General features: G+C 33.2%; 4 protein-coding genes and 1 long non-coding RNA gene across 15 annotated transcripts in view; 3 read left to right on the top strand and 2 right to left on the bottom strand.

Moving 5' to 3' along the window:
• Positions 1 to 16127, top strand: part of LOC115979988 — a 19777-nt gene extending 3650 nt beyond the window's left edge. The window contains exons 3-5 of one of the 10 annotated variants that reach the window (XR_004089264.1): positions 2409 to 2490; positions 13794 to 13840; positions 15828 to 16127. This is a non-coding gene — a long non-coding RNA (uncharacterized LOC115979988). The other 9 variants (XR_004089262.1, XR_004089260.1, XR_004089259.1 and 6 more) reach the window with 9 other exon arrangements.
• A 1475-nt stretch (positions 16128 to 17602) lies between these two features.
• Positions 17603 to 22220, bottom strand: LOC115982763 (anaphase-promoting complex subunit 11-like). The gene is made up of 4 exons (XM_031105476.1): positions 22119 to 22220; positions 21480 to 21546; positions 20111 to 20229; positions 17603 to 18076 (listed from the first exon to the last, which is right to left on the bottom strand). Exons 3-4 carry the CDS (start codon positions 20166 to 20168, stop codon positions 17961 to 17963), a joined length of 174 nt encoding a protein of 57 aa, XP_030961336.1. The 5' UTR covers positions 20169 to 20229; positions 21480 to 21546; positions 22119 to 22220; the 3' UTR covers positions 17603 to 17960.
• A 2813-nt stretch (positions 22221 to 25033) lies between these two features.
• On the top strand, positions 25034 to 25956 carry LOC115978839 (agamous-like MADS-box protein AGL80). Its single transcript, XM_031100713.1, has one exon. It carries the CDS (start codon positions 25186 to 25188, stop codon positions 25954 to 25956), a length of 771 nt encoding a protein of 256 aa, XP_030956573.1. The 5' UTR covers positions 25034 to 25185.
• Positions 25957 to 47684: 21728 nt separating this feature from the next.
• Positions 47685 to 52004, top strand: LOC115979131 (G patch domain-containing protein 8). The gene is made up of 8 exons (XM_031101097.1): positions 47685 to 47760; positions 48736 to 48777; positions 49028 to 49223; positions 49625 to 49779; positions 50047 to 50190; positions 50292 to 50395; positions 50522 to 50690; positions 51649 to 52004. The coding sequence occupies exons 2-8, from the start codon at positions 48739 to 48741 to the stop codon at positions 51730 to 51732; spliced, it is 891 nt and encodes a 296-aa protein (XP_030956957.1). The 5' UTR covers positions 47685 to 47760; positions 48736 to 48738; the 3' UTR covers positions 51733 to 52004.
• Positions 52005 to 52796: 792 nt separating this feature from the next.
• Positions 52797 to 58963, bottom strand: LOC115979130 (aspartic proteinase-like). 2 transcript variants are annotated; one of them, XM_031101094.1, is made up of 14 exons: positions 58862 to 58963; positions 57276 to 57634; positions 57138 to 57198; positions 56910 to 57004; positions 56695 to 56807; positions 56393 to 56561; positions 56248 to 56287; positions 55894 to 55958; positions 55652 to 55765; positions 55497 to 55552; positions 55075 to 55231; positions 54864 to 54983; positions 53384 to 53472; positions 52797 to 53262 (listed from the first exon to the last, which is right to left on the bottom strand). In XM_031101094.1, the coding sequence occupies exons 1-14, from the start codon at positions 58866 to 58868 to the stop codon at positions 53178 to 53180; spliced, it is 1530 nt and encodes a 509-aa protein (XP_030956954.1). In that variant the 5' UTR covers positions 58869 to 58963; the 3' UTR covers positions 52797 to 53177. The 2 variants fall into 2 exon arrangements, with proteins under 2 accessions (XP_030956954.1, XP_030956955.1); XM_031101095.1 differs by lacking the exon at positions 58862 to 58963 and adding an exon at positions 58587 to 58748.
• Between the last annotated feature and the right edge of the window lie 4603 nt (positions 58964 to 63566).

The raw sequence follows: 63566 nt of genomic DNA, 5'->3' as shown, positions 1-63566 counted from the left end.
ATTTTGCTTTTGTTTGTTGGGTGAAAGTAAGTGAGTTTCTTTGGAAGGTAGGTCTTCTAGTTTGGCAATTAGAGTTGCATTTGTGTGTATCCATCAGTTCTTCAGTATATTATGCTATTTTTGCAATCTCTTGTCCACATTTCTCCAATCTGGTTAGGGGCCTAATTGATTTGTGGAACTAACATTTAATATTCTCTGCAAAAGCAGAATTGGACTGTTACTTATCCATTGTGATTGAGCTGCGTTTTATTGTTTATTGGTAGAATGCTTGTGATTATAAAGTGAAAATTTAAGAAAATTTAATAGTACAATAAAGGACGGCAATGAAAGAGATTTCTTGATTGAATTTTGATCCTTTCAACTTTATACATCCTGGAAAAGATAAAAGCTGAGAGGCTGAGAATTTAAGTATATGGGAAATTGGAGTATAAAGTTTGTGGGGATGTACATTGTGAATAAATTTGTATTGGGAAAAGTGCTTATGAAATTTAAACAAGAATAACAGTCCATTCTAGGACAGGAGACAGATACATGTTTTCTGGATGCATTTTTATACTTTGTACTATCGAGAAACCTGAAAAGATTAAAGATTGAAGAATACTGAAGCTTTTGGGGGTGGACTATGAATCTACCACTAACCTTTTGATTTTGTGGGGATGACTTTGTTCCTGTGTCTTGCTTTAGCTTTTACGCTTAGAGTATCTTATAGTTTGGCATAGATTAACAATTATGTCTTTCTTATCATAATTCACACACACAGATTTTCAACTCACTATAGCTATGCTGGTTAAGCACTTATAACCCCACTCTTTTTTATGGGGGCTAAGAACCAAGAACAAAAAGACTTGCAACAAACTAAATCTGGTTAACCACTTAACCCTGCTTGGTGCTAATAAAATAGTAATTCTGGAATCATATGATGACAGTTCTGCTGTGAAGTCTCAAATGTTGACAAATGGTGTCCAATGAGATGGCTCAAGCTCAGTAAACAGAAAATGAAAGATTGATTTTTTCCCATTTTTGGTAGAATGGAGTAGTTGAAATTAAGAAAAAAAAAGTGTTCAGATTATTATATTCTATCTGGGTTCATACTTTTAATCTTCCCAGCATGGGAAGCAAATATGAAAAAAGAAGAAGTTTTACATGGGTGATTAGATAAATCTTGTCCTAATTTATAATTTATTACTAGAAATAATTCAATATAAGAACACAAACCTCTCCCAAATAGTAATTTTTTTTTTTTAATAGTACTAACAATGATTAGGAATAAAACATACCATGATAACTTCTAGAAATAGAAGCTATTGTAGTTTGCTTAATTGGGGTAGGTTGCAAACTTACATTTTTTGAAGAAAATTCTGTTTTACAGTAGCAGGTCATTTATGTATGAATTGAATCCTTAAAAAGTGGACTTGCTTTTTATTTTAAATTAATGGGCACATTGACTGAAACCACATTTGTTTGACTGACTGGATGAATCATTTGATATGTGAAATATAAAATATCCAATGAATTAATGAGATTACTCCAAAAAAAATCTAATAGTATTTGTCAGCAACTAATTAGTATTAAAACCTAGTGATATAGGTTTCATCAAATAGCAATTATCAGTACGATATCACTGCAATATTAATGATGCCATTCCTTAGCCCTTATTAGCCAGTAGCCTCCTAGTACTAAAATATAATCCATATTCCCACTCCAGGTTTACTTCGACCAAACCAATTAAATCTCAACCTGGTCAAGCTTGTGTTTAATTAAATAAAATGAAAAATTGAAGAATCAATTGCCTTGTTCTACACTGCTACTCTGGTAAGACCATTCACTATCACACTCACATTGTGTAGGTCCCACATACAGTACATATGATATATGTGAACCTTTTCTCTTTAAGAAAATAAAAGTTGGGGGTGGGGGGGTGAGCATCGTGGAGAACCTTTAAAGTTTAAATTCTTGTTATAATAATTGTCTCTCTAACAAGTTTTCAACAACAGGATATCAAGATTAGACCAAAACACTAAGTCCACCAAACCATCAAACTCAGGAGATGACAGTGTAGCTCTTAGTTGTTTATGTTGGATCACTTTTTTGTTTTACATTTTTATATAGTTTTTTTTTTTGCCTCTTCCCTCTCTATCTCTCTCATCTATATGTGAAATGAGCAACATGCAATTGGTGTTCAAACTTCAAAGTCTCAACTCTCAAGTCTCAAGGATAAGTTCAATTCAATATATTTTGAGGCATAAAACAGTAGCTTTAAGTGGGATTTTTTTAATTATAAATTTAGATGTCAATTAAATATACGTTTGGACAAGTATGCTAGCCCAATAAAAATATATTAATTAATTATTTAATGCTATTATTATTATTATTATTGTTTTATAATTTTGGTTTGTGGATGCTTATAGAATCGAAGAACAAGGACCAATGAACTGTGGTGATCAATCAGCTTGTTGTTGATTTGGAAAAGGACCTTCCATAGAAGCAAAGGTAAGTACACGAACACTTCTTTTATTCTCTATGACTTGACTTGCAATTTTGTGTTAAAATTGCAAAAGTAGGGCATATCTAAATGTTATATGAATTATATAAAAAGTTTTATTTCAATATATATGATAATTTGATCATTTGATTGTTGCATTTCTCATTAATAATAATTTTAAAATTTTTAAAAATGTGTACTTCACATCAATCAGGCGTGCGCTTGCACTTTGCGCTTAAGTGTGCCCCTCGCTTTTACCAACACTTCTCTGTTTTTATGGCGTTGCTTTTGTCTCTTTTGGTTTATTTCTCAAGTAAGGTTTCAAAATTTTGTACTAATAGTTTTGGCCACAAATAGTTTTGTTCTAATTCTTGCAATTGGTACCTCTTCACTTACTTTGCTTTTATTTCTTATATAATTTACTACGAATTTTATCCTGATGTTATTGTCACTCTTTTTCATGGTGTTGTTGGGTGTTTTTCATATGATGGATTGATGTTATTTTGTTGTAATATTTTGGTATGAACCTAGCGTTAGGGTTTCAAATTTTATTCTAAATGAATAATCTCGGCATCAAGTACTAATTAGCAACGGTGTGTTCAGTGGTTACTGTCATTAGCTTATCACCCTCAATCTCATGGCCAAACTGAGGTGGTGAATAGGAGTTTGGAGCAGTATTTGAGAGCCTTTGTAGGTAACAGACCTCACACTTGGGCTGCTTGGTTGTATTTGGCTGAGTTTTGGTTCAATTCCTATTACCATTCCTCCACTTAGATGACTCCATTTGAGGCTTTCTTTGGTATTTCCCTTCCTAAGGTCCTAGACTATGTCCCTGGTACTACTCAGGTGGCTGCAGACAGAACTATTCTTCTCACTCTCCTCAAACGAAACTTGATTGCAGCTCAAGCTAGAATGAAAGCTCAAGCTAGCCAGCACAGGTCTGATAAGACTTTTCAAGTTGGTAATTGGGTCTATCTTAGACTCCATCCTTACAGACAACTGTCCCTAAGCATCAAGGGGCTTTAACAAGCTATCTCCTAGATATTTTGGGCCCTTCCAAATTCTGCAGAAACTTGGTTAGGTAGCCTATAAGTTGGCTTTACCTCTTGGTTGTTTGATTCACCCAATCTTTCATGTCTCTTGATTGAAAGCTAAGTTGGTTACCCACATTAGTCCTATCCCCACTCTTCCACCAGTGGATTCAGAAGGCTTCCTCAATCCTGAACCAATTGCTATTCTGCAGCAACTGTCCAAACACCTTAGAACTAGAACTATCACTAAGGTGTTGGTTCAATGGCAAGCCAGTCACAGGAGAATGCCACTTGGGAATCCCTTTACAAACTTCAACTTTAGTTTCCCCACCTTGTGAGCGAGGTTCTTTAGAGGGAGAGGGGGTGTTCTATGATTGTAGTGTGATAGTGTAACTTGTGGACAAGGTTTTTAAAGGGGAATGATAGAGTTTGGCTATTGTGTTGTTATCAGTTAAAGTACTGAGTTGGAAGTTAGAATTTGGCCGCTGCATTGATGGGTGGATTAGTTAGTTACTTGAGGCAGTTGTATTGTTGATTGGTTAGTTAATTAGTTAGAAAGGACTGAAATTGTTTGTATAACAGAATGTTACCAATTGTACTCCTATAAGTAAGGGATCGGGATTGTAATTGAGATATAGATGAATTAACACGATACTTTTACTCTCTTTCTCTAATTCTCTTCTTGCTCTATCTCTAATCTTCTCTAGGAGGCCTAGTTCCCTCGAAGAGCTACTACAGCTAATCTTGTGTCTTGATAGAACTATTGGGTTCCTATCATGGCAATTGTTGATGATGTTGAAATGCACATGTATCAAGTACTGTGTAATAAATATGAATTTGTGTGATGCAACCTTCTCCAAAGTGTGTCAATTAGTGTGCGAGAGAGAGAGTTTGTACCGGGAAGTTGGAATGAAGATCAATATACGTCTCCATTGAAAATCTTCAAAAAAAGAAAAAAAAAATATATAGAACAAATTTAAAAAGAAAGAAATTTCTATCAGTCCTTAAAGTAGTCTTAAAGTAACTAACCTGTCCCCTCAAGGGCCTCAACTGCTTAAACTTTTCCTTGTACAGATCAAGGTTTTGAAACACCCCTGAATTTTCAGGACTGAAAAATAAGAGAGAAGATTCAAACCATCTTAAAAAAGAATTCACCATAACAATTGTTTTTTAAATTTAACACATACCTACTATTCAACTTTTTCCCTGGCATCGCATACTTTATCAAAATTGCAATTAAAAAAAAATAGATGTGTGATGTAGACGGCAAGGAGCCAATATTATTCAAGTGTCATGCATAATTGCTCTAATAAAAGAGTGGTTAGCAATAGCACCCAAGTGAAAATTGTGAAATTAATCGGTCTAAAAAGTTGGAAGGTCACATGGATTAAAGCCAAAAATTAATGTCAGTCTAATAAGAGGGGTTGGCAATAGCACCTAAGTTTTACCTTAGGTAAAATAACTATATTTAGAATTTGGCGCCTTGTTTCACTTGGGCTAGCGCCTTTTTGGGGCCTCATCGCCTTGGGCGATACAAGGCCTTAAGGCACCTTTGACTACACTGACCTAGAATGTTATCTTTTTCTTTATTTTATTGTTCATGGGTTACTGTTCACAGCTTAGGAATATCTATCGAAATCTTGACTTCCACCTCTGTTTTGATCCTAAAACCCTACTAATCCTAGTCTCGGAAACCCTATAATTCCTATTATTTTCTAGCCCTTTCCCCACCAAAACCTAACCCTAAACCCTCAAAACCTAAAAGCTTTAAACCAGATTTTACTATTCCCCAGGAATTAAAATTTTTTTTTTTGATAAATAAACAAAATACGTTGATTGAAACAAGAATTTCAATTTTTTTTTTTAAGGAAAAGGACACATATTGCTAACTTTTTGGATGATGACATTGTCTTGTTGTATCAAGAAGGTGAATTTCACTGCAGCTCCCTTAGACATAGCATGGTAGGCACCTAAGAAAGAAACAACACTTAATATGATGATCATATTCAATTGGAGGCAATGAGGGAAAATCTAAGAAAGAAAACTACCTGATACTAAATTAAGAATGACCAATGCATTAGTGTCAATTGCCTTGAGCCTGTTGTAGGTTACATGTTCTTCTTTAGGCTCATCTCCTTTAGAAACCTTCTCCTTTAAAACCCTCTCTGCAGTATTGGGTAGTAGTTCTGACTCTAAGCAATGCTTTAACCCCCTGAGAAGTAATTCTGTCAAGAGTTTCGCTTTCGTATTCTGCAAGCGATGTCCAAGGCATGCCATACGGTCACCACATCGATTCAGTTCTCTTTAACGGTGTATAGCATCAAATTTGAGTCCACTCTTTTGTACTATAGACTCAATATTGTTGAAATAAAGACGTTGTATTGGAGGGACCTTGCGCTTGCCCATAAAAAAATCCATGGAATCTCTACAATCTCCAACAATTACCAAACTTTGATATTTGTATTTTTCTTTCAGTTGGTTTGCGAAGTCAACTGCATTGAAAATTGCGAGAGCCTCAGCCTTTTTTGCCTTTGTAGCTGAAACTACTTGGTAGCCACAGAACAAGAACTTATGTCCTTGTGTGGCAATGAATCCAATCCCAGCAGATCTACTATTTTAATTGAAACCTTTCCAAGCAAGTTGCCCAGCATGCCTAGAAACTCCAGCATAAGCAACTAACCCATCCACATTTAAAATAACTGGGTCATCTCCATAGTCAAAGGGTAAATGACTGGCCTGCTTGTCAACTCTGCGACCAAAGGAATGAGAAGAAGTTGATGTCCCCTCAAAACAACCTGGATGAAACAGCTCTGCATGGTAAAAATACCTAGACACAAGGTTTAATAGGATGGGATATGACTCCTTAATAGGATGGGATATGACCTGAGATTAAGGAGCATATTCCATCCTATTAAGCCTTGTGTCTAGGTATTTTTACCATGCGGAGTTGTTTCATCCAGGTTGTTTTAAGGGGACATTGACTTCTTCTCATTCCTTTGGTCGTAGAGTTGACTAGCAGACCAGTCGTTTACCCTTTGACTATGGAGATGACCTAGTTATTTTAAATGTGGATGGGTTAATTGCTTATGCTGGAGTTTCTGGGCATGCTGGGCAACTTGCCGGGAAAGGTTTCGATAAAAATAGTAGATCTGTTGGGATTGGATTCATTGCCACACAAGGACATAAGTTCTTGTTCTGTGGCTGCCAAGCAGTTACAGCTATTGAGGCAAAAAAGGCTGAGGCTCTCGCAATCCTCAATGCAGTTGACTTCTCAAACCAACTGAAAGAAAAATACAAATATCAGAGTTTGGTAATTGTTGGGGATTGTAGAGATTCCATTGATTTTTTTATGGGCAAGAGCAAGGTCCCTCCAATACTACGTCTTTATTTAAGCAATATTGAGTCTATAGTATAGAAGAGTGGACTCAAATTTGATACTGTACATCGTTATAGAGATCTAAATCGGTGTGGTGACTGTATGGCATGCCTTGGATGTTGCTTGCAGAATATGAAAGTGAAACTATGGATAGAATCACTTCCAAGGGGGTTAAAGCGTTGCTTAGAGGTGGAGCTACTACCCAATACTGCAGAGAGGGTTTTAAAGGAGAAGGTTTCTAAGGGAGATGTTCTTAAAGAAAGAACATGTAACCTACAACAGGCTCGAGGTAGTTGACACCAATGCATTGCTTATTCTTAATTTAGTAGCAGGTAGTTTTCTTTCTTAGATTTTCCCCTTTGCCTCCAATTGAATATGATCATCATATTAAGTGTTGTTTCTTTCTTAGGTGCCTGCCATGCTATGTCTAAGGGAGCTGCAGTGAAGTTCACCTTCTTAATACGGCAAGACAATGTCATCATCCAAAAAGTTAGCAGTATGTGTCCTTTTCCTTAAAAAAAAAAAATGAAATTCTTGTTTTAATCAACGTATTTTGTTTATTTATCAATTTTTTTTTTTTTTTTAAATTCCTAGGGAATAGTAAAAAGCTTTTGAGTTTTGAGGGTTTAGGGTTAGGTTTTGGTGGGGAAAAGGCTGGAAAATAATAGGGAGATAGAGAAACAGAGTAGAAGTATCGTGTTATTTCATCTATATCTCAATTACAATCCTGATCCCTTATTTATAGGAGTACAATTGGTAACATTTTGTTATACAAACAGTTTCAGTCCTTTCTAACTAACTAACTAACCAATCAACAATACAATTGCCTCAAGTAACTAACTAATCCACCCATCAATGCAGCGGCCAAATTCTAACTTCCAACTCAATACTTTAATGGATAACAACACAATAGCCAAACTCTATCATTCAATTCCCTTTAACACCACACTATGAATCAGTGGTTGTTAATGAGGATGAAGAGGAGGAAGCGATGGCAATCTATACAGTGTTGACACTTGGCACTATAAAATGTAATGACTATTCAATGCAGCTGATGGTAAGTTAAATCCTTTAACTTAAAGGTTTATAGCATATTTTTAGGTTTATAGCATATTTTTAATATTGAGACTATAATCATGTTTTTTTTTTCCTCTTTTTTGGCGCAAGTTACTACATATGACGGGGTGTTAGGCACATCTTATCCCAAGGTTGACACACCCAAGAATGTGGAGTATGCAGTACAACCCCAAAGGAAAATCAAATTAAAGCTTTTTTTTTTTTTTTTAAATTCTAATTTTGTTTGTTTAATCTTGTAAATAACCTGTTTTATTTTTATTTTAATATTTGCAGGGTAAGAATGTTCTAATCTTCAACCGACCTTTTTGAGTATATAGATGGACTGATGTAGATAGGATTTAGCATGAGTTTATGGATGGATTGATGGAGTTTTTGAGTTTAAATGTGTTGATTTTACACTTTTTCTATAGATAGACTTTTTCTATATATGGATTGGTGTAGACAGTTTTTGAATTTAAATTGTATCTCTCAATGCTAAAAAGGAAATGGTTGTGTTAATGATGAAATTTAGGAATAATTTTTGTGAGATGGCAGAGATCATACACATATTTTCTATTTTAAATTCAGTTAAAATCAACATGGTATTGCAATTAGCTTAATTTGTGATTTCAGCCCCGAAGTCATCTTATCATCTTATTAGGGTAGAATGTAGATAATTGTATCTAAAATGCTGCTTATGGGAACAATTAGAAACGTATGAGATTCAATTTTCCAACCTTTTTCCCCCTGCTTGTGGGTTTTCAAAGTGGATTTAGTACATTAGGAGTTAAAAGGGAAAAAAAAGAAAAAAAAGAAAAAAGCTTTTGATTTAATTTTTTCCCCCATAATGCAGTTGGCTTCAATTCTATATGAAAGCCTTGAAGCTATATTTGCTCATGAAACCTTGTGGACTTGTTATACACCTTAAATTGCTGTTAAATCCTAATTTCCTGACTAGAAAGCCTTTCTTTACCAAGTGAGTGCAAAAGAATACTTGACCCCAATTGATGTCACAAAATTGCAGACTGCAAAATTTAACAGAGCGTGCTCCATATTGGTACATCAATAGCATCCTGCAATTACCACAATTGATGTGTGCCACCTGGTTTGCTGTCACAATACATTTAATGTTTGCTCCCATTTAGTGATTAGTCAATCGTAAGGTTTCCAATCATAAAATAGTACCGAAGATATTTCAAAATTTTAAGAGATTATATGGTGAAGAGGGAAAAAAAGTAATCTTGTAAATTGTTTATTTTGTTAGTAGTTATACACCTTCCAAGGCTAGATTCAGCGTGACAACAAGAATATTGTACACTTGTTGCTCCACTAATGTACATGAGCAAGGTGTGGCAACCTCCACAAACCAACTTGGCCATTTTAGTGCCTGTCAAAGAATTATACAAGCAGAGAAATCGAGTGTTCATTTGTCATGTCTACTTGCTCGGTCCAAATATAGATTGAACACTCGAAATTGAACTGAACTTGCTATATGACACTGCTGTGACTGCATTGCAGACAGCACAGCATACAGAAGTTGCTCCAACGAGATACAGTAAAAGGTTTTGACATTCAGAACACACTATCTGGCTCTGCGCACTTGATCACCAATATGGACATAAACTATTTCATCAGTCATAACTAAGAGAAACATAACAACTTTGCACTAGTTCAAAATTACAAAGTTCCAGCATTAACACTCTACTGAAATGCCTTAAAGAGTCTTCAGAAAGTTAGGTGATATTATATTTGACCGTTTTCAGCGTACACTACTTATAAGTATCCCAATCCTTAACTTTTTGGTTCATATTCCACTTGATACTTAGAACAATAAAGCCTATTGGCTATTCCAGCACTTGCCCAAATTTTTTTTTTTTTAATGATATTAACATAGATCTTATCACATAACTGGTTAAACTAGTCCTTTTTTAAAAGCTTTTTTATGTCACAGGTTGTTGTACTGGCTGTGCTGCCTGTACGTTTAAAATCTGGACAAATTAGACAGCCTGAAGCGCTAGGAATATCGGCAGAATTGAAATCAAAGTTATTGTATTATTGTCATTATTATTATTTTTTTTTTGAGAATTTGGACAATGCTTATATTAAGGTAGATTGCTAAAATCAGCCTGTAAATATGAGTAATGTCTGGAGGTACATTTTCCATCTAGACTGGGGGGGATTGCTCTTCTTGCCAGAGAATCAACCACCTTGTTACAATGCCTATGAACATGAATAATTTGAAAAAAGAGAAATGTGAGGCAAGGTAGTGAATATTCGCTACAATGTGACCAAACTAAGCTAGTGACCTGTGATCATCCTTAAGGGAATTTATCAAAACAGCCAAGTCGCCTTCCAGCTCGACGATGCTAAAGCCCAGCTCCACACCCCGTCAGGCTGCCAAAGCTTCAACCTTGATGACAGTAAGGGGCAACAGTATCAACTGGGAAAGTGAGGCCATAACTTGTCCATCTCCATTCCTGATTATAACCCCCAAACTAGCACTGCCATCAGCAGCAAATGTAGCTGCATCAAAGTTTACTTCGTAGCATGGAGTTGCTGGTGGTGTCCAAGAAGATGGTGAGTGTTGGGGACGATTTGTTGGTGAGCTCATGGAGAGAGTAGCACGTTCTAGCTGTCTATCTCAGGCTAACTGCAGTAGTTGACTTAGAGGTACCATGAGCTTGCCCAATCTGAGATTGTTACTACGATTCCAAACGGTCCATATCACCGAGATGAATAATTCAGGGTTTCGATTCCTAGCAAAAACAAAACCAAGCATCTCGATGAAGCTCATGCTTTGTTTAAGGGTGCTGTGGTTCCACTGTGGTATTGAGGTCCAGAGACTGTCCAGGTTTGAGCAATGGTACAGAGCATGGGCAGTATCCTCTTGTTGTTGCTTACAGTTATCGCATACACTTTCTGCAATCACCTTCCTCTTCACCCGGTTGGTCTTTGTGGGTAATGAGTTTTGGCAAGCATGCCAAGCCAAATTCTTTACCTTAGCTGGAACATTCAATACCCAAATTTTATCCCACAAAGGGTTTAAGTTTTCCACCATAGAGTGACTGGGTTGTTGGGCTTGAGAAGCACGTTGTAAGAGTTGATACTCAGATTTTATTGAATATACACCATTCGGATTCCATGGCCAAATAAGGATATCATCTTGGATTGATTGGCAGAGAGGGATTCGTTTGATCACCACTGCCTCAAACTCAAATAAATATCTAACAAGAACTTGCTCTTTCCAAACTCGTTGCACAGGATCAATAAGGTTGCTAACCTTTTTGGATGGCAGCCCGGCATGCATGGAGAAATAATCCTAGGATTATTTTTTGTTGGAAGCCAGTTGTCTTCCCAAATGTCAATCGAGGTACCTGTGCCAATTCTCCATGAAGCTCCATGCTTGATGACCTCCCTGCCTTTGAGGATGCTTTTCCAAGCATAAGAAGCATTGCTAGGATTAGTAGCATCCATCACCGAACAATTTGGGAAGAAATTAGCTTTGAAAACCTGGTAGAATAAGGATTGTGTATCATGAAGGAAGCGTCATGTTTGCTTTGCCAAGAAAGCATCATTGTACATAGACATATCTTTAAACCCCATTCCACCCTGCAACTTAGGCTTGCAAATAGTCTCCCATTTCAGCCAATGAATTTTTCGGTTATCCCTCCCCTTGTTAACTCATTGGTTATGATTTGGGGGTAGTAGTGAAAGATTGGTCAATTTGATAGAACAAGTTTATCCTAAAGGTTCAGTTTGGCAGCTGAGATGTTTAGGAAACTAAAAGAAATGAAAATTTTGTTTCATAAAAATTTAATATGGAGAACTGGGTCAACTGGAAAATTCTGCTAACCATTTAGTTTGGATTATTTAAGTTTTTGCTTTGCACCACAAACCCCCCACCCCCACCCCCTCAAAAAAAAAGAAAAGAGAAAATTAAAGAATAGATTTTCCCTTCTATCCTAATCATTCTTTCAGTGATAATAAGGAGGTCGAAGGTCTGTCTTTTTATCTCTCGCTCTAGGTGCTAAGTTATATTTTACTCAATGTTACATATGTACTTGGCATATTAAGGTTTTGGCTTCTTTCACCCTTCTAGATATTTTCCATCATTTTTTGTTTTTGATTTTTAACACTTGAGAAGTAAGATCGAATATAAAATAATATTTTTTAGATTTAGAGTGACTATCAATCACAAAATGAATCCACATAAGTTAACCTAACAAGTGGAAATTTTGGCAAAGGATGCATGTAATTGCTTTTAATGATTTTTATATACTGGCTTAATATATTGGAAAACCCATGTTTAATGGGATCAATACGACCAAGGTCATAACTCTTTTGATACTATTATAGTCCTATAGTATGGTAACTTTCTTTTACTCTTTTGGAAAACCTTCTTCTCTGGCCAAATAATAACTATGGAAACACTTGTGCAGCTTACTTTCTACGTATGATGTTACCAATGTCAGTTTTATGTCCATATATCTTTAACTTTTCCTCTCTCTCTCTCTCTCTCTCTCTCTCTAAAATGTATTAAATTTCTCTGAAATGCAGGGGTATGCACTACTTTGTGTGGGTTTTGTAAGTTTGAATTTTATCAACCATCTTGTTGGCTTTATTCTGTGCCAAATTTCTTTGTATTTTAGCTATTAGTAACTCTGTATTTAGGTGAGAATCATGTAAGGGTAGTGTGTGAGAGAGTGAAGAAATGTTCAAGATTGTGCAAAGAAGCAGGGACTTGCGACTGGATCTCGCGGGTGGCTCGCGGCTTGCAAGCCGCTAGAAGTTGCACACGTGCCAAGCATGCCAGAAGCTGAAGAGTTATGTCAGCTATTGCACTACAGGACAAAAGTCCCAAGTTGGCCAGGTCGTTAGCTCGCGGTTTGAACTCGCGACTCAACCCAGTCGTGAGGCCAAGTCGCCAGAACATCCTGTTTGGGAAAAATTGACTTTTTACATTCCTTCTCACCTTACTATATATATACCTTTATACCCACAATATTTAGAGAGCTACTAGAGAGAATTTTGAGAGAAAAACCCTAGAGAAAAACAAGATTGATTCATCTATAATCTTCATATAGAAACTCTTCAAATTTCTCTACTCTCTTCCTCTCCATTGTCAAATCCTTGAGAGGTACATTACCAAAACCTTTTCTCATCATACCCATATCTGTGAGAAGATCATTTGGTGTTTGGGAAGCAGTTAAGAAAGGACCAATTTCATATTGGTTGATGCTATGGTTAAGTAGCGGAATCCGGCAAGCTAAAGAAGAAATATGTTCGGCATAACCTTGTTGAAGTAGGAGCTTGGAGGGCTTAGGTATATTGGGTAGATTAGGCTTGGAGGGTCTTCTGCTGTTCATGTATCTCAACTACATTCTCTAGTGGATTGTTTATCGCTTGAAGGGCGGCGGAGAGGTTTTATGCCGAAGGTTTCGGTTTCCTCTTCGATAATGCATTGAGCGTTGTTCTTGTGTTTGCATCTCTCTTCCCTTAATATTTTCCATTTAATTTCTGTTGTGGATGTGATTTTATTTGGTTTAGATTGTTTATCAATTCTGTATTAAGCTTATGTTCATATTCCGCACATTAATTGTTTGATATTAAGTTTGAATTGGTAATTTGTAAATTGGGGGTCCTTGTGTTTGCATCTCTCTTCCCTTAATATTTTTCATTTAATTTCTGTTGTGGATGTGATTTTATTTGGTTTAGATTGTTTATCAATTCTGTATTAAGCTTATGTTCATATTCCGCACATTAATTGTTTGATATTAAGTTTGAATTGGTAATTTGTAAATTGGGGGTCTAAACGTTCAAGGTGTTTATACACTTTTTGAACTTTCAGGTTTCTCGTTATCTGACCTTGAAGTAGAAACACAGGACGAGGATGAGGTAGCATACATATATGTGAAATTCAATTAGATAGAATGCTAACAGCATGTTTGGAGTGACATTGATTTCGTTCTCTGGCTCTATATTATTAAATTATTTTGTTTTGGGGATAGTCTTGTGTACTGTCCTTTTTATGCAGGGAATTCTTAGTCTTTGTTATAGGAGATTGTGGGATTAAGATTTTCTTGAAACCTTTCCTACCTGGTATTAAGATTATGTCCTCTTGGCAGCATTTTTGTGTCTGAAGCTCTAGGCTTTTTCCCTTTAGATGGAATATGGTCCCATTCTTGGACAGGAGGCATGTGAGGGAAAAAGAGGGGAGGGAACATACCATTTCATCATGGCAACTTAAATGTGTCATTTGGTTTTTTATCTCAACAAATCTTCCCTATCTTTTCCCCCTTAAGCAAAAGGAATGACATAAAAGTGTTTAGTATTTGGAAGTTTTCTCCTTATTTATCGCTTGATTTAATATGGTCATGGAATTTTAAATACTTGATATTTACAGGTGTATATAGACATGGCAATACGAGTCAGAATTTTCTAATCCAATCCAAACCCGATTTTTTTTTTACCTGAAGCAAAAATAGGTTGACCCATGACCCAACCCGACCCGGATAACTCATGACCCGAATCGTTAAAAAAATTCGCTAAAAAAATATTTTAATTACGTTCTAATACTAGATGCATAAAGCACAAAGTACCAAAATTAATAATTAATATATTAGAGAAAATGACTATTTAATTCATCAAAAGTACCACCAAGCAAGCAAAAAAAAAAAAAAAAAAAATCATCATCAAAATTTCCAATAAGAGCTAGGTAGCCTAGCTTCTGTGCTTGCCAATTGCCTACAACACATTAGTGACGTTACACAAAACAAAGGCCAAGGTTGTCAAATTACCTTGAGTCTTGAGTCCTCTGACTTAGAGATTTTTGGTTTAAACATCTTTCCCTTCCTTTTAGTGATGCTAGGTTCCGTTTCTTTTTTTTTTTTTTTTTAAATAATGCTAATATTTTGTCAAATTACCTTGAGTCTTGAGTCCTCTGACTTATAGGTTCCGTTACTTTTTTTTTTTTTCTTTTTCTTTTTTAAATTAATGCTAATATTTTTTTTTTAAAAATATTATAAATTTTATAATATTTAAAGTAGTCATTAGATGTTCTAAATTCAATTAGACAAAGAAAATATTAAATTAATGAATTATATATATGAGGAAAAATTAAATACTAAAAGAAAAAAAAGACATTAATACTTGAATGGGTGTTTATTTTATTTTTCTTTCTAATATGAAGAGGGGCGATTCTATAAAATTAATAGAAATAGACGATGGACTATGGATGGTTCTATAAAATTACTTGTTTTGTTTGTTTTAAGATTTATCTCTTTTTGAAGATATAAATTTGTAATTATATGCATTCTGACAATGAATTATTAACATTGAAGACTTTTTCTATCTTGAATTTACGACTATAAATAATTTTTGTCATACTCAAAACTATTAGAATTGGAAGGATATTAACAAGTGGTATTAAGTGCAATTCATTTGCTTAATTGATTTTATTCATTCTCTCTAAACAGGTTGTCAGTGATTTGTTTTTGTAATTAATTAAAAAAAAAAAACTTGTTTAAAAAACACGGGTAAACTCAACCTGACCCGAAATTCGATTGACTCGTTTAAAAATGACCCGTGACCCGTTTGACCCACAAACCCAATTGACCCGACCCGAACCTGACCTGACCTGCCCGTTTTAACACGTCTAGGTGTATTGGCTTCAATTTGGAAGATTTTTTGCTTGAGGACCAATTGTAAGTTCCTAATCCTCTAAAACTCAGGAAAAGTACAACAATTGAATGAGCAAAAGTGGAGAGGGAAGTTTGTTGTTAAAGAGAGGGGAAAAAAAGAGTCAAAAGAAGGATTGGACAAACTTCTACCAATATATTTTTTTCAGGGTAATGTTGTTTCTTTGTTGTGTTCAATGTTGCAGGAGAGGGATGACTATGCACTGGATCCGTTGACTTTGACTTTTGCGTTGACCTTTGACCAAAAGTCAAAATTTTCCGAACGGGCCTATCTTGCTCAGTTTTTCGTGTAGATTCTAATTTCGGACTTTGTTTCTTCATTTGAAGCTTCGAAATTGGTCAATTGGCACATTCTTCACGCCATCTCCAAGGAATCTTCTCATGCTTATCCAACCTCAAACCTTCATCGAGTTTCCGCTTTGAGTTTGAGGGAGGGTGTTAGAGATATATTAGACATATTAGCCCAATGCAATAGGCCAAAGCTCAGTCCTGCTTGTACTAGTAGTCTAGGGTTTAGTCGTTTATATATACACATGTTAGGGTTTATTGTAACACAGGTTATTGTACTACATTTTTACATAATAAAGATGTAGCCCTTAAGAGATTCTTCCGTGGATGTAGCCCGACAAGGTTGAACCACGTAATCCTCATGTTCTCGGTGTTCTTGTTCTATACTTCTCCTTCTGCATCTACTCTAGTATATACAACATGGTATAACACATCGCATTACTAATAATATATTTAACACTGGCCATGTGCGATGAATAAGCAAATGTACAATATCAATATAGGAATGAGGATCCATGGAGAGAGACATGTAGATTGTACTTTGTTCCCCTCCCTTTTTCATATTCCTTCTCAATTTTTGCCCTTTAATGTATGAATATTACTGATTAAATATTCCACGTTATTTACATTCGGCTAGTAAATTCCATATTGTTGTTTTGAAGGTTTAAATTATGGGTTTTATTAATGTATGCGCCTAGGGCATACAATAGTAAACCACTTTAAGAAATTTTTTATGAGAAATTAAAAAAGTTGTAAAAAAAAGTTGTTAACTTTTTCAATTTCCCATTATCTGGACCCTTAAATTTAAATTAAAAAGGTTTGGAGATGTACATACACGCATGCACCTCTTCCAAGAGACATGATTGATATATATTTGAAAATAGAGAGTTGATGCCTTCCTCTTTTCAAATCAATCGTGAATCGTTCACTTGCTTTGGTGAGGGAGTTGTGACGTTAAGATCTTGATTGTTGATTTGATGATTGCAATGTAGAAATATATGACTTGAATTAAGGAGTTTGGCTCTTTGTTGGGTTTGGATAAGAAAAGAATTTTATTCCTTTTGGGTTACAGTTGTATGAAGTTATCAAACTCTATTATAAGTTGTTTCCTAAATTTTGAGTTCTATTTGGAATAGGAGTGATTCTCCTTTATGTGTGGAATGTGTGGGAAAGAAGTCTAACTTTTTTTGGTTTTGGATATGTTAGCCGACTTACCCTTGTATAAATATATGTTATGCAGCAATTGAAGAGAGAATCAGAGAGCCATAACTTTGGTTATTTGTGTGTAAAAAGAGGCTCTCTCTCTTGGGGGCTGCGGCTAATAAAATTAGAGGTGTCTCAGTTTGGTTCTTTGATATTTGTGAGTTGCAAATTGGGACAGTGAGAAAGATTTTGTTGCTGCTTGGTCTTGGCTTTGCAGTTTGGTGATTTGCTCTCTTTTGATGTGTTGCAACTTTTGGATTTGATTTATGACTCTTTTTTTTGGTTTGTGCACAATCCTAATCTGGTATTTATGATTAAGACTATATATGATGGTGGTGGTAGGTCTTGAACACAGGATCTCAACCACCACCTTAATTGCTGTTATGATAAGAAGGCGCTATAGAGTTAATGTAGATGTCATCAACATTGTAGAATATAAAAAAAACCTGAGAAAGCAACAAGGTGACAAGTGGAAGTAGAATCCTTTCCACATTGGGCAGTAGTAAGATATCAACATCATCAATCTTCAATCAACAATGACAAAAACAAAAGGTCACAAGCAGCCAAAACGGTAGTTTCACCAATTTGAGAAACAAACGAGCTTTACCAATTACCAACATCCACCCACCCCTCTAAAAGAAGAACAGGACATATTTTGTACTAATAATTTAACTATTGTGATTATCAAACAATCATTTGGTGTGTATTTAAGGTTTTCAAAGATTTCTAAAGTAGATTTTCAAGAAAGAAGCTTCTCGTTTCTCATAACAGTATAATAATACAGAATAGATTTTCAAGATTTCTAAATATGTCTCATTGAATCTCTCTTATTCTTTGAACTGCCATTCCCTACGGCACATGGGGCAATGTGCTTGAGAGCTCTGTGAATTCGCCCATTTTAGGATGCAATGGAGATGGAATGCATGGTTGCATGCACCCCAAACTGCAATATCATAGGATCAAAACAAAAATCATTATTTCCTGCCATAAGATTTTAGCAACTACTAGAAGAAGATTCAATTGTTTCTTTCCCTTGGTAAGTATAAGAATTTATTTAAGCGCAAAGGTAAAAAGGAAGAATACATACAAGAGGAACAAATGAAAGGGGGGAAAAGAATGCAATCTTTCACTAAATACCAAATAAGCTAACAACTTTTAAGGACATACAATATCAAATTAAGGAAATTACGAAGAAAATTCTCGACTCCTAGTTGAAAAACTACATCATGAATGTGATTCTCTATCTCTGAAATATTGTTACTTAACATGACTCAGAGGGATTTTTATTTTTTTCTCTCTGTGAATTCCATAGAGAGAAAAAAAAAGCATTACGTCACAGGTGTGTAAGTATACTACAAACCAAGTTCAACAAAAGAAAGTATTAGATACTTGTGATAGTTTTACTTCATGAGATGCCATATGTATTGGGGGAAGAACATGGGCTCAACCAGTTTTGGTTAGAAACTAGAGACAATCATAATTGTAAACCTCAGTTTGAAGTCATTTTAACTATCTAAAATAACTTAAGATACCCAGCTTGGACAGAAGTTTATATATCCTAAGAAGCTCTTTACTTATAAATGGCTCTCAAAAGGGATAGGCTTCTATGAATGTTGAGAAGCTCCAATCTTTGATATGTATCACTATACAGTAGTGTAGTAGTACACATGGTCTGAGTAGTACACATGGTCTGATACTACCCTGTCACCTTCTCTCTGTGGGAAGGCGTATTCTATCCTTTCTCTTATGGTAGTATCAAGGTTAATTAATACGCAAATCAGAGATCCAGTATCCATAACTTAACCAATACCCCCAATTTTAACACAGTTTTTTCTTTCTTTCTTTTTTTTTTTTTTTAAATTTTTATAAGTAATTGCAATTTATTAAAACTGAATACAAAACTTATAACAGTGAAGTGAAAAATAAAAAAGAGAATGATAAAGGATCCAAGCTGTGATATTAATGGCATAGACACAAGAAGTTTAGGAACTCCATCAAAGAAAATGTTGAAAGAGAAATTAACACATAGTGCACCACAACAAATTGGTTTTCCACCTGTTGCTCATTTAGTAGCGTGTTCTGTGAACAAAACCACGCTTACTGAAACCACATTTCCTTATTTGGATGTTTGGCAAGGCATTTGACCGCGAAAATGGTGGTCTTGAGCTCCAATTCAAAAACACTACTTTGGTGTTTTAAATATTACCATTGCAATTACAACCCTTTTTCCTAAACTGTCCTCTTCTTTTTCTCAAGACCCCAAGTTTAGCTCTTATAATCTGATCACATTTTTTTTATATAAAAAAATTGTTGTTTTTGGTAACTTACTCCTCATATAGCAGTTTTGATAAGAGCTAGTCAAACACAAAATTATTAAAACTGCACTTTTTAAAAGATTTTACCAAACTATCTCAACTTTTTCAAACAATCCATTTTCATTAAGCAATTATCAAAACCATAACCATTTTAGAGAGCACATTTTCAAATAGCTCTACGAAACTCACCTCCAATGTACATGCGCTATAAAAACTATAAAAAGATTACGTAGTAATGGGAACCAATCTGGGGGTTGTGCACTACTAACAATGTGCAACATGCCATAGTAGGGTCAGCATAAGATCCCATGGTAGTTGTCTGAAGCTCAAATATAGGAAGTTCAAAGAACCAATTAGAGAAAATCTAAATGCTCAAGCATTTAGGCTAACTATGCACTATATATTGTATATGCAATTGTTCCATAAAGCAATTCTGATTATGTATTGGATGCCGCATGACTGATTCAAGCAAGACCATCAGAAAATGTTCAAACATACAAAAAAGAAGGCATGGTATCCAGGTTTATTTTTTATTTTTTTCCTAATTATAAATTATAGGTCAACAACAAAAAACTTTGGGAATTCAACAGCAGAAGAAATAGTTGTAAAATGGCAAGACATGGAGACAAAGTGGAACATTGTTAAATAAGTTATGTACTTACTTAGTGGGCAATCATCCCAAGGGAGCTTACAATCAGGACAATAGCCATCAAAGACCATCCTACAAATCCCACATGTTTCATCCTGGGCATCCCAAGTCCAAGAAGCAACAGCATGCCGTCTACCATTAATACAAAGTTAAAGAATTATGACTCCGTAGGAACATATTTTTTAAATTAAAAAAAAAAAAAAAAAAAAAAAAAAAAAAAAAAAAAAAAACCGAACTTAATGTTCGCAGTGATGGAATTGCATAAAGATTTCCAAAATATGACAATTCTGAACAATCTTTAATATAACATAAATATTTTATCCAATCTAAAAACTTCAAGTTACAATTGTCTACATTTACACTTTAACACCTGAATCACATTATTAATTTTTTTTGATAAGTAAATAAATTTATTATAAGAGAAGTAATCCCAATACACTAGCTGTGTACAGAACAGAGCAGGGAAAATGGAAAATAAAAAACAGCTAGTAACTAAGAAATGTACGGTTCATTTAAGAAAATAATAAATACGAAAGAGATAAAGAGAACATCCCTATTTGAGAACCCCGGAAAATATTTGCAAAAGAGATTGAATCAAGGGAAAACTGCTTCCATAAATTGCTCAAGATATATGATATCACCAACAAATGAACTTCAAGTTTATACCAATAAGGTAATAATCAATATAATAAGATATTAGATCCCTTTGGAGAAGCTCCAATATCAACCATGTAAAATGGGATTGTCCTATTACTATCAAAACACTAAAACTAATCACATGGGGAACGATCAAATCAACTATATGCCCAAAATGGGAATGAGCTAGGGTTACAAACTATAATCTATAGTTTGATAATAGAGTTGATAATAAGAAGGAAAAATCTTAAATTTATCCACAAACTTAAATTGATTTATAGCATCAAGGGGGCCTTTTGCAATATGATCACAATTCAATGGACCGAAAATTTTATAATATCTGGAATTCATACCGAATAAATGTGAACTTAATACACATAAATGAAGTACAATCTGGGAAATTCAATAATCATAGAAGCCCAACAATTATCTACCATACTCGATGCAGAGGATGTTGGGTTACATGTGTGAGTGAAGTCCCACATTGAATAAAGATAAGAAGAATGAGTGGTTAATATAACATAATTGAGCACATATCCATTGGGCTTAGGCCTTTTGGGCTAAAGTGTGTCTCTATATGTTATATTAATTATTCAAGGAAGCCCCTTAAGGTGTTTATCTCCCCGACAGAGGATTCATCTTACTCCAATAAACATTCAAGAAAGCATACACTCTAATAATAATTATACAACTATATAAACAACATCAATCATTCAATATAAAGCGCAATGTCATGAAAAGGATACGTAAAATCTTGACTTTCATCCTTTCCTGCAAAACCAAAATCCCTTTTTCGGATAAAATACAATGCAGCTTATATAACAGAACAAGGGAAACATTGATACAAATGGCGATTGATATGAAAACATTGTCTATGTAATACAAAAGGTGACTGAAGGGAACAATGAAAACAGAGCCAAAGAACACAAATATGAAAACACTGTCTATCTAATACAAACGGTGACTGAAGGGAACAATGGAAACAGTGCCAATTATCAAGAACACTCTTTTAGAAATGCAAATAACACAGATATTAAAAATTTTCTGAGTAAACCAAGTGGTGATTGAAAGGAATAATGGAAAACAGTGTGCCAAATTATAAATTTTTTTAATGGAATTTCCAGTCAATAGATTATAAGGGGATAATAATGATATGGGAAACAACAGAAAACCAAAAGAAAACACCATTTGGTTGCTGAAAAAGTGTAGGAAAGAAAGATAAATCAAAATTTAAGAACTGGGTGTTTTCCATTTGGGAAAATAGAGCAACACAGCACATAAAGATTCAAGCTTTTTACTCATTTTCTCAGGAGACAAACGGAAATAAGAACTTTCAAAATTTCTAACAAGAGAGAGAGAGAGAGAGAGAGAGAGATAAAACCTACCTTGTTTGGTTAAACCGGCAAAGGATGACAATTGACAACAATGGATTATAGCAAAGGTATAGATCTGAGAGAAAATTGTAAAGATTTGAATTGAAGGGTTTTGTGTTTATAAAATTTCCCACTCTTTTTCACTAAGGAGTGTGGACTTTTTTGAGCTTTGTTGTAAATTGTAATGTTGTGCTTCACGAGCAAGACAGTGCCCTTAATCTTGCAATCATTAAACGGCATGTCGTAAGTTGGTTCTGCTAAATGATTATTTATTTATTTTTTTAAAAGCTTGGCTAAATAATTGATTATTTATTGTTGTATATTTTTTTCATTTACATTTCAAACACCCTACATTGAGAGAGAATAAAATAAAAGAATATATACTCTCTTTTTTTTCTTTTTTCTGAGAAGCTAATAGATATATACTTAATATATCATAATAATAATAAAATAAAAAATAAATATGTAATGGCCACTTGCTAATTGTCACTAACTTACTATGCTGTTATACATTCTCAAAAAAAAAAAAAAAAAAAATTTACTATGCTATTATATATATATATATATATATATATATAGTTGAGTTCAAGTTACACCTAGTGCAACTTTAAGCGATATTACATCACTTAATAACTTATTATTAGATACAAATTTTGACAAATATACCGTTGGATTACATTATATTTATATACTCTTTATGCTTGCAAAATTTCATGTTAATTAAAGACCACTAGTCATGTTATCAATCAATTGTTTAAATTCAAGTTATTGTAGTTTAAAATAATTCATAAAAAATGAGTTTATGAATCACGTGGTAAATAATATCCAATTGGCATGAAAATTGGCATGCATTTATGTTAAGCACATATAGAACATATAATTCAACGACGAGATTCTTAAAATATGAATTTAATAACAAGTTATTAAATGATGTAACATTACTTAGAGTTACACCAAGTCAAGTTACACCTGGTGTAACTTTAAGTAATGTTACACTATTCAATATTTTTTAATTAGATGCAAATTTTGATAAATCCGCCATTGAATTACATTATCTTTGTATATTTCGTAGGCTTGTAAAATTTCAAGATGATCAAAGATCAATAACCATGTCATTAGTCAATTATTTAAATTCAAGTTTTTATAGTTTAAAATAATACATAGAAAATGAGATTATGAATTGAATTATAAATAACATTTGATTCTCATAAAATTTGGCATGTATGTTAAGAATATATAAACCAATTAAGTAATCCAACAATGAGATTTTCAAAATATAAATTCAATAACAAGTTATTGAGTAGTGTAACATTTCTTATAGTTACATTAGATGTAACTTGAACACAACCATATATATATATTGCTATTTTGTTAAGGGGTAGCCGACTACTTTAGTTCTCTCAAAAAACTAAACGGGTGATTAAATGAAAACTAAACGGGTGATTAAATGAGGGGACATATAATATAACTCATCTTAGTCTATATTTAACATCATACATGGTCTCGTTTGCATTCATAGCTTGAAAATACTACTTGTCAATGTATATTTAGGGGGGGGGGGGGGGGTGTGGGCGCTTTTCTTTCATCTCAATTTTGCCCCAAACATATATAGAAAACCTCACTTTTGTAAATAAAAAGTGTGGACAGCCACATAAGTACATACCCTTTTTATGTCTTTTTCTAATTGAAATAAATTTGTTTGGTCCTGCATAAGACTCAAATTTGTGTTTTCATTGTTATTCACACCTTTTAATAGAACAATAATGTATAATGTGTGTACCATAGCCATACATTGACACACACTTTGCTATAATTGTCTTATATGGTAGATAGATAATTAACTATTTGGGCTCATTACTTACACTATTTTATTATTTACCATTTACAATTTTCAAGGTGGTTAGGATACAATTTTGAAGTACATTTTTATATTTTTAACATTTTTATATTAATTTATTTTAAAATCAAATTACTTGTTTCAATCTACATATTTTCATCAACTATTCATTTGGTTTTATTTAACTACTTATTTTTGTTTTCTTTTATTTTTATGTATGGAGAAATTTCAAAATTCCATAATAAATAATTGATTTATTGATTTTGTTATTAATATCAATTAATATTTTTTAAATTAATTTTTCTTTCAATCTTGCCCTCAGAACTAAAATTTTGGCTTCACCACTTTGCAGATTATGAAGTCTATTGGTGGATCGAGCTAAAGATTTATAGTATGATTATATATCTTATGCATTGTTTCAACTTTCAACACTCTATAATAAGATAATTTTTATGCCTTGTATAATAAGCTAGTGTTTAAAAAAAAAAAAAAAAACTTTGTCTTTATAAACACGTGGAGACCATATCACTTCCACGTTACAAAAAACATAATCTAAAATTGGTATCTTACACATTTTTTTATATAGTCATTAATACACATTCATTTATATATATTGCATATATGAAATTGCTTCATTACTTTAATTATTAAAAAGATATCACATTTGATGCATGAATGAGGCACAGCAAAGACTGATGATTCATTGTGTCAATGAGGTCTACACAATCATCCCCAAAAATCCAACGGTTATGACTATGAGTGAATCAATATTTCATAATGCAAATAAGATAAGCTGTCTCTCATCCAAAACAGAGAATCACATAGATTCCCCAACCAACTCACACTAATAAATTCTCTATATTGCATTACAGCAACACTATCCTCTGCTGAGATTTCATAATATCCTATATTGATAAGGATACAATTGTTGTGAGAGCACCCCCATTAATGACAAAATCCCTTCTCAACCCTCATATTTACAGCTCAAACTTATTGAAAAAAGCCCAATTGTTGCCCCAAATTCAACATGAATTGCAATGTGTGCACCCAACACAAACCATTAAGTGCTCATTAATATCTCCAACCAGGATATACAAGAGCAAAATCTTCTTGTATTAATCTACAATCTCTTGGAGCTTTATAAATAGCATAGTCTGCTTGGGGCAAGAAAGTATACACAAAAAAGAAAAAGGTTTCAACTTCCATATTGTTTCTTGTTATTGTTCGCCTTTTCTATCGGTCATGACTAGAAAGAAGGTCAAGCTTGCATACATCACTAATGACTCTGCTAGAAAAGCTACCTTCAAGAAAAGGAAGAAGGGGCTGTTGAAGAAAGTAAGTGAGCTGAGCACTCTCTGTGGCATTAAGTCCTGCGCCATTATTTATAGCCCATATGATTCTCAACCTGAAGTTTGGGCTTCCGAGCATGGCATTCAACATGTTCTTGGACTGTTCAAGAACATGCCTGAAATGGAACAGACCAAAAAAATGGTCAACCAGGAGAGTTTCCTGAGGCAAAGGATTGCCAAAGCTAATGAGCAGTTGAAAAAACAACAGAAAGACAACCGGGAGAAGGAGATGACAGAGGTCATGTTCCAAAGCCTGACTGGAAAAAGCCTGCACAACTTAACCATGATGGACTTGAATGATCTTGGGTGGTTGATTGATCAGAATTTGAAGAATATATATAGAAGGATTGGTCAACTCAACAAAGTGGCTCAAAAGCAAGTCCAAGGCGAACCAGCTGCTGCAAAAACAGAAGGAATGGTGGTGGGGAGTACTAGTACTAGTACTACTCCTGCAGAGATGAATAATGCGCAGCAGCCTCATGATCATCATCAGAGAACACCAGGTTTTGAGATGAACATGGACACCATGCAGAGGCAGCAATGGTTCATGGATATGATGAATCTCCCATTAGAGAACAACATGGGGTTTGGAGGAGATGAGATGATGCTGCCATTTGGAGATAACAGTCACAATGCTCTTTGGTCTAATGCCTTCTTCCCTTGATTTAAAAAAATATATATATTAAAGAATCATAATTTAGCAATTTCCATTATGTACATGTTTGGTGTTTTCATTAACGATGACACAGTTTTCTTTTGTGCGTTAATTATAAGTTCAATGTACTTAAAATTATGTTCAACTGTTGTTTATCATAATTATGATATTCAGTCTTATGTTGGTTCTTAAATTTGTCAATATATTTCTATTCAATCATATAATTTGAATGACCATCTAAGGTATTCAGTGTTCTTTCTTAGTTGTTTAAAACTAAATTAAACAAAACAAAAACTAGACAAGAGATGCACTTCGAAATCTTCTTCCAAATTTCTGTATGTAAATGTGCTTTATTTTTACGTCGCATTATTTGGTTGCAAGTTGCAACTGCAATATTCGCAAAATTTTCATTCAAAGGTTATCCATTTGACAAATATAGAAATATATTTCTCAATTCCAATATGGTATCAAAGCATTGGACACCCAGTTAAAAAAAATATAATAATAATAAATAGTATCAATTGTAACTAATATTATAAATAAGGAATTAAAATTAAGAGCCTTGTAAGATGTAGTTCAATGGATATCTTATAGTATTTCCAACGAAAACATTTAAAGTTCAAATCAAAAGAGTCAATTTTGTACAATATGCCGTTTTGGTTTGCCTAAAGGAATGAAATATTACAGGTCTACCGTTTTTGGATTACTGCTATATATATGTTTATATGTTTGTATTTATTTATGTAAGTATGGATATTAATTTTTATGTTTATCAACATAAAATTTAAAATTCACATATTTTATAAATCTAAATATTAGTCTAAGTACATAAACCGAATATATCAGCTTGAACATTTTTTTTCCCCAATTTTTTACAATTTTCTAACATTTTTTTAATTTTTTTTTTGTACCAGCCAAAATATCAATACCAGCATAAACGCCCAAAATATCCTAGTACAACCTGGTATTGTTTCACTACATTTGAGAGGTTATTGACTTAATAACGGATACGATATTTACTTCCATGATTTAAATCACCCAAACAATCAAGTTACCAAAACAGAATACAAGTAGTAAATGCAGTATGAGGGTACAGTACAACAATACAAGCGTAATAGACAGTAATATGGCCCAAGAGTGGGCTTGGGCCCTCACACACTAACACAGGGAATAACTCCAAGAGGCAGAAATGTAATTGACAATTGAGTTACGAATTTTGTTGTGTAGCATTTAAGGTTAAATTTCCATTGTTAAATGGAGCTAGCCTAATAAGAAAGTGAGGGTCTCGTGACTATTTAATAGAAAAAAATATATGATAGAAAACCATTTGCATGAAACATAAATAACCCATGTTTTAGACAATATTATTATTATTATTACAGTTCACACGTCTCATGTTACATGCTTTCTTGCACTATTTTATTAGTCATACATGAAAAAGTTTGCACTTCTTCTTCTAAACTTAATTCATACCTCAAGCCAGAGCACTCATACGGTGCCATTGCACAAAAACCTAAGCCACAAAAGCCAGGTCATGCCTATTTTGGTTCCCCTGCAGAATGCATGAAAAACTTAGGTTACTTACTATATGTGTTTATGCCTATATGGTAAGAAGTTAATTGGAATGCATTTTCCTTTGATCCATCCATTTCATTGTAAGTTAGTATCTGATAAGAATCTAATCTGTGACCTATTCAGATAGTTTTTGTCATTCAATTTTGTGAATCTATTTAGAGATATCAAGAAGGTTGCATATAATAATATCAATTAAATTAGATGTGGATTTGATACAACAACTTCATCCAAGCTTAAATTTTCAAATTATGAAGTTGATCAACTGATTAATTATCTGATGCATACAATACTTTCCATGTATTTGTACCAAATTGAATGATGCTCCTGTCATTTTTCATGTGGTAATTATCCACATATTTTAGATTTGTTCAAATTTAATGGTCGCCTTCAAAAATTGTATAATTTATGAAGCAAAATTGTTGTCTGAATCCTTTGGCCAAATGGTAGTTAGCCATTAAGGTTGGCCGGGGTTGAATGAGAATTTATGATGTATTATATGCAAGTATTGGCGAGTTCTTGGTAATGAAGAAGAAATGTGCCAATGAGTTATAGCTCAATTGGCACTTCCTTCTCTTATAATAATTAGTTGGAAGGTGAGGTCGTGAGTTTAAAACCTACTAGGTACGTTTGTAACATACCAATAAAACAAAATGAAACAAGTGAAATGTATTGTTTGTAAATTGTAATATGTGATTGCAACATATATTGGGCTGCTTTGTGAGGATATTTTGTGTTCTAAATGTTTCATAGATTTTGTTTCAATGAATTACTTGCATGAAAAGTAAAAAGGAACAAGTAAAACAAAAATGCAAAAAGTAGAGATGTTTAGGATGGGGGCATGAAGGTATCAATTTTGCATATACTAATTCAAAGATGCAGTTTAGGAACTGTAGGGTGAAAGATTGGTCTGGGGGAGTTTATTGACTTGATTCTGTGAATTGTTGAAGTCTATCTTAGTGACTTGACTTCAAATGAAGAATATCCCACATGCATATTGCGCACTCAACATGATTCCTTTCTAATTATTAAGGTAGTAAATGGAGGAATTAGAACTTTATTACTTGGAGTTACTTCCTAGATAGTGGTTATTGGCTATGATACTTGTACTTTAAATACATTGAATAATATTATATAGCACGAACCATTTCTTGGAGTTTAAGTAGGATCACTACATGTTAAGAGGCATCATTTCTACATGCCAGATTCCATAGCCATATTGATTGTCCATGATTTAAAGTTGTCCTCTGGGTGGAGGAGATTGAGTCCAAGACATTGGAAATTTGGAATACCTTTTAGAAGGCCCAGCAACTATGCAAGTACCTAATATCTATGGAGTAGCTTATATGAGAATTCTCTATATTTTTTGCATTATAAATATGAAATTTGCTCCCACACCTACACAATAACATGTTCCATATGACTATGGCTTTACAATTACATGACCTATACATCAAGCTAAAGACATGCATGCAGTTGCACACACATTCAATGCTTTCAACCACAATATATATCTTCATTCTCATTGTGCCATTATTGTTGGTTAATTGCATGGCATGTTGCTTGATTTATTTATTTATTTTTAAAAGGGCATCACAAAAGTATATATCTTCTGAATATAGTGCCATACATGTAAAACCTTGCCCAATTACTTTAGCTTAAAAATAGTAAAGAGATTTTCTTTGATTTAGTCATGGACAATGGATTTTGTTATTTGAATATTAGATAAAGTTCCTTAGCTGGAGAGCAAAATATATAGTTCCCACTCACATAGATATTTTGTAAAGTATTGTAAATGTGAAGAATCTTACATTTTTTTCTTTATTGAAATTTCAACATAGATAGAAAAAGAAAAAGAAAAGGGCAAGATTGTTTCCAAAAGAAGGCTTTTAATTTACTGTGATATATAATATATGAGCAGATGGTGGCCAAAAAAAAAAAAAAAAAAAACTAATAAGCTTCCAGAAATATCTTCTGTAACATCATAGCATAGGAAAGAGAAATAGGATTCAGATTCTTTTCTTTTCAATTAATTATTAGAGTGGAGTACAAAAGGATGAATTTGAAGGGTTTAAAAGAGTCAGTTGTTTAGGGGGAACCATGTTTTATGTTGTTGGAGGAATCATTCAGAAAGTGGTAAAGAAAAAAGAGAGACAAAGAAGAAACAAGAAAAAATATTTCTGAAATTAGCATATGCAGGTTTTTACTACGTCTTTAAAATTCCACCTTGAATGTATCATTTATTTTTGGTAATTAATATGTCTTGGTCTAGTAGAAGCCAGCAATGCAATTTATACAACCTTAAGCCAAAATTTGAAATGCATGTCCAAAAATTATATGCTAAGCAACCTCTAAAATAGTTGAATAATTAAGTGCATGACTGAAGAATGACACATTGAATTTGGCTCAAGTACTGAAGCATTTTGTAGTTTCACCAAGGTAAAGAATATTGAAATAGATATATATAGCATGATTCTTTTAGGGGTCACAACTCACACAAGGGAAAGCTACTAAAATCTCGACATTCCAAGTCACTTAGTACTGTAATATGATGCATGCCAACTGCAGATTCTCTCGCATGATTGTCAATCCTGGATGTGACTCGAGATTTCAAAACAACCCCGCCAATTGTTTGGCCAATTCTAGTCTTGAATTATTACTAAGGTGTGACCTATAACATGAACTTCATTCTGTGTTTTTGGTCGAGATTTAATGGGTTTTAATCATTTAAGGACATTAGTAGTATATTATTCTTCTCTTTATTCCCTTTTTTGTTTTCAGCAAAAATCATTCTGGAGTCGGAACAGACATTATGTGTGGTTTTGTTCTGCAAAGTTATTAAGTGTGAGTTACGACTGAATAAAAAGAATGAGTAATGTAAAGATGGAACAAAAACCTAAAAGAACGGAGAAAAAGAAAGAAAGAGAATTGACAACTTGACAACAATAACATGTGCCATGTACAATAATTGTGCGGAATAAACCACAACCCCTCTTCAAGGGATTGTACTTACGATTCCAAATTCTACTTGGCTAACACAAACCGTATCTTAATTTATTGACCAGTGAATTGTGTAGCATTAGCCATTATGTTGCTTGCAAATGGTTAACTCAAGAATATTCAGCAGCTTAATTATCTAAATTGCTCTAGCATATATCTAGTAAAGCCAAACCAAAGAATGTCATATGATATTTGAAATTCCAGATCACAGGCACTAAAGTTCTTTAAATTTTAATTATTATGTTTCTTCATGATTGCAAATGGTCAACTTTTTATAGCTTGGTGAAACCAATAGCAAATTAGATGCCATTATTATGCTGATTTTTTCGTTGTTGAAGTTCTTAAGCAGTAACTTGAACTCATGCTTTCTCTCAGTACATTCCTCTTCTTCTGTGTTCTTAAGAATACATTGGAGAGTTCCACACTGGTAAATTTAAATGTATATCCTGACATTTTTATAAGCTTTAGTTAGGAAGCTTCTTGGTTCCTGTAACAATATACTAAATGACAAGATTGATCTAATTAGGCCGTGATGTTTAGCCCAATAAGGTTGTTGCATGCACCCAAAGATGCCCAAACTCATGCATATTGATCAAGTTCAAGCAGTATTGAAACTTGACCCCAATGACTACTTTAAGCATATTGCAGTCGTAATTTTCTGGAAAAAGAATATCTCTCTACACAACAGCTAAAGATTGTGTTAATTGGGAAAGTGCATGTAAAGCCAGTGAACCAAAAATATCCAAAAATCACAAGAATAAATAGAGCTTGAAAAGACTACATGTAACTTAGTAAGTTCTCTGTATTTTGGAAAATACAAAAGCTTGTATACAAACAAATATTCATCTTATTTATTTCACAACGATTTTGATTGACAAACTGGAAGCTAGAGTACTAAAGAATATTACAATAGGAAACCAGAAACATAGACATATTTGATCAAGCCTTTTCATCTTGATAAACTGTGACAGATTGGTGTCCACCCATAGTTTGGCTTTCAGAAGCCACGAGATTGTTTTTGTGGATTGTGTGGATTCTTTCGATGTAAACTCCAGCCTTTATATCAACCTTGCGGTCAGCTACGTAATGGCTCTTGTCAGAATCACTTGGATATATCTTGGTTGTACTCTTTGCATCATCATATGAATCATCTTCTCTCCGAGGCTTCCTAGCTTTGAAGATACTGAAGAAAGAGAAAGATGGAGATTTTCTCTGCTTGTTGTAGGCCATGACTCTAGCTTGCTTGATTAATGGCACAGATAGCTAGCTTTCAAGTGATGAGAGCCTTAAGTATGAAGAATGTTTTGAATGTGTGTTGTGTTCACTTGGGTTGTTAGTGCAGGGGAAGCTTGTATTTATAGGAGGAGCTTTTTTATTTTATTTTTTGAGAAGGATTTATAGGGGAGCTAGGTACTCTTTATAATGTTCTAATAGCCGTAGGTAGAGAATCTCAAGAATTCAACACTTCCAAACCAATATGAATGGTTGAAAAACAAATAACATTAGTAAGCAAAGGAATTGCATAGTCTGTTTGGGGCAAGAAACTATGCACACAACAAAAAGAAAAGGTTTCAACTTCCATATTGTTTCTTGTTGTTCGCCTTTTCTATCAGTCATGACTAGAAAGAAGGTCAAGCTTGCATACATTACTAATGACTCTGTTAGAAAAGCTACCTACAATGCTCTTTGGTGGAGATGAGATAATGCTGGCATTTGGAGCTAACAGTCACAATGCTCTTTGCTCTAATGCGTTCTTCCCTTGATTTTTTTCTTTCTTTCTTAAAGAATCATAATTAAGAAATTTCCCTCGGTACACGTTTGATGTTTTCATACACAATGACACAGGCTTCTTTTGTGTGTTAATTATAAGTTCAATGTACTTACATAATGTTCAAATGTTGTTTATCATAATTATGATATTCACAGTCTTATGTTGCTTCTTAAAATTTTCAAAATATTTTTATTCAATCATATAATTTGAATGACCATCTAAGGTATTCAGTGTTCTTTCTTAGTTGTTTAAAACTAAATTAAACAAAATAAAAACTAGACAAGAGATGCACTTCGAAATCTTCTTCCAAATTTTTGTATATAAATGTGCTTTATTTTTTAGGTCGCATTATATTTGATTGCAACTACAATATTCTGAAAATTTTCATTCAAAATTTATTCATTTGACAAATATAGAAATATTTATTAGTCACGTATTAAGATCCATGCAAAAGTGTTTGTCACAAATTAGAGATTTGTGCATCAAAGGAGAGAAGACTACTACAAGATCAAGTTCAATTTGGTATTTTGGGATAGGCCAAGGTAGTGGTAAGATTCCTCGTACTTGTAACCGCTTGATTATTGATTAGTGGATTCTTGGGAATGGTGACCTTAAATTCACCTGGTTGGATTTTGGCCTTGCAAAAGGTTTTTCTCATTTGTTAACAAATCACAGTATCGATTTAATTTCCACTACATTTAGTTTATTTGGTGATTTGTTAGTGCCCCAAGATTTGCATGTAATTTGACATAATTAGTTAACTTGAGTAATTGAATTAATTAACCGGGATCAATCTATCTTAACCCAACAAATCACTTGCTTGAAAAAGAAAAAGGAATAAGTAAAAAAAAATGCAGATAGTAGAAGCGTTTAGGATGGGGGCATGAAGGTATCAATTTCGCATATACTAATTCAAAGATGCAATTGAGGAATTGTAGAGTGAAGGATTGGTCTGGGGGAGTTTCTTAAGTTGATCCTGTGAAGTGTTGAAGTTTGTCTTGATGACTTGAATTCAAAGGAAAAATATCCCACATGCATATTTATTGTGCATTCAACATGATTCCTAGCTAATTATTAATTTAAAGGCAGTTAAAAGGAGGCATTAAAACTTTATTACTTGGATTTAGTAAAAAAAAAATTATTACTTAGAGTTACTTCCTAGCTAGTGGTTGTTGGCAATGATACTTGTACTTTAAATACATTGAATAATATTATATAGAATGAACCATTGCTTGGAGTTTAAGTAGGATCGCTACATATTAAGAGGCATATTTTCTACTTACCAGATTCTGTAGTCATATTGATTGACCATGATTTAAAGTTGTTCTCTGGGTGGAAGAGATTTAGTCCAAGACATTGGAATACCTTTTAGAAGATCCAACAATTATGAAAATCCCTAGTATCTATGGAGTGGCTTGTATGGGAATTCTCTGTATTTTTTGCATTATCAATTTGAAATTTGCTCCCACACCTACACAATAATGTGTTCCATATGACTGTGTCTTTACAATTACATATCCTTTACATCAGGCTAAACATGCATGCACTTGCACACACATTCAATGCCTTCAACCCCAATATATATCTTCATTCTCACTGTGCCATTATTATTGGTCAATTGCATGGCATATTAATTGCTTGATTTTTTTATTTATTTTTAAAAGGGCATCACAAAAGTATGTCTTCTCAATATATTGCTATACATTTAAACCCTTGCTCGATTGCTTTAGCTTAAAAATAGTAAAGAGGTTTTCTTTGATTTAATCATGGACCATGGATTGTGTTATTTGTATATAAGCTAAAGTTCCTTAGCTGGAGAGCAAAATATATTTCCCACTCACATAGATATTTTGTAACATATTGTAAATGTGAAGAATCTTACATTTTTTTTCTTTATTGAAATTTCAACATATATAGAAAAAGAAAAAGAAATGGACAAGATTGTTTCCAAAAGAAGGCTTTTAATTTATTGTGATATATAATATATGAGCTGAGGGTGGCCAAAAAAAAAAAGAAAAAGAAAAAAAAGAAGAACTAAGAGGCTTCCAGAAATATCTTCACTAACATCATAGGAAAGAGAAATAGGATTCAGATTCTTTTCTTTTAAATTAATTAATTATTCTAGTGGAGTACAAAAGGACGAATTTGAAGGGTTTAAATCAGTTTAAGGCGGCACATATATATTGGAGAACCATCCAAATTCACAAGGGATCTCATAAAAAAGAAAACATTAGCTGTTTACTAATTTAATGGTCACCATTCCATACAGCTATGAGCTGCACAATTTACAAAGCACACAGCATCCCTCATGCCTTGTTTCTCTTTCTTACATTTTGAGTTGAATTGACAAGGGGAACCATGTTTTATTTTGTTGGAGGAATCATTCAGAGAGGGGTAAAGAAAAAGAGAGAGACAGAGAAGAATCAATAAAAAAGTATTTCTGAATTTAGCATATGCAGGTTTTTACTATATCTTTAATATTCCACCTTGAATGTATCATTTATTTTTGGTACTTGATGTGTCCTGGGCTGGTAGAAGCCAGCAATGCAATGCAATGCATACAACCTTAGGCCAAAATTTGAAATGCATGTCCAAAAATTATATGCTACGCAACCTCAAAAATTATGTGCATGACTGAAGAATGAAACATCGAATTAGGCTCAAGTACTGAAGCATTTTGTAGTTTTACCATGGTAAAGAATATTGACGTAGATATATACAGCATGATTCTTTTAGGGGTCACAACTCACACAAGGGAAAGCTACTAAAATCATGACATTCCAAGTCACTTAGTGGTTAGTACTATAACATGACGCATTCCAACTGCAGATTCTCAAGCATGATTGTCAATCCTAGATGTGATTCAAGAGATTTCAAAACGACCCGCGCCAACTGTTTGGCCAATTCTAGACTTGAATTATTACTAAGATGTGATCTATAACATGGAATTCATTCTGTGTTTCTGGTCAAGATTTAATGGGTTTTAGTCATTCAAGGACATTAGTAGTATATTATTCTTCTCTTTATTCCCTTTTTTTTTTCCTTCAGCAAAAATCATTCTGGAGTCAGAACAGACATTATGTGTGGTTCTGTTCTGCAAAGTTATGAAGTGTGAGTTAGGACTGAATAAAAAGAACGAGTAATGTAAAGATGGAACAAAAATCCTAAAGAAAGGAGAACAAGAAAGAAAGAGAATTGACAACTTGACAACAATAACATGTCCTATGTACAATAATAGTGCGGAAGAAACCACAACCCCTCTTCTTGGGATTTTACTTACGATTCCAAATTCTAATTGGCTAATACAAACCGTATCGTAATTTATTGACAAGAGAATTGTGTAGCGTTAACCATTATGTTGCTTGCAAATGGTTAACTCAAGAATATTTAGCAGCTTAATTAGCTCAATTGCTCTAGCATAGATCTAGTGAAGCCAAACCAAAGAATGTCATATGATAGTTAAAAATTCCAGATAACAGGCGCTGAAGTTCTTTAAAGTTTAACCATTATGTTTCTTCATGATTGCAAATGGTTGGCTTTTTATAACTTGGTGAAACCAATAGCAAATTAAATGCCATTAATTTGCTGAGTTTAACATTGTTGAAGTTCTTAAGCAGTAACTTGAACTCATGCTTTCTCTCATTACATTCCTCTTCTTCTGTGTTCTTAAGAAATCATTGGAGAGTATCAGAAGATCAAGCCAATGGATCAAGACCAAGCTGGTGATTCAAGGAACAGAGTGTTACAAGAAAGTGCAGAAAACAGATCTGCATAGACGACAATTGATGTAAAGCTACTTGTAATTTAGCTAAATACTCTTGTACATGATCAAAGTTAATTAATGCAAATATTCAAGTTTTTCTTCAAGTTTTCATAGAGTTCCACACTGGTTAATTTAAAAGTATATCCTGACATTTTTATAAACTTTAGCTAGGAAGCTTCTTGGTTCCTGTAACAATATACTAAATGACAAGATTGACCTAGTTAGGCCATGATAGTTAGCGCATTTAGGTTGTTGCATGCACCTAAAGATGCCCAAACTCATGCATATTGATCAAGTTCAAGCAGTATTGAAACTTGACCCCAGTGACTACTTTAAGCATATTGCTGTCGTAATTTTCTGGAAAAATAATATCTCTCTCCACAACAGCTAAAGATCGTGTTAATTAGGAGACTGTAAAGCCAGTGAACCAAAATTATCCAAAAATCACCAGAATGGATAGAGCTTGAAGAGACTACATGTAACTTGGTAAGTTCTCTGTAATATTGTGGAAAATAAAAAAGCTTCTATACAAACAAATATTCATCTTATTTATTTCATAACGATTTTGATTGACAAACTGGTAGCTAGTAAGAGTACTAAAGAATATTACAGTTGGAAACCAGAAACATAGACGTATTTGATCAAGCCTTTTCTTGATAAACTGTGACAGATTGGTGTTCACCCATAGTTTGGCTTTTGTGGATTTGGTGGATTTTGTTGATGTAAACTCCCGCCTTCATGTCAACCTTGCGGTCAGCTACACAATGGCTCTTGTCAGAATCACTTGGATATATCTTGGTTGTACTCTTTGCATCATCGTATGAATCTTCTTCTCCCCGAGGCTTCCTAGCTTTGAAGATGCCGAAGAAAGAGAAAGATGGAGATTTCTTCTGCTTGTTGTAGGCCATGACTCTTGCTTGACTAATGGCACAGATAGCTAGCTGTCAAGCGAGGAGAGCCTTAAGTATGAAGAAAGTTTTGTATGTGTGTTGTGTTCACTTGAGTTGTTAGTGCAGGGGAAGCTTGTATTTATAGGAGAAGCTAGGTACTCTTTGTTGTGATGTTCTAACAAGGGTAGGTAGAGAATCTCGAGAATTCAACACTGCCAAACCAATATGAATGGTTGAAAATCAAATATCATCAGTAAGCTAAGAAATTGCACCGCAGGAGGTAATCTTTAGAAGAGCATATTTTTTGTGGTCCGCTGCTTTTCTTTATTGCCTGAACAGCGAACACCTTAGTTGAGGGAGCTTCACAATTACTCATTGTTGGGTCTTTTCCATTCACTTTCTTCAACTTTATACAATCTTTCCTAGCAAGTACCTTGTGAAAAATCTAATTTCAATCCCCCATTGACCTAATAATCGGACTGATTATCACATGAATCAATTCAATCAATAAAAGTTTACCAAGTCCAACAAACAACCATAAGAATATCACCATAATTCAAAAACGCGTAAATACATTTAACATAAGAATTTGGTTACAAAGTGAAAAAGGTTTCGAAAAGCTTTTCAAAACACTTTATTTCACTCGAGCGAGCCTTCCTCAACTTGAGATCTTTAAGTAACCCCTAATTCAACACTTTATCTAAACTAAGATGCAATAATTACAATCCTCATTGACACGAGTTTTTACACAAGAATTCGCCAACACAAATCTATATCCAAGCACCTTGATATGGACTTACCCGATTTAAATTTTTTAACTTTTTTGACAAAATGCACTATAAACATCTAATTAGTTTTATGGTTGCTTCTAAATTGGTCTCTCAAATTTTAAAATTTGCAATTTATACACTTGATTATTACAATAATATTAATGTGCTCATCACAATTTTCTCTGTTAACCTACCTAAAACCGATATCGTTTATTTATTTTTAATAAATCAAAATCAACGTTATTTCTTTTTGTGTTAACAATACAATTCTAATGAATGTTGATGAGAGGAGCACAAATAAAATTGTTGTATAAAACGATTTAAAAACGATTCCAAATGAGTGTAAACAGTATTTTGTCTAACTGTTTTTTAAACCTCTGGCCTTCATTCTCCTCCCTAGCTAGCTATTCCTTTCTTTTCCAAATTATTTTGCCAACTGGGTGCTGGAAATTATTCATTACTTTAGTGTTATATATAGTAACTTATTATTAGAGCATCTTTTCACTAGTGTCCCACACCTGAGCGATAGTTATACCACTTGAATGATTTACGGATTCATAATACAAACAATTCTTTTCCAAAATATCATGGCATCTGGATGGTCCTAAACTTTTTGTTATTCTAGTATTACAGTAAACTCAGTAGACCATCCTTTTAGTTTTCGCTACATGCATGTAACATGAATAGTAGGGGAACCAGGACTAAAGAATTGGGAGGGCTAGCTAATTTATAAAATTAGAGAAAAAAAAATATTTATAATTAAAGATTATTGGGTTATATATATGCGTAATAGACAAATTTATGAGGGGAGGCCATCCATAATATATATATATATATATATATATATATTCTAAAATTGTCCTTAAACGTAAGGGGAATCCATAGCACTTCACCCTTGAAAATGAATAATAATAGAATTACCAAGTTGTATGTATATTCCGCCATTTGTAATGACTTGAGCTAGCAAGCTTTTTAGTTCTTGTAACAATATACTGAAATGACAAGAATGCTAGTCCATGATAGTCATCTCAAGGTTTTAAAGCCATTTAGACATACACTACTGAATGAATAAAGCACAGCAATCTGTATATTGGACCAAAAGCTAGCTTGTGCACAAATTTTTTTTCATATTATTTATTTCAACAATACTAATTGGATTCATACAATCAACTAGAGAAGCAACACTCAAGTATAGATTATATTACAGTATAAAGAAACAATTAATAAAAGTAAGCACATCCCTTGATATATCTCAACTTCTCAAGCCTTTCCAGAAGCAGGATAAACTGTGACAACTATTTGGCAATGGATTCTGATGTCTTGAATTTTCTTTCCTTGATGAAATCTGTAGCTTTAGTGTTAATGTTGGGGTCATCTACAATATCAGCATCTTCACAAGAACAGTGCACTGAAGTACTGGACACAAGCCAAGTCTCAGCAGATAAAGGTTGGGTTCTCCCATGCACTGGATGGGTCCTGTGATAATCACTTGGATATATTTTAGTTGAGTGCACTGCATCATCCAATGAATCGTCCCCTCCTCCAGATCCAGGCCTCTTAGCTTTGAAGATGTTCAAGAAAGAGAAAAATGAAAATCTTCTCTGCTTGTTGTTGCTCATGACTCTAGATGTTAGGCTAATGGCACAGCTGAGCTAGCTTTAATTCAAGTGAGAAGAAACTTGGATTTCAATGCAGGGAGCTAGGCTTGATGGTTTTTTATATGCTAGGAGATGGTGCACTTCAATTTGTTTTGTTAATTCAAGGGCGTAGGTTTATGGGGAATCTCCAAAAGCAAAATGGGCAACCTTAGATGGTAGAACTCAAGAAAGAGCTTTTTTCTCAACAAAAAACAAAAAACCCAACAAGAGAATATTTTCTGTGGTCCATTACTTTCCTATTTTCTCACTGATATGTCTTTCTTCACCGTAAACTTTAGTGTCTACTTGGCAATTGAAAGGACAATTACTAGTTTACATGAATAGTAACATGTAAACTAATAATAATTTTATTAAAATTAAATTTTTTTCAGAAAGGAAAGAGAAAAGGGTAATGCTCTTTTAAATCTCCTTACTACATAGCGCGAATTATCATTTTATTTTTTTATGGGAGAAATTATCATCTTAAAATACTAAAGTTATTACAATTTCACACTATAAAAAATTTACAAATTGAATAAATATGATTGGTGTCATATTAACAACATAATAAATAAAAATTTTAATTCCTTTTTTATTAAGCGTTTAAAAACTAACATATATATATATATATATATATATATATATATATATATAAGATTGTAGATCTATGTAGTAAAATTTGTAACATTTCGAGAATCACTTTTTGTTGTTTTGTTGCATGTCAACTTAAGGCCATTGTTAGAAGTGTGATGTACCTCAAATATTGCCGAACTAATTTCTTTTATTTATTTATTTGGGTAGCAAAGGAAAAATAAATAAAATTAACAATAAACAATGCCAGTACACATGGTATCAAAACAATGAAAAATCTAAAGCTCCTACAACATAAGCTGGAGGGTTACATAAATAATGAAACATGAATTATGAACAACCATCTTTAGTAAGGGTATTTCTCGATGTTTCCAATGAAGATACCCAAGGTTCAACTATCTCTACTATCATTATGCATGTATCAAAAAAGGTTTTAATAAGGGTATTTGCTTTTTTTGTAGATGTCTTGCATAAATGCAGCTTTTCTGTGGAATGGGCCCATAAACATCTTTTCTCTTCCTGCTTGGGTCTTTTTCCTGAGCTCTAGAGATGCTTTTAAGCCCTCATTTTCTCTCATTAATATAATAATCCTTATTTATTAAATAATAATAATAATACACCTCATTATTAAATGCTTTTTTAGTGAAAGAAATGCGTTTTATATTCATAAAAATATTCCAAAAAAGGAGTAATTTTTGAGTCATATACAAAGTAAGAAACCCTAACATGTCCCAAAGTAAATAGTACGTTAAGGAAACATATAGGCGATGTGCCATAAAGCCAATAATACGCTTTCCATTCTAGCCAAGTAGCTTCCCTATTGGCCAAAAAATTAGCGCATCCGTTTGCTTCTCAATAGATATGCTTAAGTGTTATTGATTGTAGTGTTAGGCTTTGTAGAGTATAATTGTGTTTAATCTGGATTATGATCTGACCTAAAATAAAAGTGCTATGGTTTTTAATGAGATTTTTTTTTTTTTTTTTTGAAGCTTAGTCCATTGAGATTAGGGTTTTGTTGTTGTTTTGAAAGAGAAAAATGTATTGCTACATCTTATATTTTTTCCTGTAAATAGTGAAATCCTTGCAACTTTGTGGACGTAAGCAAATTGCTGAACCACGTAAATATTGTCTATTGAAATTGTTTTTTTTTTTTTTTTTTTTTTTTTTTTTTTTTTTTTTCTGCATATTTTTTTTTTCTTAATTTTTGCATCTCATAGATTTGAGAATTTTGTATATATCCTCTTTCATGTAAGTCACTTCTAGCATGATCATAACAAATAACATTTTTCTCAGCATGCACATACACACCAAAAAAATAATACTATAGTCATTAAAAAAACAGAGAAAATGGGGTGGGTGGGGTGAGTTAGCAAGAGTATATCTCCAAAAAAAACATTTTGAGGCACTATTTCTCTATGAAGAAAAACAAATGAGATGTTCTTTGATACGAAATCCTTAGCTTTGAAAGTCATGCATCAGAGAGTACTTAAAGTTAAGTAAAAGTTTAGGTTAATAAAATAGTGTTCGAGCATAATCATAATTGCAAAATGTTGAGTGAAATGTCTACCTGATTTAAATAATCGCTCCAGTGAGGGTAGGGGTTCATTTGGTCGGAGGAGTGGAAAAGTGGAAAGATAGAAAATGGGGAGGGGATAGAAAAGTGGGAGGTGTTAAATTACCGATTATCCCAAAAGTTTAAGCTATTAAGAAATGGTGAATTTAATCACTTAACCATAAGTCTAACACTCCCCCTCACTTGTGGGCCTAAACTTCTCCTTAATAAATGGGGGCCCAACAAGTGGGGAATTTAACATTTTAAATGGGAGGTAGAGTAAAGTCAGGGATCGAATTCAGGATCTCCTACTCTGATACCATGTGAAATTACCGATTATCTCAAAAATTTAAGCTGTTAGAAAATGATGAATTTAATCACTTAACTATAAGTCTAACAAGAGGATAGAAGAAATTTAGTTTTCTCTTATTTGTATTTGGTTGAGAGGATAGAAAAGTGGACAAATGAAAAACTTATTTATTTGGTTATGAAGAAAAAAGAGAGGATGAAAAATAAAGTTGGTATAAATTTATAATTATGTCCTCATTAAATAAAACAAAAAAGTAACACAATTTTTTAGCAAAAAAATTGTGTATGTGCAAGTGGACAGAGAAAAAAAATGGTAAATAAAGCAACTTAACGAAATAAAAAATAAAAAAAAGGGGGGGGAAAAGCAACTGATGTGGATGAAAACCATGTGCCAATGCACATGGGCATTTTCATCCATTTTGGGGCAGGTGTTTTCTCCCCTCAATTTTCTTCTCATTTTGGAGAGAAAATTTTTTGGTCGGCCTAGGGAGAAAACACCCAAGCCCTATTACAAAATTTTCTATTTCCCTTCCAACCAAACACTCACTAAAACTTCTTTCTCTCACTTTTCTCTCTTAAATTTTCCATTTCTCCCTAAAATCCTTCCAAACAAACACACCCTAATTCATTGAAGTGAGCCTTCCTCAACTTGAGATCTTTAAGTAACCTCCAATTAATGAACACTTTACCTAAACTAAGATGCAATAATTACAACCCTCATTGACATGAGTTTTGAACTTTTGTCAAAAGAATTCACCCAATATAGAACTAAATCCTTGCACCTTAATATAGACCTACTTGATTTTAATTTTTAACGTTTTGACAAAAATGCACTTTAAACCCTCTAAGTTGATGGTTGCTTCTAAATTGGTCTATCAAATTTTAAGATTTGCAATTTACACACTTGGACTAGTACAATAATATTAATGTGCTCATCAAATTTTCGTTGTTAACCTACCTAAAAACAACATCATTTATCTATTTTTTTCTATCCAAAACGACTTTTTTTTTTTCATGTTGATGATAAAATTCTAAGTTTCTAACTGATGTTGATGAAAGGAGTACAATGATATTGTTGTAAATACTTGAGTGTAAACAGTATTTATTCTAACTTTAATTTTTTACACATTTGGCCTTCATTCTCCCCCCTAGCTAGTTCTTTCTTTTCCAAATTATTTTGCCGACCGGATGCTGGAAATTCTTCATTACTTTAGTCACTTACTAGAGCATCTCTTCACAGTTCTTTTTTCAAATTACCATGCCACCTGGATGGTCTGAAAACTTTTTGTCAGTCTAGTATTACAGTAACTCAATAGACCATCCTTTTAATTTTCGCTACATGTACGGTGTACCATACTATGAGAGACAAATAACATGAATAGTAGAGGAACCAGGACTAAAGAATTGGGAGGGCTAGCTAATTTACAAAATTAGAGAACAAAATTTTTTATAATTAAAGATTATTGGGCTATATGAGTAATAGATAAATTTATGAGGGGAGGCCATCCATATATATATTTTCTATAATTGTCCTTAAACTTATGGGGAATCTATGGCACTTTCACCCTTGAAAATGAATAATAATAGAATTACCAAGTTGTATATATATTCTGCCATTTTTACTGACTTTAGCTAGCAAGCTCCTTGGTTCTTGCAATAACAAGAGTGATCTGGCTAGGCCATGATAGTCATCCCAAGGTTTTAAAGCCAGTGAGACATACACTATTGAAAGAACAAGAATGAATAGGGCACAACAATCTGTATAGTGGAAAACACAAAAAGCTTGAGCACAAAATTTCATTTTATTTATTTCATCAAAACTATTTTGATTCCCACAATCAACTAAAAGCAACACTCAAGAATATATAAGATTATATTACAGTATAAAGAAACAATAAAAGTAGAAACATCTCTTGATATATCTCAACTTCTCAAGCCTTTGGAGCTGCAGGATAAACAGTGACAATTTGGCATTGGATCATGATGCCTTGATATTTCTTTCCCGGAACTGGTTAATGTAAACTGTAGCTTTAGTGTCAACTTTGTGGTCTGCTACAAGACCATGGCTCCTGTCATAATCACTTGGATATATCCTTTTTGAGTGCACTGTATCATCAAATGAATCGTCCCCTCCTAGAGGCCTCTTAGAGTTGAAGATGTTCAAGCAGGAGAAAAATGAAGATCTTCTCTGCCTGTTGTTGCCCATGACTTTAGGTTAGGCTAATGGCACAGCTAAGCTTAGCTTTGATTCAAGTGAGAAGAAACTGTATTGAATGTGTACACTTGGGTTTCTATGCAGGGAGGCTTGGTGTTTTTATAAGCTAGGAGAAGGTACACTTCATTTTGTTATGTTGATCCAATGGTAGGTACATGGGGAATCTTGAAAATCCAATAATGCTAGCCTAATTTTGTATGGCTAAGATGAAATGGAGTTTGGTATTGTATGAAAAGGAAACATTAGGCAGTAGAATTCAAACTCAAGAAGAGCATATTTTCAGTGGTCCATATTACTTTCAAAGTAAACACCCTTAGTTGGGGGGTTTTTCGTTGTCCCACTAAGTCTTTTCTTCACCTTTGAATGCAAAAACTTTGCTTCACTGCCACTTTCTCTTTTCTAACCCCTTTGGTTGGACCTACCTGATTTTAATTTTTCATTACTTCGTGTTTTTAACTTTTTAAACACATTATTACCCTCATAATTCTTTCTTTTCCAAATTATTATATCAAAAAGTGATTCTTTCTGGGAATCATTTTCACTGCATTACGTGTGGCATACCATGAGAGATAAATAATATTAACAATAAGAAGTACAAAAAGTTAGTATATGATTTTTACAAATTTACAATAAATTATGGATATCTAAGAGTTTTAGCGTTTATTTTACAAAGTGTTTTTAATTAACTAGCAAGATACTACCTATGACATTGACACTACGAAAACATGTTAGTCTTTTATAAAACAACCTAACTACTAGTTGTATTATATGATTGGATTCGAACTATACCGTATCTCTATTTAATTATATAATTCACTAAGCACTATACTTATGTTTGTGGCATGAAACATGTTTTTATTGATGATTAACCCTCTCCCTAATAACAATTAAGCTAAACATGTGCTTTTCCCCACCCCCAATAATTTTAAAGGAACGTAGTTTTTTATCTATGGTTGGAAAGAAATAGAAAAAGTATTCGTATCTAAACTAAAGAATTGAGAATGTATACAATCATAAAAGAGGGCTATGTTAGGTTGTGGATATTTGCGTTCATGCACTGGTTGGTAAGGTTTAGGGTTTTTTAATAACAAAAGTTGGCTTCCCTTTTCTTCTTGAGAAGCTTCTCTTCAATCACAATAGTTTTAAATAGTTGCCACCATTGAAATACAGCCACTAGAACTTTAGACTTTCAAAAAATTGACTGTCATGCACCCATATCATCAAAGTTTTCAAAATTCTTTATTGGTGTCAAGCACTGATTGTAGCATTTAAAGGTGTCAGAGAATTGTATACAATCCTAGTTTCCATCAATTCAGCCATTGCAAGCAAGTTGTCTACCATTAAGTTATCTTTGAAATCCTATTATTTAAGGGCTAGAATATGCATGCCAAACTTGTAATCTTATACGCACGGAACCTTAATCCTATTCCTTCTTGCCCTTAACTAGTTTTATAAGTAAATAAGATAATGTATTTAAATTTCTTGCTGTTTTCACAATAATCAATTGAAAAGTTTATAATGTTAATATTCTATGAAACGAATATGGTGTGTGACAATTAGAATTGCATAGTAGATTATATGATTGAAGTGTGGGCCTGCAAATTATGTAGTGATTAGTTCTATACACGCATTGGTAAATTCTTTAATTATGCAATCTCGTCCAATCTCCATAACTTGGTATATATCAAACTCATGAAAGTGATGAATTTGATCCGTTAGTGGTATAAAGTTAGGTCGCATATTTATTGTTTAATAAAAGCGTTCTAGAACATTAATTGGTGCTTTAGGCATCATTGATTGTATTTGTGATTTTGTGATATCTAGAATTTGAGTAGTAGATAAACAACTCGATCTCACCATGGAAAAATGATATGCAACAATCAAGCAGATTGTGATCCTATCATAAATAATATGTCTCATATGAGAGATGGACTTGGTGTCTACTTGTCCGTTAAAATTAATTTTTTCATAAAATGAAAAGAAGGGTAATGCTATTTTTAAATAGAATTTTGTACCCAAAAAAAAAAAAAAAATCTCTTTTGAATTTAGGTGGAGAGCACTTGTTCGTATATAAAAAAAGAAAAAAGGAAAAGGAAAAAGATAATGTGATTTTGATATCTACACTAGTCAACCAAACGCAGCCTATTTTTTCAAGTTATTGTTCCATATATTGATGAATTTTTACAAGTTCTATCTTTTATTTCTCAGTTTTGTTCACGCGACCAAAACCTCATAAGATAAATGAGCCCATGCACTCACCTGGAAAACATTCACTTTAGATTTGCAAATCTCTCCACCAACGTTACATTTAATTAGAGTGATGTTAAAAATATTATAAATTTATTGAATTTGATTTAATTATCTACTCCCTTGTAGAGATGGACCTAAGGCAAGACCAGGGGAACCATGGCCCTCCTGATTTTTTTTTTTTTTTTTTACAATTTAAATATATTATATATTCATTATATTTTTAAATTTAAATCTAAAATAATTATACTTAGCCCCCTCAAATTTTTTTTTTTAATTAAAAAGTTAAAATAACCCAATAACAAGTTACACGTCACATTCCTATAATTGTGCACTGTAAGACCAAGCATGACTTTGTCGTGTGCATGTTTGTTCTCTACCTTTTGTGGACTTCAAAACATGTTTGTTAACTATTTGCTTTTTATCATTTTTTCTTTCAAATGACTTGTGTTCTATGCTCCATTTGGTTACTCAATTTGTTCAATCATTTGTATCACTCCCATTAAAAAGTTTATCAAAATAACTTTCTTAATCTCTCTTTAATCTGCTCTTCGTTTATTAACACTTTTTGATCTTCATCTTTAATACTTTGGACAACATTCAAGTCTTATGTTTTCATTTCTCTTATCTTAGCAAGTTTATAAATATTTTTTTCTTTCTCCTTCACCCCTAACTTGCTACATAAGTTATCACAAGCTTTACATTGGACTATCTTTGTGTTAGAAACTCTGTCCCTCTCTCTCGTGTATGTGTTGCTTAATACTCTTTATTTTACCACTTACGTCTCCTTAGTTAACCACCCACATCCTCTAAATTCTCCAAATAGTCTTTAGAATGATCATGACATATAACACACACTTAGAGAAAAAAAAAAAAAAAAAACCCTATTGTCATTAACATAACAGAGAATAAGGGGGTAGGGTGAGTTCGTAACACCCATAAATTTGATTAACAAGTATTAAAGTGCATTGTTCTTTTTTAACATAAACTACATTGGTCAAGGTTATATTTTTCTTTTAAAAAAATTATTTATTGAAATCATTTTTTTTTTTTTTTGGGAGTCACACAGTATTTAATTATAACAGTATTTATTTATTTACTTTTATTACTTCGCAATACAATATAACGAGAGTCTTTCGATTTTCGATTCTTTTTTAACTGAGTGCATTCGCTCACCCATTAACATGTTCAACAAAACCATTTAGCAAGACATTATGAATGTCCTATTTCTCTGTAAAGAAAACGAAAAAATTTTCAAGCCCAACACTGATCAAGTCATTAAAGCCCAAAATATCTTCTCAGGGAAAAAAAAAGTTTAGCCCAAAATATTTCAAAATGGACCCATTAAATAATTGGGCCAGTCTGTCCAGCCCAAAGTTGTCTTTATTCTATATATGAAGACGAAGTAGATCTTCTCACACCCCAAAAAAAAAAAAAAACAGAGCAAGGTCGAGATCGGAAAGCAGAGTCGTTTTGATTTCTGAAAACAGTTTTAGGTGAGTTTCTTAATCTATGATTCTTTTCTTGTATGTATGCTTAAATTTAATCTCTAATCAATTAGAAATCTCAATTAACTGTCACTTTACTAGTTATTCATAGTCTCTGTAGACCTTAATCTAGGGTTTATTTTTTGGTCAATGATTCACTTTGTTATTCTTATGAATCATGTGTAGACGAATTATTATTGTATTGGGTTTTGGCTTAATTTCATTGAAATTATATTACTTTTTGGATTGGTTCTTTGTTTCAGATAGTTTTTAGGTTGTTTATGTTGGTAAAGGTGAAGAATTTGTATCATGTTTATGTATATAACCTCTTTCCCAGTTGGGGAATCTTATTTTTGTTGAGACCCATTTCTGAATTTGGCCAGAAACATTGTAAATTTAGTGACTTTGAACTGAATAGATTTGTTTAGTATTCTGTGTGTGTGTGTGTGTGTGTGTGTGTGTGTGTGTGTGTGTGTGTGTGGTTAGGCGTTTTAGAAGCTTAAAAGAGCGTTTTTAAAACCCAAAACTCTGTTTTACAACCACAACTCCTCATAGCTTATTTTACAAGCGCTCATTTGAAACTCAAAACATTGTTTTCCAACAGTTTTTACAAACGCACCCTACATCATCTCCTAGATGGGAAATTTGGTTTCCGTGAACAAACCCATTTTCTGAATAGAGTAGAAACTGTTGAAAGTGATTGTAAAGGTCTCACCTTGTTGATATCTTTGGGCGCACTCTGGGAAGATGGTGACTTAGTGAATATATTTTAAGATTTAAGAAATGTAGTTTTTGTTATCCTGACTCTTGAGTGTGAAAAAGTATGTGTATGTAGTGAGCCTAGTAATTCTATATTTTTTTTTCCCCTTCACATTGATCATTCTTCTTTCTGAACTTTGTCATAAAAATCTCTTTCGAAATATTGAACCTTGTTTTTTGGACTCATCATATTGACGATTTAAAATTGACTTTAATGCCTGACAGGAAATGAGTGCTCGAGATAAACAGCACCATCAAAAGGAGCAGGTACACAATCTGTTTATAAAACTGTCAGATTTGTTGCCCAAGAGAAATATTTAATATTAAGGAATTATTTCAAAATATGTACTTTGTGACGGCAGAATCATTTGTAAACTATTTTCAAGATTTTTATTAATTTATGCTAAATCTTGTTTGCAATAAATATTTAATTACTTCTTTGACAAGACTACGAAAATGTAAGAATCTTGTGATCACCAATTTTGTTGAGGGTTGTTATCTGCATTTTGTGCTGTAGGCTTATCGGGACTCCCTTATTGAAGATTTGGCAGATGATTTTCGTTTGCCAATCAATCACAGGCCTACAGAAAATGTAGATCTGGATAATGTGGAACAAGCTTCATTGGACACGCAGTTGACATCATCTAATATTGGTTTTAGGCTTCTTCAAAAAATGGGATGGAAGGGGAAGGGTCTTGGGAAGGATGAGCAAGGTGTGCTTCAAGTGAAATGCTCTTAATCATACTATAGTTAATTCTTGTAGTATGTAATTTTATTTTATTCTTTAATCATTGATTCTCGAATCCTTTTTCTGCAACTAACATCTCTTTAAATTTCTTGCAATGCTTAAATTGAGCCATAAATTCACTCATATTATTATTTTAATCTACGTTGCACATGCTTTTAAGTTTGAATTTTCGACTACTTCCAAGCATTGCTAATATTTTTTTTCACTGCCTGATGACTGGTTTACAATTTTACATAATATTTGCTGCCTATAAGCTTAGGAATCAGTAATTTTTGTTTTATTTTTCTCCATTTTTTGCAAATATCTAACTCACATCCATTCATTAGTTAGTATGATTGATAAAATTTGTACATTCCTTCGTTGCAGGAATAATTGAGCCAATAAGATCTGGGATCAGAGATCCAAAATTAGGTGTTGGAAAACAAGAGCAAGATGATTTTTTTACTGCAGAAGAAAATATCCAGCGGAGAAAGCTTGATGTTGAGGTGGAGGAGACTGAAGAACATGCAAAGAAGAGGGAGGTATGCCTTTTAAATTGTAGTTGCCTATAAAAAAACTCGTAGTTGCTCCAAAATGTTCAATTATTAGTTAGTATTGTGGTTGATACTTTACTTCTTCTGAAACCCAAATCAAATAGCAGAAGGCTGCATATAGCATATATTTATGTCTTTTGACGGGAATGGTATATCATAGAGGACCATCAACTTTGGAAGGTCTTGAGAATTTCCTGCAGTTTTTATTACCTGGTGGCTTCTACTGCCTGCTTCGTGCACATTATGAAAATCCAGGTGTTAGCAGAACGTGAGCAGAAAATTCAAATTGAGGTGAAAGAAATACGCAAGGTGTTCTATTGTGATCTATGCAACAAGCAATACAAATTGGCTATGGAATTCGAGGCTCACCTTAGCTCATATGATCACAATCACAGAAAGGTAAGCATTTTACTTTGACCTTTACATTGACTGTTGACACTTAATTTTGATGTTTATGATAACCTTGTCTAAATTGCTACACCCTTGGATGAGATTTTCAGCGTTTTAAAGAAATGAGAGAAATGCATGGTACAAGCAGTCGGGATGATAGGCAAAAACGAGAACAGCAACGTCAGGAGAGAGAAATGGCTAAGTTTGCTCAGATGTATTTATTCCTTCACCCAAGCTATGCCTCGCCTTTTTTTTTGTTTTTTTTTTTTTTTGGGGGGGGGGGGATTTATATGTCATTCTAGAGCCTAATTGCCTCTCTCTCCTTTTTTTGGCCAATTAGGGAGAATGCTCGTAAGCAGCAGCAGCTGCAACAGCAACAGCAACAGCAACAGGAAGATTCTGGGTCTGCTCCAGTTCCCACTGAAGTGAGAGTTGCTACTGCACTCACAGATCAGGAACCGCGGAAGGTGTTGAAGTTTGGTTTTTCTTCTAAAGGTGGTACCTCCAAGGTGTGCCCAATCTCTCTCTCTCTCTCTCTCTCCTCTCTAATATCCAATCTGATTTTAGGACCTTGGATTTGTAATGCTGTATCTTTTAGTTTTGAAGTCCTTGATGCCATGGACTTCCCATGCAACTGTACATACATAATATTCATGCATGAAGTTATACATACAACTGTAATCAGGTGCCAGATTATTTAATTCTTCAATGTCTGGTTAATGCTGCAATGTCTGGGACACATCTTGTCAGTTGTGTCTCACAGCTTTCCTTTTAGACCAATATCAACTCACTTTAGAGTGTATAATTTGGGGAGGATATCCACTTGTCAGTTGTCACAATCATGACTTCTACCGAACTTTTATCTATACTATTTATAAGAGGATTCTCCTCTTTTGATTGGACTTTTATCATGTGGTTAAAAAGTACCCTCAAATTTTATGTTTAACAAGGAAAAAACTTGAGGACAATTCAATAAAAATATATCTCTAACTCCACTTAAAATGCCTACAAAATAGAACACTCTCCTATTAATCCATGTCTTCAAAACAAACTTATTCAAAATTAAAAAAAGAAAAAAAAAAGAAAATTATGATACTAGACCGAAAAAAAAAAAAAAAAAAAGCCTCATTGCACGTGCAAAGTGCGTGTGATGAGGAGGCTAGTTATATGTAATGTGATTTAATGTATGTATGGTGCGGTGAAGACTCTTTTATTATACATGTGGCATAAGGGAACTGTATCCACTTGTCACAACCATCATTTTTAATACCCAACCCTTATTATGTAGCTTGTGAGTTGTGACGTACCTCCTGCAGCTCTTTGGTTCATTCTAGTTCAATGGAAATTGGAGACTTTGTGTTTGTTAACAATGCAAAAATATTTGAAATTTGGTATAGGGAGTAGTAGCAACTCTGGTTAACAAATATTGTCTTGCTACTAATTCATTGGTTTTTATTTTTAACACAGAACTCATTTGGTAGTGCTGCAAAGAAAAAACCAAAAGTAGCTGTTGCATCAGTTTTTGGCAATGATAGTGATGAAGAAAAGTGAAATGTTATCCTTGCAGCTGAGCATCAGCATTGTACTTTATGTATTGCTAGCACTGCCTTCTGTTTAATGTTTATGTAGTTTATGATGTGACTCATGCCCACAGTTTTTTGCACTTGTATGGTTAGGGGTCAAATAAAACGCATTTTTTATGTTGAAAATTTAAGAGCATTGATAAGTGCAAATGATTTATTCGGAAAATTTCTAAGTTGAATGTAGGACTTACATTTTTTGAAGAGGGGTATATTCTATTATGCACAACTTACACTTGAAAATCAGGACTGCAACCACACAACAAGGGTGGCATCCTCAGTTGTATAGGTGCCATCATATATTAGAATTTTTATTTTTTGGCAATAACTGGTGATCCCAACTTTTTGTTCAATATTACAGGGGAGAAGTTGTAGGCGAAGTGATTAGGGTTGGGATAAAATGTACCTGCAAAATCTTGTCACTTTTGAGTTGGGAGTATGAGTGAAGCAATTTTAGGCTTTGCATGGGGTTTGAATGTCATTCTAGAACATGAATTAGCCTCAATTTTGAAGCTGCAATGGTCTTTCCAATTGCATATTGGTTGGACAGTGGAAAATAACAGTTTGGTCCCGTAGGATGATACTTGTGAGATAAACAGAAAGCTCAGCAGAGTAGAGCATTTCTGTATGTGTTTGGAAGCTCAAGAAATTACCCAACTGCCCCTTGGGATATTCTTAAAGTTTAGGGGAATGTTGGTAGAAAAATAAAGGCAATAGATTTAAAGACCATATTAAGTCTTATGAGGCATATGCTTATGCTATCTTTTTTGTTTCTTTCTTTGAAGTATACGCTTTGGCTCCTCCCTTTGCAGTGCTTAGAATGAAGCTTTGTGTTTTTCTTTTTTTCTTTTTTGGGGTGGAGGGTGATAAATCATATGGTAAACTTTCATGAATGAAGGATAAAGTGGGAAATCAATGCAAGTTCCAAAAAATTACAGTATGCAAGGTAATGGCTTTGGCTGTCTCGGACGTCTTAACAATGTTGAAGAACCTTAATAATTTTTGAATTAGAGGGAGCTGCAGAACTTGCAGCCATTTTATTGTATATTTTGAACTTTACATTATTATGGCAAGAGTATTACATCTCAGGACCTTGTATAGCCTCCTTTCTAGTTTGAATTTGAAAAAAAACTAATGTACATATATTTCCCCGTCAAATCTAATTCTCTCCTAGACTTTAAATGCTGCTGAGGATGAAATATATACTGCCCATTTCTTACCTTCAGCATGTAGAAATTAGAGGATAAGTTGTATTTCCTTGCAATCTGTATAAATAAGGCACTAGACACGCCCATGATTATTGTCTGTTAACCATCATGAAGTTATGTAGATTACATCGCTTAACCACAAACAACAATACCTATAAATTGCTTATAAATATGATCACAACATATAAATAACCAGACAGGAGGGTCACTAAGCAGCTTCGGCAAAACCCAGTTGGAGATCACCAAAATCAAACACAGTGTGGTACACCCCCATAAACACATCTCCAAGAATCCTGCAAGCATGTAATTTCAGCATGAGATATGAAACTCAAGGAAAATGCACATAAGCATGAATTTTTGAAATGCAATGTTACCATGCATATGTTATCTATGACAAAGGCTAAAAATAGATACCACAGAGGACCGCGTGGAGCAGGGACATCTAGAGCCATAAATCCACTGATGCAGATGGTAGAAAGGCCTTCTCCGGTTCTCAGAATATACTGAAAATAGGCCAAGTGGTTACAGAACATGAAGAACTATTAGTACTCCGAAATAATGAAAATGAAGACATGCAAAATGATATTGGTATGTACTCATGTTTCTTTAAGTTGGTTTAACTACCCAATGCAAACGAAGTTATTCTGAATTCTGCAGGTACTGACTTTTCATCCAAATTATCATGTGCTTGCACTAGTCGCAAATTTTATAAGAGTATTATCAAGGCCTTCTCCAACACAATACATAGTGATATCTATAACACAATTTAATAACAAGATTTAAATTATATAATTATAATATTGTTATATATAGAGAGAGAGAATATATTATTAAAATGAATATTTTTTAAATATATCATAATCAATTGACTAATTTGAACATATTCAAGAATATTTTTTTAAAAAATATGTACATCTCCATTCCATGGAACACATGTAACATGTCACATTTAGTTTAAATTATTATATTAAGTTTAAAATTGTAGCATTTTTTTTCCAAATATAAGTTTAATACCTATATTATTGAAACTTGAATTTTAATAATCTTGTGAATATTTATCATTTATATTGCTTTTTTTATGGCTTATATCTCTAATTTTTAATATCTATTTTGTTTGTATTTTTGAGCCCAAAACTAAAGAGTTTGACCTAAATAAAATAAATTTTCATATTTTTCAACCCAAAAATTAAGAAAAAAGTGAAATTTTGAGCTTAAAAAAAATCAATTTAAGGTCAATTAATACGAAATGAATTGATGGACCGAAAAGAACCAAATTGAACCAAATAGACCAAATTGGAGTAAAAAGGACCGAAGTAGACCGAAATAGACCCAATTGGACCGAAATGCTAAGCAAATGTAGCTTATGTATAGCAACAATAAATGTTATGCTTTATCTTTTAGATATTTTACAAATATAGATGACTTGCTGCTATTGATGTAACGGCCCCACCCCAACTGTGTAGTAGTTATTGTGGGCCCGTTACAATTGATGTTGCCATTCTATTCTCAATTCCCATGTGAAAAGGCAAAACTTAATATTAGTAGGATGAGAGTGTTGAAAGCAGCTTTGGCCTTAAAACTTTATTAAGATTGAAAGGGTCCTAAATTACACCGGAACTTTTGCATTAATGTTAATAACCTCAGTTTAGTCTCTCTAACTTGACTTCTCTGATACTACAAACATATTATGGATATTGATGCAAACGATTCCATTGCATACCAATTATAGACAAACTATTTTAGTAAATGTTTCTGAAGCTTATGTTTCAACCCAAAAATGTACTGTAATCTTGTGCAAAACAAGGAAGCAACCCAACTCTACCAATGAATTTAACAAACACATACAACTATATATCATGAATTTGTAGAAACATTTGCCATATCAAAATCTAACCTGTTCAGGAGTGAGGGTGAAAGGTTTTTCTCCGATGGTGAATGTAACGTTGGGCATGTTTGAAATCTTCTCACATTCTATTACTGCTTCTGCTGATGGACTTGGCAAGCTATCACACAGCTGTTAAAGATCAAAACCAACACTTAATGCTTCTGAAAAAATTATAGCCAATTTGAACTTCTAAATGGTGGGCGTGAATATAGTATGTCACCTCATTGACATATTGAAGTACTTTGTCCTTTGTTCCCTTTTGTCTTAGCTGTGTCTGGACCCAAATAACAGTCATTTCACAAGCAGTGCACAAAAGATCGTCCCCAGGCAATGATACATTCATGTTTTCCCTCCCAACCACACTTTGTATTACAGAGCTGCATGAAATTGGGTATGAAAGTCAGTTTGATATACATTTGCAGGAAGCTCAAATTTTTGCGTTGCGCTTAACCTTCTGAAAGTAACTTCTTATCCTAGTAGTCTCATGATACCAATTTCCATGCATTGTGTACGAATGGTACATCCTACTTGAAATTGCCTTACTATGAATCATTTCCTAAGGATGTAGACAGCTGATATGAAGTTTGTAAAATCAACCATTGATGAGAATGAATAACCATGAAGCAATAAAAACTCACTCACCGAGCCCTATTAAACAGACATAAACCAATCTGGGAACATACTTTGTTAGGTGTCACCTGCAAATCATGAAGATAGTATGTAGAGATTAAAAAAAAACTAGATTTGTACATAGAGAGTAAGATGACAAGTAGATTGAAAATATAAAAACAACCCACCCCTGATACTAAGAGATCCCAAATTAAGTCTCCGTACTGGGTTACAACTTGTTTACATTCTGCACTCACAAACCCTTCAGCTCCAATGGCATGGTTTATTTCAGTGATAACAGGCTGGAAATGATGGTCAGTAAGTAAGAATTTGATCCCAAAAGAAAAGAAAATGACAGAAAAAGATGAGAAATCAATCCTGAAGGTCCTAACGAAAATAATCTGATTTTCCAATAGATGGAAGCACATACTGTTGGACCAACGAGTAAGGACGTTCCTGAATCCACAATAGCAGCACAACCACCCTCGCAGATACCTGACAGAAATAGTAATAAATTTTCAAAATTAGTTTTTGAAGAACTTTAAGACTGTAATAAGGGATGTACACTACAAAAGCAGAGGTCATGAACAAGTACTGGTTTTTTTTACATAGAGAGCCAATCTAAGTGTAGCAGATAGATGGTTATTGGAAATTTATATATTCAGTTGTTTCTATTTTCTACACCTTATGATATCTCCTCAAGTACATCTGAATATAAAGATTTGTCAGTGCTCAAAAAACAATAAAATGGACTGCTGCTATGATTAAATTTCTATGAAATCACCTGTTGAATGGTTCCCAATGAGAAAATCTCCCATGTCAAACTGAAGCAAAGAACAGAAAATTTAAAAATCAACTCATCATTTCCAGGGAAGCAAGCACAAGGAAAAGGGACAACTTTTCCGAACATTTTATTTTTATTTACTTACCTGCCAGTAGCCCTTTTTAGTGACTGGAACATAAGTATGCTTTCCTTTATAGTGCTTTGGATCAACACCACCGAAAACAATTTCACCTCCCTCTTTTGCATTTGGATCTCGGTTAAACCAGAATGAGAAAACGTCATCATCTACCAGATTTTGCCGCAACATATTGTACCTGTGTTCTTATATAATAAATCAGGCTAACCAAGGTACCAAGGATTTTGAAGAGAAAAAAAATGTAGTGGTCTTAATTCTGAGGAGAAAAAACTTAAATACAATATTTCACATCTAACTAAACAGAAATTTACCACACTGGCACAGCATCCCCAACTGAAATCTCTTGAAACCCAAGCCCAAGTATTCCATCAAACTTTGCTAACAAAAATGCCAGACTGCCCTCTCGTGTAGCCTCAATGAAAATCTGAATAAGAAAGGCAAAGAATAAAAAAGATTACTTGTTCTCCTTTACTGAATCATTAAGAAAAACCAGTTTCAAGAAAGACTTAGGGGGAAAAAAACCCACTTGATTCTTGACAGGAAGATTCCCAACTTCAACACTGTCTTGACTGAAGAAACCAGAAATTGATCCAGATCCATAATTTATTTCACAAGATTTTCCTGAATTACAATTTAATATGTATTACTTCGATTTTCTATTAGAAACACCTTTATTACTTCTAAATAGCTTGTCTATATACAGTCATGGATAAAAAACTATTTACAACATTAAACTGCTAGTTGCTAACTTTACCAATCTTGCTATATGAAGTGGACTTGGTTGACTTGTACTTAGAATGGAAATAGCAAGCAATCTGCAAATTAGTGAGTCAATAAATACTTGTATTAGGTGATACTGCAAGGTCACAAAATAAAATCAAGAAAAACTTACAGAAAAAAAGCATTTTGATGATGGAACCCATAGATTGGAACTTCCTGTATCAAATATGACAGTGAAATTCTGTGGGGGTGTGCCAACTCCAATCTGCCCATAGTATTGAGCATCCAAATAGTTCTTAAGAGGTACTGTCACTTCATCTGAACTACCCAAATAGTTGTATATGCCCTTCACACCCTCTCCTGACTTTTTTCTTGCCATTTTGGCAGCAGTGATACTTTGAAGATCCAGGGGTCGCTTCTTCAAATTAATCCTCACAATGCCATTTGAAGAAGCAGGAAGAAGTAAGCATGTTAAAGCCCATAAACAGAATGCCAGAAGAAGATACTTATGCCCCATGTTTACTGAAAACACTGTCAATAAGGCAACAAAAAGTAAGCAGAAAAGCCTTTTCACATGCATAAATCTACAGGAGGCAAGCAATAATGGAACACGAAGAAGAAGTATGTGCCATTCTGGTGCTAATATAACATCAGAAAGAGCCATTGAAGGACGCTTTTCGGAATCCTTAAAAATGGAAATAATTACTACAGAGACTCAGATGCTTTCTAGAAGAAAAAAAAAAACTTTGATCTTATCACTAGAAGGCATAATAGAAGAACAAAATATGATTAAGAGAGTAGGTGAATTTGCTCAGATGGTAAAGTTATGAGTGTTGATATCACAAAAACCATGTCAAAAAACAAGGCTTTACCAAAAACATCAATACTAATTAATTAAGGCAATCATATCTTCAAGGGGACAATAGAACATGGATAGACACTAATATAAGACGGAAATCAATAAGGTGCAGCACTTGTCTAAATTGAAGAAATTACAGAAACTAAAAGCAACCCTCAAAATATAGGATCATAACTTGTAGACATGCAGATCATGATAAGAGGATCGCAAACCTGTATTCCAACACACTGATTACTTTTGATGATAAAGGATTGTCAAAGAAACCAATTGAAAAAAACATAATTAAGATTTCAATTTACTGTGGAATACAAGTAACTTTTAAGCCATAATAGTTTGAGGCTATGAGCCGTGACAGTGATTAAGGCCTATCAGAATTCAAGAACAGTTTCCAGGTGATTTGCTTCTATCTTAGGATTTACTTTTATACTATGCACATAAAACTCATACCAGCAAATGAGAAATACACAAAAGGAAGATTATAAAATCTTTTCAGAAGGCACTTCTGATAGATCACAAATTCACACACAAATCAACCAACCCCATATCTAGATTGGGTGGAGTTAGAAAAAATAATAATAAATAAAACCAATAATCATAGCATATTAATCTGATTAGAAGGATAACCTGGGTACAAGAGCAGTCAAAGTTTAACCAAACACAAGCTAGCAAAGTTCTTTCACAAGTGAGAAAAGGAAAATGGAAAATTTTAAAACCGAAAGAGAAACTACTTGCTTAAGCTATGGATTAGAGCATCATAGCACCCCAAAAAAAAAAAGATTTATGATGAAGATATAAAAAGATCACTGATAATCTGATATTAATGATCAACATATTGTAAAGACTATTGTATTGTGCTGCACGTGATGATGAATAGTGAATACAGAGAGTATAAGTCAAACCTTGCATAAAGGTTCAAGTTACGAAGGTGCTGAAGCTGAGATAATATTTCTAGGCTCTAACCTACATATCCGCATAAATAGGAGAGAAGGAAGATATCTCTAGATTCATTTTTGTCCTCAACCATATAAATTATCTTTATGGCAAACACAAGCCACGTGCCTACCTATCAAAGGCTTTTCTTACTCGTTAGTAACTTGCACAATCATGTGTTTTATGCATGGCATGCAAACACTGAGTTATAGTACTTACTTTGTCTGAAAACTTTTAACATTGTTTTTTTCTTTTTGGCAGAACTTTTTTCCCAAATGGGTTGGAAAAAAATTACCCACCTTTAATAGCAATGTACATAACCATTCATGTTTGTTTTTAACCCAATAGTTATTTGATTTATTTAAATTACATAATAAATCATATGATTTAAAATACATGTAGGGAACCTCGCCATAATGTTAATTTTTGTTGTTATTGTTAGATTAAAATATGTGTAGATGGTAATTGAATATGTAACCTACAAAGGCCCTAATCTACATAGAAAATTTCTCTTGCAAGTCACTTATTAACAATCCAATGAGTAAATATCATCTAGAAAATTGGTAGGAACAACATTTGACAAAAAAAAAAAATGTATAATATTAAATTATATGAATATTCACTCATTAGATTGTTACATGGATGACTTGGTAAACCTGTTATAAAAGATATTTTTTTCACATCTGCTAAGGTGAAAAAAAATTCGAATTTGTTTTCACTTCATGATCATTACCCTTTTCTTTATTTTGATGAAAGAAAGCTAGTAGCAAAACAATAAAACTACTGGTGACCTTGTTCATCTAATTTGCGTTTGGTGTGGTTAGGCACTAGCTTCTTTAATCTTGACAACCGAAAGTACCTAGAAGTTTCCACAAGATGTGCACCAAGGCTTGGACAAGTGAAGAGCGGGATGGCATTGTTCCCATACTAACTATGAAATTGAAAGCAGAGTTCTTTGAGAAAAGCTTATGGTGCATGATTGTACAATTGTACTCTAGCTAGGAAAGTAGCACATAATATTTTTTTCCCCTTCTTTGAGCTATAACACAGTTTTCATGCGGTAGCATAAGAAAATGACATCCAATGGTTGCATTTTTTTCTGAAGAATTAAGCGTTGATGGCAGGCAATCATTTTCATTTGCATTTGTTTCTTTGGAAAATGGCAGAAAAGGACAATTAGAATGACATACGTACACAGGAAGCTATTTGATTGTTTTCATGCCAATTTGGAAGCATATATGATGGACTCGTGGAAGCAACCTAGTCCATGAGTTCCAAGTAACTACCAAACCTTACTCTTATGTCAAAAACCTTACTCTTAGTTACTGCTCTTCCTAACATTTTTTGACACGCATGTAGGTCAAACATATTTATGAGAACAAACAAAAGAGAGGAAAAATAAAATTGCAGCCTATGTATGTTATATATTCAATTACACTGCTTCTTCATTATCAGTTTGCCTCTACAATGAGCAAGTTGTATCCACTCATTTTAGTAAAGGTATTGAGCTATTGGAACTTTTTTATTTTTTATTTTTTATTTTTAATTCAATAGTTACAATAGGTGAAAAAGATTTGAACTCTATATATTTTCATTTTAAACACTAGCAGGTGTTAATTGAGTTACAAAACTCTCTTGGCCAACTAATACGATTTGAAAAAAAAATTATGAAAAGCTAATATGTATTTAATTCCACAATAAACGTATATGTTATGATCCTAGTATCCTACATGGATTAAGTATAAATTTAACCATGTGTTTATAAACTCTTGAACACCTTCACCTTGCAAGCTGGTTTTCAAGAGTGAGTTCTGCCTATGAGTTTTTAATTACTATATTAGTCTACCTTATAACTATATTTAAGATTATACGGAAATACAATTTAACCTCTTTATTTTTGGGGTAAATAGCTACAGTTTTAACAAATCCTTTTGGAGTACTCTCTATGCAAATATGGTATACAAGTCTTTACTCTTTTAGGGTCCATTTGGATACTACTTATTTTGTTAAAAACTGAAAAACAATAAAAAATAATAAAAAAGTTACTGTTCACGCATTTGGCACTGTTCATAAGCCTAAAATCAATGTTCATGGACAATGAACAATGCCAGACGCGTGTCCAAGGAAAAAAAAAAAAAAAAAAAAAAAACGCAGAAAACTCAACGCAAGAAGCGCAATACCCAAACACCACCTTAATATCATAATAACAAATGATATTAGATCAACTTGATCACACCGTGACTAGCAATTCCTAATTTAATCCGTAAGAAATTAGATGAGATCTATTCGTATCAACTTGAATCATGAATGTCTTTATTTGAAACACATAAGCGACAGTTGAGATAAAAAAAAACTTTTGGCATACTTTAAGATTCTCATAATATAAATAACACAAACTTTTTAACCTACCAGACCAACGTGTGGAGCACAAAAGGTCAATTATTCTTTTAAATAAATTATAAATGTGACAATGTTGTGCCACTAAATTCAATTAGTTTTTTAATGAAAAATTTTAATTACATTTCCTTATATATTATATATTAAGTTTCTCAATTAAATTTAAACTCTTGGTTGTAGACTTGTAGTGATTAATGTACCACAAATAGTATTATCCGTTGCAAGTATAATTAAATTCAATATAGCTATGTGTTTGAATTTAATTGACAAACCTAATATACAACTACAACATCTACAAATTACTTATGAAAAAATAATTTTTTTTGCAAAATTTTATTATTCTAAATTTCAAATATTTAATGAATTTCTCATATCTTTCAACTAGTTGTCCCAAAAAAGACACCCTATAGTTATCAAGCACCAGTATATGAATTACAGGCCCATTGGCATAGAGACCCAAACTCTTGAAAACAGAAGTACATTATAGGTAACTGGCCCATAATCATGTCTCCGTTGGATAGTATAAGTATTTGATCCAACATCCAAATTTGAACCCGTCCCATCTGGCATTTATTTGGATATTTAGACTATTTGAAAAAAAGTTAGCTTATTTTTTCACTTAAAATGGATTACATTGCACTGTTAAGCAGGTCTTATTATTTCAAAATTCTGCTATATATATATATATATATATATATATATATATGAGAAATGCTAACGAATGCGTATTCGTTAATAATCCATTTAAAGAAAATTTTTATGCGAAAAAAAAAAAAAACAATTAGGTTATGTTTGGTAATAGATTTTATTTTCTATTTTCAAAAACTTGTTTTTGGGAATATTTAAAAAAAAAACAATTTTCTTATATTTTTGAAATCAAAAACAATTTGATTAGTTGAAATTAAAAAAATAGTTTTTTAAAAAAAAATAGAAAATACTAAAATATGTTGTTACTAGGATTTGAACTCTAATACTAATTCATTAAATGAGACAAATTTATTAAATTAAATGTGTGTTTTCATTAACTTTTGAAAATTAGAAACTGAAAACAGTTTTTCTACAGGTTTTTAGTTTCTTTCACAAATTGAGTTTTGAGAACATTTTTTTGTTTTTGGGTTGTCAAACAAGTTTTTTAATTTAAAAAATATAAAATTGTTTTTGAAAACAGAAAATAATGGGAAAAAATAGTTACCAAACATACCCTTAAAGTTTTGACAATTTTTTTATTTCCTATAAAAGTGGTGTCAAAATTTTCCTAAATGAATTGTTAATCAATGCCTTAAAAGTATTTGTTAGTATAACCATTTTTCTATATACTTTCAGTAAAAAAAAAACAAAAAAGTTTTAACAAAATAAGTTAATCTCAGTCCTTTATACACAGAAGTGAGAAAGTGAAATAAGAAATCACACCAGTTTTTCTAAAATTTTTGAACTATTTTAGTACAAAAACTTACCTTTTTTTTTTTTTTACACAATATCAATCCCTACATTAGATATTTTTTTTACACGTACACTTTTAATAAATCCCTTTATCAGTATACAGTACACTCTCTATTATTTAAATGATATTTGTATTTCTTTTATTATTATTTTATGGGTAAATTTCACACCAGAACATTTTAAAACCATCAATTTAGTCCTTGAAAGACAACTTTGTCCTAATATACCAAACGCCGTTAGTGATCCTCTCTTCTGTCTCTCTTTCTTCCCTCTTAGAAAACCTCCATGAATACTCTTTACAAATAATCCATAAAAAAAAATAAAAAATAAAACCAAAATCTCACTGACCTGAAAACGCTACAAAAAAAAAAAAAAACACTTATAGCATTCTTCACTATCCACCACACACAGAAACGATCCAAAACTCGTACTATCGAATCTAATGGCTGCGTTCTGATCTGCCTCCTCGTCAGCCAGAGGAGTGTTCGCTCTTTCGCCGTGGCTAAGATTCAGTTAGAGAGGAAAAGAGAGTTCTGAGATAGAGAACTCAGGGAAGAGAGTTTTCTTTTTTCTTTTTGAGAAACAGAGAAGAGAGTAAGAGTGGAGAGAAACGAGACAGAATAGAGAGAGGGAGAGAGAGAAAGAAGAGAGCAGTAACGGGGTTCGGTCCGTTAGGGACAAAGTTGTCTTTTGAGGATCAAATGGGTAGGTTTTAAAATGTTTTGGATCTGGTTGGTATTATCACGGAGATTGTAGGAAACTAGCATTAAAAAACTAACTATTCAGTTAGTTGGACCCGTTTGCAAACATTTTGTAGTTCTAACAACTCGAGGCTTA

The sequence above is a fragment of the Quercus lobata genome, chromosome 3 (genome assembly GCF_001633185.2).
Source record: "Quercus lobata isolate SW786 chromosome 3, ValleyOak3.0 Primary Assembly, whole genome shotgun sequence".
Lineage (NCBI taxonomy): Eukaryota > Viridiplantae > Streptophyta > Magnoliopsida > Fagales > Fagaceae > Quercus > Quercus lobata.
The sequence above is the reverse complement of the archived record's forward strand: the minus strand, read 5'-3'. Positions and strand labels throughout refer to the sequence as shown.

Bases quoted from the DNA above. Each gene is read 5' to 3' on its own strand.
- LOC115982763 (XM_031105476.1), bottom strand. From the start codon at position 20,168: ATGGTCTTTGATGGCTATTGTCCTGATTGTAAGCTCCCTTGGGATGAT. The intron at 18,077-20,110 runs GTAAGTACATAA...ATGATATTGCAG, and splicing joins TTGGGATGATTGCCCACTAA to TTTGGGGTGCATGCAACCAT.
- LOC115978839 (XM_031100713.1), top strand. From the start codon at position 25,186: ATGACTAGAAAGAAGGTCAAGCTTGCATACATCACTAATGACTCTGCT.
- LOC115979131 (XM_031101097.1), top strand. From the start codon at position 48,739: ATGAGTGCTCGAGATAAACAGCACCATCAAAAGGAGCAG. The intron at 50,191-50,291 runs GTAAGCATTTTA...TGAGATTTTCAG, and splicing joins ATGATCACAATCACAGAAAG to CGTTTTAAAGAAATGAGAGA. The intron at 50,691-51,648 runs GTGTGCCCAATC...TTTTTAACACAG, and splicing joins CTAAAGGTGGTACCTCCAAG to AACTCATTTGGTAGTGCTGC.
- LOC115979130 (XM_031101094.1), bottom strand. The intron at 56,808-56,909 runs GTGGGTTTTTTT...TTTCTTATTCAG, and splicing joins ATCTTCCTGTCAAGAATCAA to ATTTTCATTGAGGCTACACG. The intron at 55,959-56,247 runs GTGATTTCATAG...TATTTCTGTCAG, and splicing joins CATTGGGAACCATTCAACAG to GTATCTGCGAGGGTGGTTGT.